At 46.2% G+C, this 66,664-nt stretch overlaps 2 protein-coding genes across 2 annotated transcripts; one reads left to right on the top strand and one right to left on the bottom strand.

The window, feature by feature from the left end:
• Positions 1 to 7,003: 7,003 nt before the first annotated feature.
• Positions 7,004 to 44,983, bottom strand: SMIM30 (small integral membrane protein 30). The gene is made up of 3 exons (XM_063927267.1): positions 44,693 to 44,983; positions 44,546 to 44,610; positions 7,004 to 8,491 (listed from the first exon to the last, which is right to left on the bottom strand). Exon 3 carries the CDS (start codon positions 8,466 to 8,468, stop codon positions 8,283 to 8,285), a length of 186 nt encoding a protein of 61 aa, XP_063783337.1. The 5' UTR covers positions 8,469 to 8,491; positions 44,546 to 44,610; positions 44,693 to 44,983; the 3' UTR covers positions 7,004 to 8,282.
• Positions 40,404 to 41,858, top strand: LOC134934602 (jerky protein homolog). Its single transcript, XM_063930001.1, has one exon. The coding sequence runs from the start codon at positions 40,404 to 40,406 to the stop codon at positions 41,856 to 41,858; it is 1,455 nt and encodes a 484-aa protein (XP_063786071.1).
• Positions 44,984 to 66,664: the final 21,681 nt, after the last annotated feature.

Here is a 66,664-nt window from a genome sequence, read left to right as displayed (position 1 = left end):
TTGACAAGGCCGAAATTTGTACTTTAATTGAGCCTAACTTTAGGCCCGCATCCACCCCTGCTTGCAGAAAATGGAGAAAACGGCCAAGCTGAAATTCTTCCGTAAGAGCCTCCTTGGATTCACACCAAGACACATTTTTCTCCAAATACGTTGATAATGTTTCGCCGTTACCTCTTTTCTAGCCTGAAGCAGTGTGGGAATGACTTCACCGGGAATACCCTTTCGGGCTAGGATTCTGTGTTCAACCTCCAAGCCGTCAAACGAAGCCGCGGTAAGTCTTGGTACACGCACGGCCCCTGCTGTAACAGATCCTCTTGTAGAGGAAGATGCCAGGGATCTTCTATGAGCAACTCCTGAAGATCTGGATACCAGGCCCTCCTTGGTCAGTCTGGAACAATGGGGATTGCATGAACCCTTGTTCTTCTTATGATCTTTAACACTTTTGGAATGAGTGGAATCGGAGGGAACACATATACCGACTGAAACACCCACGGTGTCATAAGGGCGTCCACTGCTATTGCTTGAGGGTCCCTCGACCTGGAACAATATCTCGGAAGTTTCTTGTTGAGGCGAGATGCCATCATGTCTATTTGAGGAATTCCCCAACGACTTGTCACTTCTGCAAAGACCTCTTGGTGAAGACCCAACTCTCCTGGATGGAGATCGTGTCTGCTGAGGAAGTCTGCTTCCCAGTTGTCCACACCCGGAATGAAGACTGCTGACAGAGCGCTTACATGCCTTTCCGCCCAGCTGAAAACTTTTGTGGCTTCTGCCATTGCCACTCTGCTCTTCGTTCCGCCCTGGCGGTTTACGTACGCCACTGCTGTTATGTTGTCCGACTGAATCAAGACGGGCAGATCGCGAAGAAGATGTTCCGCTTGTAGAAGGCCGTTGTAAATGGCCCTTAATCTCAGAATGTTTATATGTAGACAAGCTTCCTGGCTTGACCATTTTCCCTGGAAATTTTTCCCCTGTGTGACTGCACCCCAGCCTCAGAGACTCACATCCGTGGTCACCAGGATCCAGTCCTGGATCCCGAATCTGCGTCCCTCTAGGAGGTGAGAGCTGTGCAGCCACCACAGGAGTGAGATTCTGGTCTTGGAAGACAGGATTATCTGTTGTTGCATGTGCAGATGGGATCCGGACCGTTTGTCCAACAGGTCCCACTGAAACACTATGGCATGGAATCTGCCAAACTGAATGGCCTCGTAGGCCGCCACCATCTTCCCTAGCAACCGAGTGCATTGATGAATCGACACTCTTGCTGGCTTCAGAATCTGTTTGACCAGGTTTTGAATTTCCAGAGCCTTTTCCACTGGAAGAAAAACTCTGTAATTCTGTGTCCAGAATCATACCCAAGAACGACAGCCTTGTCGTCGGAACCAACTGTGATTTTGGCAAGTTTTAGGAGCCAACCATGTTGTTGCAGAATTGTCAGGGAGAGCGTCATGCTCTGCAGTAACTGTTCCTTGGACCTCGCTTTTATCAGGAGATCGTCCAAGTACGGGATAATTGTGACTCCTTTCTTGCGCAGGAGAACCATCATTTCCACCATAACTTTGGTGAAAACCCTCGGAGCCGTGGAAAGACCAAATGGCAACGTCTGAAATTGGTAATGACAATCCTGAATGGCAAACCTCAGGTAAGCCTTATGTGGAGGATATATGGGGACGTGTAAGTAGGCATCCTTTATGTCGACCAACACCATAAAATCCCCTTCCTCCAGACTGGAGATCACTGCATGGGAAGACTCCATCTTGAATTTGAATTTTTTTAGATAAAAACTGAGGGATTTTAAGTTCAGAATAGGTCCGACCGAGCCGTCCGGCTTCGGGACCACGAACAGGCTCAAATAAAAGCCTTCTCCCTGTTGTGACGGGGGCACCGTGACAATGACTTGATTTTGACATAGCTTTTGTATAGCACCGCATACCACCTCCCTGTCCGGAAGAGAAATTGGTAAGGCGGATTTGAAAAATCGTCGAAGGGGCACGTCTTGAAATTCCAGCTTGTACTCTTGGGACACTGTTTCTAATACCCATGGGTCTAGGGCCGAACGAACCCAGAAATTACTGAAGAGTCGGAGACGAGCCCCCACTGGTGCGGACTCCCGCAGGGGAGTCCCAGCATCATGCGGTGGATTTGGTAGAAGCCGGAGAGGACTTCTGCTCTTGGGAACCTGCCACATCCGGTGACCTTTTTCCCTTTTCTCTTCCTCTAGAAGCAAGGAAGGAAGACCCTCGTCCTCTTTTGTATTTATTGGGCCGAAAGGACTGCATCTGATAGTGGTGCGTTTTCTTTTGTTGTGCAGGAACATAAGGTAAAAAGGACGACTTACCCGCGGTAGCCGTAGATACCAGGTCAGCGAGGCAGTCACCAAACAAGACACCACCTTTATATGGCAGAGACTCCAAAGCCTTCTTAGAGTCAGCATCAGCATTCCATTGATGAATCCATGCTCTCCTAGCTGAGACTGCCATAGCATTGGCCCTTGATCCCAAAAGGCCAATGTCCCTCGCAGCTTCCTTAAGGTAGGCTGCAGCATCCCTGATATGACCCAGTGTCAAAAGAATGCTATCCCTATCCAGGGTATCTAACTCAGATGACAAGTTATCTGCCCACTTTTCAATAGCGCTACTCACCCACGCCAAAGCAATGGGCTTACGATCCGCAGGTTCCTTAGGGGTTGCCGTGTCAGGGGACGGAAGAGCCACCATTTTGGACAGCCGTGATAGAGCTTTGTCCACAGTGGGGGGTAACTACCACTTTTCCCTATCCCCAGAGGGGAACGGATATGCCACCGGAATTCTCTTGGGAATCTGAAACTTCTTGTCAGGATTTTTCCAAACATTTTCAAAAAGAGCGTTCAGTTCATGAGAGGGAGGAAACGTTACCTCAGGTTTCTTTCCTTTAAACATACAGACCCTTGTATCAGGAACAGCAGGGTCCTCCGTGATATTTAACACGTCTTTTATCGCCACAATCATGTACTGAATGCTTTTAGCCAGTTTTGGATTGAATCTGGCATTACTATAGTCGACACTGGAGTCAGAGTCCGTGTCGGTATCTGTATCTGCTGTCTGGGTAAAAGAACGCTTTTGTGAACCGAGGGGTCTGAACTTGTGACAATACATCCTCCACGGATTTCTTCCATGCCTGGGTCTGAGACTCAGACTTATCCAATCTCTTATTTAATAGAGCCACATTCGCATTCAAAGCACTCAAAACATTTACCCAATCAGGCGTCGGCGGTGCCGACAGGGTCACTCCCACAGTCGTTTCTTTCCCTAATCCAGTCTCCTCCTGGGAAGAGCACTCAGCCTCAGACATGCCGACACACATGTACCGACACCACAAACACACTGGGCATATAGGGGACAGACCCACAGTAAAGCCTGTCAGAGAAACACAGAGGGAGTGTGCCAGCTCACAACCCAACGCCTATCCCGGTTCTGAAACTTTTTATATAATGACTCAGACCTGTTAGGGCTTTTATATCATTAATCCAGCACCAAATTAACTGTGCCCCCCCCCCCCCCTGTTTTGCACCCTGTTACTTGATACAGCAGTGTTGAGGAAGGACCAGCATCTCTGCAGCTCTGTGAAGAGAAAATAGCGCTGAGTAGAGCTGTGAGGGCTAAGCCACGCCCCTATAATGGCGTGCTTCAGCCCCACTATTTTTTTAATTATTTATACTGGCGGGGGTCCGGATTTAGTGGCTAGGCACTTAAAAATCACATAGCCAGTCTCAAAAATGAGGATTTATGCTGCCCAGGGCGCCCCCCCCCACCCGCACCCTGTAGTGCCGCTGTGTGTGGGAGCATGGCGTGCAGCACGGCCGCTGTACGTTACCTCAAAGCCGTCACTGAAGTCTTCTGATCTTCTTCTACTCACCTGTCTTCTGACTTCTGGCTCTGTAAGGGGGGTGATGGCGGGCTCCGGGAACGAGCATCTAGGCATACCTAGCGTTCAGAAACTCAGGAGCTAATGGTGTCCTGTAGCCTAAGAAGCAGAGCCTTGAAACTCACAGAAGTAGGTCTGCTTCTTTCCTCTCAGTCCCACGATGCAGGGAGCCTGTTGCCAGCAGGTCTCCCTGAAAATAAGAAACCTAACAAAAGTCTTTTTTCAGAGAAACTCAGGAGAGCTCCTCAGTGTGCATCCAGTCTCACTGGGCACATATTCTAAACTGGAGTCTGGAGGAGGGGCATAGAGGGAGGAGCCAGTTCACACCCCTTTTAAAGTCTTAAAGTGCCCATGTCTCCTGCGGATCCCGTCTATACCTCATGGTTCTTGAAGTGTCCCCAGCATCCTCTAGGACGTAGGAGAAACTGTAGTGCTATCGGTATAGTTGTTATATTAAGAGTCCATTTTTGTGTGGCCTACGATTTCTACTTAGTGAGTTTTAGTTATTAAGAAATATTTGTTCCTATGCATTGCAAAGTGTGCAACCATAAGCCAGGATACGCAAGCGCATACAGCACTAGGCATGGGTGCTAATATGTTTATACAAATCCCAGTATTGCTTTGCCGACACCTGGACATCCTTTACTTTTGAGATGTATAGTCTGTCTGCTTGCCTTGACCCATGTTTTGGCCTTCCCATTTTTATTTCTCAATGTGTACTTTGCTGCTAATGTGTTGATATTTTTTAACTAACTGTAAGGGGTCAGGTTTTACTCATTTGTCTCGTTCTCTACTTTCTCTATTAGTAAATATCAGGGATTATGCCTTTAGATTCTTACATGTGCGTATTAAGAGAGGATGAAGGGGGGTCCTGTGGGCAATTTCCATCCCTCGAGGCGCAAGTGCAGAGAATCTAGGCCAGAGGTTCCCAACCTCAGTCCTCAAGTACCCCCAACAGTTCATGTTTTCCAGGTCACCTAGCAGTTGAACAGGTGTACTCATTACTCACTGACACATTTTAAAAGACCCACAGGTGGAGCTAATTAATTTCATTTGCAATCCTGTGAGGAGACCTGAAAAACATAAACTGCTGGGGGTACTTGAGGACCGCAGTTGGGAAATACTGCTCTAAGCACTAAGGTCAATAAGAGACCCTAGCGCTGTCCCACAGTCTAGTGTGCATGTGTAGGTCTCCGAGGAAATGGTGTAGATGCCATTTTTTCAGTGATTCTCCTCCTGCACATGTGCAAATTGGCGCCATTTTTCCGGTAGTTTGTGCAGTGCTGCTGTCGTTGGCGGGAGACTCCGGAGAGGTAAGTATTTAAATAATGGGTGCAGGGTGCGGGCCTCCCTGGATATAGGGGCCAGTGTGCACCTCGCATGCTGCACCCATTATAGATACACTACTAGGGGCTTAGAGCAAGAGAGTAACTGTGGTTTATGTAGAAAGGAGTTTCTCTACTATTAAGGGTGACATTGCAAGCCCAGTCCTGGTGGTATCAGTCAGATTCTACTTATCACTTATCTAGCATCTTCTACAAGATAATAGCTAGAATCTGATTGGTTGTTATGGGAAACATCTCCACTTCTAAAAACCTGCACTTTAGTAAATCTATCCACTCGAGTTTGCATGGGTTTGAGTGCTAGACATGCCAGTTTATCACTTTGGTAACTGCCAGAAAGGACTGTGTGACAGCAGGCACTGAAAAAAAGTTAACTGTAGTTCCCAGGGGATAGACCCAATTGTAGGCTCTTGAAGATGGCAACTGTGTGATGGCTTCATAAGTTTCATTATAAAAATCAAGTTGAATAGAATACTTGACTTTGTATTAGTCAGTCAACAATGTTAGCCGAAGACAGTTTGACAATGCTTCATCAGGATACGTGACATAAATTCTTCCAGTTAGAGTTATAGGGCCGAATTTACATAAGACATCCATTAGTGGTATCCATAGTACATCAGGCTTCCTTGGATAGGATAGAATGAAAGTGAAGGTCCACCTGAATGAAGGAAGGTCACTTTAATTCGTCTGCATTCCTGACCATCACATAAGCAAGCCACCATTTCTTGTAAAATTACACCACTCCCACCTCTCTAGCTTAATTTTTGGTGATTTGAAAATATGTTGGGTGTACGTTTGACAGATTTTTGAAAACTCTACATGGCAATAATTTGGAAATGGCATGATATATTTAAATACAATGTCATACTACATATATACCCTCCATATGCCAAATTTGAACAAAATCTGAGCTGGTGAGGTAAAATGTTAACAAAAAGTGTGTTGATTTGACACGGAATGACCCCAAAGGGAAATATGTTTAATAAAACAATCGCTCTCTACAGTTCTGGAAATACATATAAAACAGACATAACCTGCCGGCATTTTCTAAACTCGCTGTTTCAGACCTTTCAGTTGTCCAATTACAGTTACCATACCTTTAATAAATTGACGTTTATTTAACAAAACAAATTACTTCATCACATGTAACCAAAAGAGCAAGAATAGCAGATACCATCAATATTTCCATTTAAGAACATAATTTACATTATTGTATACCATAGTTCAGAGGTTCCCAAACGCGGTCCTCAAGGCACCCCAACAGTCCAGGTTTTAGGTATATCCATGGCCCAGCACATGTGGTTAAATCAAATTGACTAAGGTGCTAATTAAGTCTCCTGTGGACAACTATGGATACATTTAAAACCAGGACCGTTGGGGTGCCTTGAGGACCGCGTTTGGGAACCTCTGCCATAGCTCATTATGGGGGAGATGTACTAAGCCTAGAGCGATAAAGTGCCAGCCAATCAGCTCCTAACTACCATGTTACAGGCTGTGTTTGAAAAATGACAGTTAGGAACCGATTGGTTGGTAGTTTCTCTCTCTCCACTTAATCACTCTCCAAGCATAGTACATCTGCCTCGATATTTTGGTTTTTGTAAGTAGTATAAATACAAAATACAATGCTAGAATTTGCCAAGTGGTATCAGCTGAAGGAAAATCTACAACTTTACTACCACAATGGCAGCAGGTCCACAAGTATTAGCATATTACAAGTAGCAAAGGTATTCTAAAAAAAAAAATCATACACAAGGTACTATGATTATATTACAGTTTTATTGGAAGAAGTTCAAAATTATACATAAATCGCCAGTTACAAAATGCAAAGAAACAATAGCATTATAGTGAACATTAAGGATTGTATTTTGAAATTGCCCTAGTAAATGTGAGTTTATGTACCAATCTTGTATTTCAGCTTTCAAGTAGCATGTATTCTTTTGTAGGTCTCCATTTTACACAAGGGTAGGTCTACATGTTGTGTGGAAATAAAGTCAATAACATTTTTAGAAAATGAACAAAAAAATTAACAGGAAAGCATTTTTTGCACAATATGGGGGGGAATACAATTATTCACTTTGCCAGACCTATTCAATTATTGGGGGTTTACCCCCCCCCCCCCACACACACACACACGAGTCCCCAGGGTTGGACTGAACCTTGTTTTAAGAAAAAAAACAAACACAAAATCGGGTTGCGCACAGGAAACCCCCACTGATTCCGCAGTTTATGTGGAACTATTGGCTTTCCGATTGTAAATTCCAATATTTTGATGTGGGGGAAAAGGATATTTAATTGAATAGCCTTTCCCCACACCAGGGGGAATTTTTGCCTCAAATTTGTCACCGGGTAAACCCTGCAGTTAACTGAATATCAGTAGATATCTATAAGGTGAAACCAAAACAGTGTCTGAAGAATGATGCCAGAGAAACTAAAGTTAAACAGTGTGATGCAATAGAGTGTATATTATAACCTGGGTGATCCAGGGGGTGTGATGTGTGTCAGCTAGTACCTGTAAACGTCTCATGTTTTATCAATTGTAACCTTATGACCTAATATTGATACAAACCTACATAATTAATTTTCTATGTATATGTCTCCAATCATTACCTGCTATTTCCAACCAGGGCAGACTAGCAGCAATGTTTGCTATGTTTAAATGGGATACATACTATATCCCGGCAGACGGAATGCTGGCTGTCACTATACCAACAGCGGCATCATTAAAAACATCTAACAAAGTTCAAGAAAAGTTACATTTAATATTTTAGATTTGAGTTTAGGGATGTGCTCGATATGTGCAATTCATTGTAGATAATTTATGCAGTTACACCGTCTTGGTTTTGTGTTAAGTTACTCATTTTATTGGAATTTAATACTTGGTCAAAAACAAGTTGATATACTATGAAATAAGCTATTTTCCTGGCAGACAATATTCATATTCTGAACAGATAAGTCATTTAGATTGTAGTGGCTTTTCATTTAGATTATAAAATACAAAAGCATTGACTGGTATAAACACAAAATATAAGTACATTGCTAGTACTGCCCATTTCTCTTCCTGGCATAGTAACCCAAACATGCACAAAAACCAATGCCCGTAAAAACCATTCCAAACAGAATTGCTATTGCGTTTCCTTCATCCATTGCTTCCACTCCTGGAAGCAGAAACACCAGTGATATCAACACTGACAGAAGTTTGCACATTTCTCCAGAGAAAGCCATGTGTTCCGGAAAAAAAGGTATTTCTGTGTACAAAAATAATAATAAAAAAAAAAAGTTATTCTCCATAATGTATAAAAGAAAATAGAAAATATAGTATTATTAGTAAAATAGACATGGGTCACTTCAGCCCGCCCAGCACTGATCTGTCCCCACTATACTAAATCACGTTTCAAATTTCACACGTGTAGTCTGCGATTATGTGTTCTGTGGGACTTCATTTTTTGTTTAGACAGGAATCCCCGATGCTATCCCAACCACACAACAGAGCAAGATGAAATCATCATCACCATCATACCAGCTCTAAATTTTATTATTGATTATAAAAAGGATCTGTAAATTAAAAAAAAAAAAAAAAAAAGGATTTTAGTACCTACCGGTAAATCCTTTTCTCCTAGTCCGTAGAGGATGCTGGGGACTCCAAAAGGACCATGGTGTATAGACGGATCCGCAGGAGCTTGGGCACACTACAAAGACTTAAACTGGGTGTGAACTGGCTCCTCCCTCTATGCCTCTCCTCCAGACCTCAGACTTTGTGCCCAGGAGTGAATGGACACACACTAGGGGAGCTCTACTGAGTTTCTCTAAAATACTTTGTTAGGTTTTTTATTTTCAGGTAGACCTGCTGGATACAGGCTCCCTGCAGCGTGGGAGTGAGGGGAGAGAAGTAGGACCTACTTCTTCTTAGTTCAGGGGCTCTGCTTCTCGGCTACAGGACACCATTAGCTCCAGAGGGTTCGATCACTTGGTTCGCCTAGCTGCTTGTTCCCGGAGCCGCGCCGCCACCCCCCTCACAGAAGCCAGAAGAAAGAAGCCGGGTGAGTATGTGAAGAACAGAAGACTTCAGTGACGGCAGAAGACTTCAGTAACGGAGGTACAGCGCAGCGGTCGCGCTGCGCTCCATGCTCCCACACACCAACGCACTAACAGGGTGCAGGGCGCTGGGGGAGGGAGCGCCCTGGGCAGCAGTTACTGATCTTTTAAAACACGGCTGGCATTAAAAGCTTTCTCGGTGCCGCGGCACCGTGTCCCATACCCCCGCCAGTATAGCGCATCAGACGCGCCAGTGACTCCCGCGCCGACGGCTCATGAGGGCGCAGGGGGGGGGGGCGCCCTGGGCAGCATGTTATACACTGGTTCAGGGTGTAAACTCTATATATTAGGGTCCATGGTCCTTTTGGAGTCCCCAGCATCCTCTAGGACGTAAGAGAAAAACTAATAAATTATGTTGCAGCTACAATTACTGGAGTATCTACAAAGAGCTGCAAAGGAGAGAAAAAAATGCAAAAGCTTACTCTTTACAATTGGAAATTAAATTATAAATCCCACAAGCAATATGAAAACAGGGTCCTGAAAATATGTACAGACTGTTAGGGGTACATTTCAAAATCCTTTCTACTAAAACCATGTGGAATCTGCAGTCCCACGTCATTTTAGTTATCCTGACTATGTAATAATAGCCCTTTTGTAGAATATATCCGAGAAACCACCTGCAAATGGTTAACACACTTAAGCACTTCAGACTGTAGTCCCCATTATTCTCAATGGGAACTCTGCTCTGCCCCCTATGTATCAAGCACCAAAAAGCTGCAATCCTTCTCCAGATGCCTCCATTTTTTGGAAAATAACATTGCGCCAAAATGCGAAAGACTTGTGTCTGTTTGATTGGGCTATTCTATGCTGGACTGGCCTCAAAATCACAAGTGGTTACACTATTAAGTGCAAAAAATACAGGACTATGCATTTAATACAGGTTGAGTATCCCTTATCCATAATTCAACATCCCACATTGTATTAGTGTTGATTTTAATTTTTAATTTAACAGCACAGGGAAGCTTTGTGTATAATATTATAGGATTTTTTGTCAATTACCGTTGAATCCTTTTCTCCTAAGCAGGTTAGGCGACAGTGGACCATGGGATTGCAGATTGGTGCTGGAGTTCAAACACACCAGTAGGGAAAAGACAGTCAAGAATCAACATGCTTGACTGATCGTGATACAGGGAACTTAGCGTCTCCCGGCCTACTTAAGACAAAAGGATTCAATGGTAAGTGATCAAAAATTTTCTCTTGCAAGGGTGGGCAACACTGGACCATGGGACATACAACAGCCGCCCTCAGGGGATGAAATACTCAGGCTGCCTGACTGAAAAATGGTACGCCCAAAATGGGCATTGCCAGGAGGTAAAAATTAAGAAAATGTGTGGACAGAGGACCAGGTAGCTGTGCGACAGACATGATCTGCCGAAGCCCTGCGTCGTACTGCCCAGAAGGGCGCCAATGACCTAGTGGAATCCGCAGACATCTGGTGTGGTATCGGTCACCCCACACCAAAATGGCTCAAGTGATAACCGAACATATTCAATGATGCAATGGTCTGCTTAGAACCCGAACAAACACGTATGTGCATAGTAAGAACAAGCAGTATATCTGAGCGGCTGACAGAAGACATTCTGAGAAAATTTACAAAGCTCGAACGATATCTAGTAGAACCAGATTAACCTGGTCATGGGAAAGTCACGGAAGGAGTAAAAACTGGAAAGACAATGGCCCTCATTCCGAGTTGTTCGCTCGCAAGCTGCTTTTAGCAGCATTGCACACGCTAAGCCGCCGCCTACTGGGAGTGAATCTTAGCTTATCAAAATTGCGAACGAAAGATTCGCAATATTGCGAAAAGACTTCTCTGTGCAGTTTCTGAGTAGCTCGAGACTTACTCTTCCAGTGCGATCAGTTCAGTGCTTGTCGTTCCTGGTTTGACGTCACAAACACACCCAGCGTTCGCCCAGACACTCCTCCGTTTCTCCAGCCACTCCCGCGTTTTTCCCAGAAACAGTAGCGTTTTTTCACACACTCCCATAAAACGTCCAGTTTCCGCCCAGAAACACCCACTTCCTGTCAATCACATTACGATCACCAGAACGAAGAAAAAAACCTCGTAATGCCGTGAGTAAAATACCAATCTTCATAGCAAATTTACTTGGCGCAGTCGCAGTGCGAACATTGCGCATGTGCAATTAGCGGAAAATCGCTGCGATGCGAAGAAAATTACCGAGCGAACAACTCGGAATGACCACCAATGTCCTGGTTTAAGAAAAAAAAGGGAAGGACAAACAATTGTCGCTGGAACTTAGGAACAGCACTATTGTCATGGAAGATTACAAAAAAAAAAAAAAAAAAGGCACTCCCAGACAAAACCACAAACTCAGAAACACGCCTGGTTGAGGCAATAACCGTTAGGAAGCCCAGCTTGCAAGTACAAAATTGAAGAAACCACCGAAGCCAAAGGCTCAAAATGGAGCCTGTTGTATGACCATGCACTGTAAAAAGGCTTAAAACTCTGGAAAAAGTGGTCACACGTCACTGGAAATTAAAGTGACAGGGCTGAAACTTGTACTTACAAAAACTAATCCTTAACTTAGCCTTTCAAAAACTTTATAAGAAAGGCTAAAAAACAAGAGTGAAAACCTAGAAGTAAGAACCTTGTGGTGTGAAACACAAAAAGATGTAGAGTTTCTATGCTATGTGGAAACTGCATGACGAAATCGGCTTCCTGCATTTCAGTATGAACCAACGAAAAAGAAATAACCTATAGCGTTTAAAAACTTGGTTTAAAAAAAAAAAAAACAGGCTATTAAAGACAACAAAAAGGAAGGCTCTCTTGTAGAAACGGACTCAGTTGATTGGGTTCTGGGTGTCGCCTTCCACTTCACCCAAAGTAACATTGGGTGTCAGTGGAAACATATGCTAGATGAAAACCCCCCAAAACGGTCATGACCTCCACTGAGAAAATGAGCGGATCCCTAGTAGGGGTGAGCACCGGGCCATTTTTTGTGTTTTGGATCTTTATCTCCTTCGTGTTTTGGATCTGTATTGGTTTTGCCAAAAAACTCCCTTGCGGCTTTTGGATCCGGATAAAAAAATAAAAAATAAAAAATAATAATCATAAAAACAGCAACATAACATAATTTGGGGTTGTTTTTGTTCCTACAGTATTATTAACCTCAATAACATTCATTTCCAGTCTATTCTGAACACCTCATAGCTCACAATATTGTTTTTATCCAGTTTAGGCAAAAAGGTTGCACAGGTAGCTGGATGACTAAGCGACAGCAGTGGGCAGCAAACACGTTGCAGTTAACAATAGATTTTTAAATGCTGTAATCATCTGTTAAAATTATTTTAAAATTAGGATCAAGTTCCTCTGTTCTTTAAAGATATCTTTGACATGCAGAAGGTTAGTTATATTAATTTAAATTTAGTTAATTTATAATTATTATTCATTTGAATTAATCACAATGTGGTGATAAGAAGAATTATTAAAATATAGGACAATAAATTATAATATTAGAATATGAATACAGCACCCTTAAATGGACAGAGCACACCTGGCTGTATACTGGGATGACACAGCACAAATTATATACATTATTTTGCACTAATTAGTCAGAAATATATATTAATACACACTGATGTTTAGCTTCACCAACAGTGTCGCACAATACGTGTATAAGTATGAAATAATATACTGCAGCCTGACAGAACACTCCTTTTTCAGATACAGCAGACAGGGTACCCACCCCACACCAGACAACACAGTACTGAGCCGGACATGTCCATCCAGTACACTCTCTACAGCCGGAGTGAAGATGGTACTGATGCACGGGGACTTTAAACCCGTGAGAATCCGACAGCGGGAAGAGAGCGTTCGGCCTCGCTTTGGGATCAGAGTACGGGGGGAAGGGCGCTCATCTCTAGTACCTAGATCCCGCAACACATTGTGGAACTTTGAAGTTGTATTGAGAGTTCCACTTCCAAACAAATCATTAAAAACCTCTGGGAGAGATCACTTCCCCGTGAGAAGGTGATTCTGCTGAGGAAATTTGCCTTTTTAATTTTCCCAAATCCGGTGTAAACACAGATGGGTGTGCCAGAACAAAATTCTATGCTCAAGAAAGGATGCGGCCTCTGCTATCACTGCCACACTCTTTGTGCTTCCCCGGTGATGGATCTATATGCCACCGACATGGTGTAGTTCGATTTTATGCAAACAGGCCAGTCAGGCCGGACTGGGCTTCTAAGAGAGCAAGAAAGATGGTTTGACCTTGAATACAGTGATCTGCAGAATTGTCTCCAATGGTGCCCAGAAGCGCAGGAGCTGATGATGTAATGTCACGGCAGCTCATGATAGGAGAGTTGCGACTGTGATCACAATGACCCAATATGGAGCGACGAAAGATCGTTCGTGGAGATGACCAGAAAACAGCCACCAAATGAGAGATTGCTGAGCATCTCGTTTAGAGTGTGAGAATTTTTACCAAATTTCCCCTTAGTGGAACCTGTGGGTAAATTTACTAAGATGGGAGCTCTATACAGGATGGGATTTTGCCCATAGCAACCAATCAGATTCCAGATATTATCTTCTAGAAGGTGCTAAATAAATGAGAAGTAGGATTTGATTGGTTGCTATTGGCAACATCCCATCTTAAATAGAACTCCCATCTTAGTAAATTTACCCCCTGGTGTACTGCAGACCATCGTGCACAACAAGAAGGACAGACTACGCACTGACAATACCGTTGTGATTAGGTTCTGTAGAGTTTGCGCTGCAGAGATATTAGGAAAGACTTTTCGAAGGTCGGCATCCAGCCACGATCATGAAGTATTGAAACTGTGTGATCAAGGTTCTTTTGTAACCATGAAGTTGAAATCAGCCTTCACAAACAGATTGTGTAAATAAGGTATTATCATGATACTTTGTTAGCGCAGCAAGCTCAGAGATTCTATTAGAAAATGATCCACCTCAACCCCTTTAAGGGGTGTATTTAATAGATGTCGGATCTTTTCCAACGGAAAGGATCCGACATTTGAGTATTCAATGAGCGGCCAAATCCGACCGAATTTGTACGTTCACGACAATGCCAATCCTACTTTTTTTAAAGTCGGATTGACATTGTTGCAACCGGGGCCAAAACTTATCAGATTTAATCAGCCATTCGAATACCAAACAAGGAATAATTTGGTGGAAAACCCCAGCTTCAGGTCTAGCGTTTGAATTATACCAATCAAAGAAGAAAGAAGGGATGGCCTGGTCCAATGTCACCCTATCCTCCACATCCTGTGAAATGGATCCTTAGACGACTTCCACCCAATGGCCTGTGAATTGGGGCAACCATCCTCTGACTGTTGACCAGACTGAGCAAAGAGATAGCCCGGTAGACACTAGATTATTTTGAGCCATGGCCCTGGAGCACCCGTCGGCACTAGAATGAAAGAAAAAAAACCCAAACACATTTCCTGTTGAAAGTCTTGGCAAGGATAAACGTGGCTTAAGAGAATGCCCACACCAAACAGAAAAGTGTGAAAGCGCATTGTAAGTGCAGAGCTAAAGAGCCCTCCAAACAGAGACAGCCATAGGTGAAACTCTGGTAGACATCTGAGCGTAGTGAATAGCCTCAAACCCATATTTAGCTGCACCACTAAGCTGTTTTGGAAAACTAAGCAGGGCCTCCACGCTAAATTACTGTGAAGCCCTGCGGCGAGTTTGAATAGTCTAAGTTCGGCATAGTTGAAACCATGGGGAGACTAGTAAGAAGTCAGATAAGGACTGTGGAGCCTATGAAAAATAAGAATTTACTCACCGGTAATTCTATTTCTCGTAGTCCGTAGTGGATGCTGTGGACTCCGTAAGGACCATGGGGGAATAGACGGGCTCCGCAGGAGACTGGGCACTCTAAAAGAAAGATTAGGTACTATCTGGTGTGCACTGGCTCCTCCCTCTATGCCCCTCCTCCAGACCTCAGTTAGGGAAACTGTGCCCGGAAGAGCTGACACTACAAGGAAAGGATTTGGAATCCAAGGTAAGACTCATACCAGCCACACCAATCACACCGTATAACTTGTGATAACCATACCCAGTTAACAGTATGAACAACAACTGAGCCTCAATCAACGGATGGCTCATAACAATAACCCTTTAGTAAGCAATAACTATATACACGTATTGCAGAAGAAGTCCGCACTTGGGACGGGCGCCCAGCATCCACTACGGACTACGAGAAATAGAATTACCGGTGAGTAAATTCTTATTTTCTCTGACGTCCTAGTGGATGCTGGGGACTCCGTAAGGACCATGGGGATTATACCAAAGCTCCCAAACGGGCGGGAGAGTGCGGACGACTCTGCAGCACCGAATGAGCAAACTCAAGGTCCTCCTCAGCCAGGGTATCAAACTTGTAGAACTTTGCAAATGTGTTTGAGCCCGACCAAGTAAAGCCGAGACCCCTCGGGCAGCCGCCCAAGAAGAGCCCACCTTCCTTGTGGAATGGGCTTTTACTGATTTTGGATGCGGCAATCCAGCCGCAGAGTGAGCCAGCTGAATCATGCTACAGATCCAGCGAGCAATAGTCTGCTTCGAAGCAGGAGCGCCAACCTTGTTGGCTGCATACAGAATAAACAGCGAGTCAGACTTTCTGACTCCCGCCGTTCTGGAAACATAAATTTTCAAAGCCCGGACTACGTCCAGCAACTTGGAATCCTCCAAGTCCCTAGTAGCCGCAGGCACCACAATAGGTTGGTTCAAATGAAACGATGATACCACCTTAGGGAGAAATTGGGGACAAGTCCTCAATTCTGCCCTGTCCATATGGAAGATCAGATAGGGGCTTTTACATGACAAAGCCACCAATTCTGACACACGCCTAGCCGAAGCTAAGGCCAATAGCATGACCACTTTCCACGTGAGATATTTTAGCTCCACGGTCTTAAGTGGCTCAAACCAGTGGGATTTCAGGAAATCCAACACAACGTTAAGATCCCAAGGTGCCACTGGTGGCACAAAAGGAGGCTGAATATGCAGCACTCCCTTTACAAACGTCTGAACCTCAGGCAGTGAAGCCAGTTCTTTTTGAAAGAAAATGGATAGGGCCGAGATCTGAACCTTTATGGACCCTAATTTGAGGCCCATAGTCACACCTGACTGTAGGAAATGCAGAAAACGACCCAACTGGAAGTCCTCTGTAGGGGCCTTCCTGGCCTCACACCAAGCAACATATTTCCGCCATATGCGGTGATAATGCTTTGCTGTCACATCCTTCCTAGCTCTTATCAGCGTAGGAATTACTTCATCCGGTATACCCTTTTCCGCTAGGATCCGGCGTTCAACCGCCATGCCGTCAAACGCAGCCGCGGTAAGTCTTGGAACAGACAGGGCCCCTGCTGCAACAGGTCCTGTCTGAGAGGCAGAGGCCATGGGTCCTCTGTGACCATCTCTTGAAGTTCTGGGTACCAAGTCCTTCTTGGCCAATCCGGAACAATGAGTATCGTTCTCACTCCTCTTTTTCTTACTATTCTCAGTACCTTGTGTATGAGAGGAAGAGGAGGAAACACATATACCGACTGGAACACCCACGGAGTTACCAGTGCATCCACAGCTATCGCCTGAGGGTCCCTTGACCTGACGCAATATCTTTTTAACTTTTTGTTTAAGCGGGACGCCATCATGTCCACCTGTGGCCGTTCCCACCGATTTGCAATCTGCTCGAAGACTTCTTGATGAAGTTGGTAAAAAACAAAGAAGCGCTGTCATTGAAAGTATTATACAATTTATTAAAAATATATATATATATGATAATCACAAAAATAAAACCTGGTATCCTGTAATTTGATAACACAGCATATATAGTATAGCAAGCATCAATACTTATTAGTAGCAGCAAATGATGGACATATTAACAAAATCCCCTAAAACGATATAACCACCTGTGCTTCAGATGGTAATATAGCACTTGTAATTAAAAAAAGGGCTCCTTGCTGGGAGCTCCACATGTGGGTTAATTAGACGTATAGGCTCATAAGATGATTTTATGGATTTAAAAGTCCATCCGTGGTGTGAATATAAACAGTTCACCTTTGTTTTGTCCACTTTATAATATCTGCTCCCAATACTTATTCCGTATTTTAGAAAAGGCTTTTTACGGGTGATTTTAATTAGCACAATTCCGTGCACAGCACAATGACATTTAAGCATGGAACGCTATTTTGACAGTCTCGTATTGTGCTTACCCCAGCCTCTGCTGATTGCAATTATTCGGTATTTCCTTTGAAAATGTTGGGCGCCGGCTGCCCACGCCGCTTGACTGCGGCACCGAAGGGATGAAATAAAGCAGAATGTATTGGTGAACTGAACGCTCGGAACCGCTCACTTGCAGTGATATAGCGGGAGCCGTCAGAGACGTGCCTGTAGCTGGAGCCGTTCGAAGACGTGCTTGTAGTCTCTGGTGGTGGAGAGAAGCAGGATACCAGACAGGATACTGGGAGGAATGCTTGACGCGTTTCTCAGCCTCAATCCTGGGGCTGTTTCATCAGAAGTACCGCCTCCAGATCCTTGGGCATTTTTATACTCCTAGCCTCACTAATCATTGATACAGCTGTCTATAAACAATTAAGCAATTAAAAACTGATATAATGAGTGTTTGCAAGCTTCTATTCATATAGCAAGACAATCTAGGGAAATATAAATAATAAAAGGTTTTTATACCTCGCCATTTAAATCATTATACAATATTTAGAATAAATAAAACCAAACAGTGAGGCAGGAGAATTATAACAAAACAATTATTAAAATTTAAATACATAAATATACCTGTGGATGTCTCATAGCCAAATAATTACCATATATTTGTTCTATTAGAATGGTAGTGTCAATAGTCATTATAATAATAAAAAAAAAAAAATATATATATATATATATATATATATATATATATATATGTATATTCCTGATAATATAATTTCTAAAACTTAGATACGCCTTCAAGGGCCAATGGGCTCCTCTAACGATTCTTTAAGGATTTTTTATAACTTCAGGAAAAACAGCAAAGTGGAAAAACATTATTGCATTGATTTTTCAAGAACCCTTAGATATAAATATCCAATTAGATCATATCACGCCTATATGTAAACATATGTGTATAGTATCAAAAAAATTTTTTTTTTTATATATTTTTTTTTTTTTTTTGAAAAAACATAAAAACTACACCCAATTAGAACTACTGATTAAATTAATGCGGAGCTACCTAACCCAGTATAATATTGGGGGGTCTAGATGATCATTGGGGCTTCGCCAGTCCTTTTCAGAACTTCCTCAATGTTCTAAACTTACTAAACATTATAACCTGAAAATAAAGGGAGAGATAGAACCGAAACTGTGTTTGGAAGTCTGCTAAGGGGGAGAAATAAGGAATTTTTTCTGGAAATGATGGAAAAGGGTAGTGCACCTGGGATGCCTATCTATAGCCTCTATTCACACAATTAAATATTGTTGAGCTCGATAGTATCATTCAGGCCCGCAGGAACCATAGTTCCAAGTTTGTAGATCCAAAAGGCCTCCTTGCGGCACAACTTCTTATATCTATCTCCCCCTCTGGTCGATGGGGGGATCTGTTCAATAGCTTGTACTTTAATGTCCTTGAGAATCCCCTTAGGACACAATCCAAAATGACAAGGTAAACTATGTGTTCTATTATCTTTAATAAGAAGCCTCCTTGTCAATTTACATATTGGAGCAGATTGGCTGGTGCGTTACCACCTTGCACTTATCACTGCTTTATCACTTCTTTATGCCTTCTCCAGGCTTAATACCTTTGCCCCAATGAGTTCTAAATGGGAATAGCTGTGTGTCTAGCTAAACGCGCCACGGTAGCGTCAACCTTGGTAGGAAATTCCCACTTGGACACCTGATCCGCAGGAAATGGATAAAGTGAAGTGTGCTTGCGAAGAATGGAGAACTTAACCATCTCACTCCACAACAAAGCCGGAGAGAATCGAAGAAGTGACATTAACGTCTGGACAGCGTTGAAGCATAAGCAGACCCACAGCTTCTGCCAGGAATCTATATGGAAACAGTTTAGAGAATGTCTCATAGTCTTGCATAACGCAACACGAGGAAGACTGTATTCCCAAACTGCCGGAACGCTAGTATCAGCAAGTTCACTTTACTTTCAAAAGGAGAAAAACGCTTATGCGCCTTGCAGTTGAGGGTTCTAGAAAAACAGTTCCCAATAAAAGGAAACATTTTCAAAACACCCATGCCGTACACATGGTATGGAGACTAAAGCTACCCCTATGAGGGAGGGTATACCGACCCTACCTAAAGCATGAAACCCCACAGGTTCCACCATGGCTAACGCAGCACCCTCTGATGTCTGTGCATGACTGGGCATTACCTGACAGTACGTATAGAAGGCCCCCAAGCTATCCATTATTATGCTACCATAATTATGTACTTAGCTGTCAGAGGGCCAATGCAGATGCTGTAGTGGTGAGGAACTTGTCTGAAGTGCAGGAGAATCAGCAGTCCCGGCAGAGAAACCATCTGTAGCTTCTCCTGCTGTAAGCAGGACTCCCGGACTGTACTACTGCAGGAGGGGGATTGCAGCCTCTAAAGCTTTGCACCCTCCTTTCTCCACTCTCCTCTGACACTGTGTACATCCTCTGATGGGGAAAACACTGGTCTAGTTTGCAGTACACAGCAGCCTATAGCGCGCACCGCACCTCCTTGCATGGGAGTGAAGCTTCTACAAGAAAACCTAGAAAAATTACAGCCGCCATTCAGTACCACACAAACCGCCTGTCTCCTCTAAAAATTAGATAGCCCAGGCGGCCTCCACTGAGGCTAGACTGCTGCGAGGGGTGTCCATGCTGGGAGCGCCCCCCCCACCCCACTAATGCAGCTGAAATCGGTAAACTGTACATAGCTCCTGCAGCAACCTAGCTACAAACTAAAATAAACTGTGGAAAAAAAAAAATAAGAATTTACTCACCGGTAATTCTGTTTCTCGTAGTCCGTAGTGGATGCTGGGAACTCCGTAAGGACCATGGGGAATAGACAGGCTCCGCAGGAGACTGGGCACTCTAAAGAAAAGATTAGGTACTATCTGGTGTGCACTGGCTCCTCCCTCTATGCCCCTCCTCCAGACCTCAGTTAGGGAAACTGTGCCCGGAAGAGCTGACATTACAAGGAAAGGATTTTTGGAATCCAGGGTAAGACTCTTACCAGCCACACCAATCACACCGTACAACTTGTGATAACCTTACCCAGTTAACAGTATGAACAACAACTGAGCCTCACTCAACGGATGGCTCATAACAATAACCCTTATTTAAGCAATAACTATATACACGTATTGCAGAAAGTCCGCACTTGGGACGGGCGCCCAGCATCCACTACGGACTACGAGAAATAGAATTACCGGTGAGTAAATTCTTATTTTCTCTGACGTCCTAGTGGATGCTGGGAACTCCATAAGGACCATGGGGATTATACCAAAGCTCCCAAACGGGCGGGAGAGTGCGGATGACTCTTAGCACCGAATGAGCAAACACAAGGTCCTCCTCAGCCAGGGTATCAAACTTGTAGAACTTTGCAAATGTGTTTGAACCCGACCAAGTAGCCGCTCGGCAAAGCTGTAAAGCCGAGACCCCTCGGGCAGCCGCCCAAGAAGAGCCCACCTTCCTTGTGGAATGGGCTTTTACTGATTTTGGATGCGGCAATCCAGCCGCAGAATGAGCTAGCTGAATCGTGCTACAGATCCAGCGCGCAATAGTTTGCTTTGAAGCAGGAGCACCCAGCTTGTTGGGTGCATGCAGGATAAACAGCGAGTCAGTCTTCCTGACTCCAGCCGTTCTGGAAACATATATTTTCAAAGCCCTGACTACGTCCAGTAACTTGGAGTCCTCCAAGTCCCGAGTAGCCGCAGGCACCACAATAGGTTGGTTCAAATGAAACGATGATACCACCTTTGGGAAAAATTGGGGACAAGTCCTCAATTCTGCCCTGTCCATATGGAAGATCAGATATGGGCTTTTACATGACAAAGCCGCCAATTCCGACACACGCCTAGCCGAAGCTAAGGCCAACAGCATGACCCCTTTCCACGTGAGATACTTTAGTTCCACGGTCCTAAGTGGCTCAAACCAGTGGGATTTCAGGAAATCCAACACAACGTTAAAATCCCAGGGTGCCACTGGTGGCACAAAAGGGGGCTGAATATGTAGCACTCCCTTAACAAACGTCTGAACCTGAGGCAGTGAAGCCAGTTCTTTTTGAAAGAAAATGGAGAGGGCCGAAATCTGGACCTTTATGGACCCCAATTTTAGGCCCATAGTCACCCCTGACTGTAGGAAGTGCAGGAAACGACCCAGCTGGAATTCCTCTGTAGGGGCCTTCCTGGCCTCACACCAAGCAACATATTTTTGCCATATACGGTGATAATGCTTTGCTGTCACGTCTTTCCTAGCCTTTATCAGCGTAGGAATAACTTCATCCGGAATGCCTTTTTCCGCTAGGATCCGGCGTTCAACCGCCATGCCGTCAAACGCAGCCGCGGTAAGTCTTGGATCAGACAGGGCCCTTGTTGCAGCAGGTCCTGTCTGAGAGGCAGAGGCCATGGGTCCTCTGTGCGCATTTCTTGCAGTTCCAGGTACCAAGTCCTTCTTGGCCAATCCGGAACAATGAGTATTGTTCTTATTCCTCTCTTTCTTACTATTCTCAGTACCTTGGGTATGAGAGGAAGAGGAGGAAACACATATACCGACTGGTACACCCACGGTGTCACTAGGGCGTCCACAGCTATCGCCTGAGGGTCCCTTGACCTGGCGCAATATCTTTTTAGCTTTTTGTTGAGGCGGGACGCCATCATGTCCACCTGTGGCAGTTCCCATCGGTTTGCAATCAGTTGGAAGACTTCTTGATGAAGTCCCCACTCTCCCGGGTGGAGGTCGTGTCTGCTGAGGAAGTCTGCTTCACAGTTGTCCACTCCCGGAATGAACACTGCTGACAGTGCTTGCACATGATTCTCCGCCCATCGAAGAATCTTTGTGGCTTCCGCCATTGCCATCCTGCTTCTTGTGCCGCCCTGGAGGTTTACATGGGTGAACGCCGTGATGTTGTCTGACTGAATCAGCACTGTCCGGTTTCGAAGCAGGGGCTCTGCTTGACTCAGGGCGTTGTAAATGGCCCTTAATTCCAGTATATTTATGTGTAGAGAAGTCTCCAGACTTGACCACAGCCCTTAGAAGTTTCTTCCCTGAGTGACTGCCCCCCATCCTCGGAGGCTTGCATCCGTGGTCACCAGGACCCAGTCCTGTATGCCGAACCTGCGGCCCTCGAGAAGGTGAGCACTCTGCAGCCACCACAGAAGTGACACCCTGGCCCTCGGGGACAGGGTGATCAGCCGATGCATCTGAAGATGCGATCCGGACCACTTGTCCAACAGATCCCACTGAAAGATCCTCGCATGGAACCTGCCGAAGGTAATGGCTTCGTATGAAGCCACCATCTTTCCCAGGACTCGCGTGCAGTGATGCACCGATACCTGTTTTGGTTTCAGGAGGTCACTGTCACAACTGAGGGCCTGAGCTGACGGGAGGCAGCCTCAGTTGTAGGGGCTGAGATGTACCGGAACCTGGGAGGTTGTATCAGACCCCTGGACATGTAAGTAACATGAATAATAACTGCCCGAAGGCGTGACCACGACAACTTGGATAAAAGTCAATGATGTTTATTATGACAACTCCGCAACACAGCAGCAGTAAAAGAAAACGTAAAAGTCAGCAAAGAATAAATACAGTTCCTGGGTACTACAGGATGGCAGGAGCCACAGGGCACTGGTAGTGTGAGATAGTTCTTATGATCTTCTAGATGGAAAGTCCTTACCAGGCCCGACTGTAGCAATGGAGATAACCCAGGATTGTGCCAGCTGGTGTTCCAGGAAAAGCTGGGTTGCTGAAGATAACACAGCTGCTGTGGATACTGGCTGGAACCAGACTGTTGTTAGCACGGAGTGGATACTGGCTGGAACCAGTTAAATAATAAATGAACTTGGGAGCGATGAAATATGAACTGAAATGTAGAACTTGAGAGCGGAGAAATAATAATACCGGTGGAGAGTGGTAAAGTGTAGAAAGGACACCGGCCCTTTAAGGAAGCTGTACTCTGCTGGAAGCCGAGCTGGAAGCAGGTAATGTTGTAGCTGGAAACAGATGAATCCACAATGGATTGGAGAGTCAGGCTACACCGCAGGTGGAATGCTGGTGCGGGTCTCTATGGTGGAAGTCTTGAGACAGGAGCTGGAACCTGGAAGACAATCACAGGAGAGAGACAAACAGGAACTAGGTTTGACAACCAAAGCACTGACGCCTTCCTTGCTCAGGCACAGTGTATTTATACCTGCAGCAAGGAAGGGATTGGCTAGGCAATTATGCAGATTATCAATACTGAGAACAGATTGGTGGAAATGATCAGCTGACAGAATCCAAGATGGCTGCGCCCATGCAGACACTTGGAGGGAAGTTTGGTTTGTAATCCATGTGGTAATGAAAACAGTAATGGCGGCGCCGGCCACCGGAGACAGGAGGCGCCAGGCTGACAGATGCACATCCAACCACGCGGACACAGCGGAGGCCGCGGCTGACGTAATCGCCACTCAGACACTCTGCATGCAGAAGTTCAGGGACGGCGGCGGAGGCCGCGGGAGACGCCATGCCAGGTGTAATATGGCGTTTACTGTGACAGCGTCCCAGAGTGACAGGAGAGGACACAGGAATGTACACATCAGGATAACAGATGGGATCCGGTCCTGGAGCGCTGAGCCAGCCTTAGGAGGCATCTGATGGGTAAGAAATGGCGTCCAGATACCCGGATCGTGACAGCACCCCCCCCTTTAGGAGTGGCCCCAGGACACTTCTTTGGCTTTTGAGGAAACTTGGAATGGAATCTCCGGACCAAGGCAGGAGCATGGACATCAGAAGCATTGGTCCATAAACGTTCCTCAGGACCATAACCCTTCCAGTCAATAAGATATTGTAGTTGACCGTAACGGTGACGTGAGTCCAGGATCTTGGCCACTTCATACTCAACGCCTCGTTGAGTTTGGACTTTCGGAGTTGGAGGAAGTGAGGAATGAAACCGATTCAAGATCAGCGGTTTCAACAGGGAAACATGGAATGTCCTGGGTATTTTTAAGAAGGGAGGCAACTGGAGTCTGTAAGCAACAGGATTGATGACTTGTTCAATCTTGAAAGGACCGATATAGCGAGGTGCAAACTTCATACTGGGAACTCTTAACCTCAAATTCTTCGTGGATAACCATACCCGATCACCCACCTTGAGAGCAGGAACTGCTCGACGCTTCTTATCCGCAAACTTCTTGTACCTGAACGATGCCTTGAGCAGAGCTGATCGTACGCTCTTCCAGATATTGGCAAACTGATGCAAGGTGATATCCACTGCGGGAACAGAAGTTGCTGGAAGCGGTTGGAACTCAGGGACTTTAGGGTGGAATCCAAAGTTAGTGAAGAATGGTGTTGAAGCAGATGAAGAATGATACTGGTTGTTATGACAGAACTCGGCCCAGGGAAGTAATTGAACCCAGTCATCTTGAGAGGAGGACACATAGATGCGGAGGAAGGCCTCCAAGTCCTGATTCACCCTCTCGGTTTGACCATTGGTCTGAGGATGGTAAGCCATAGAAAACTTTAGCTTGACTTGGAGGACTTGACATAAACTTCGCCAGAATGTGGCTGTGAATTGAACTCCTCGATCTGAGATAATTTCTTCAGGAAGACCGTGGAGTCGGAAGATCTCTTGTATGAATACTTGAGCCAACTTGGAAGCTGACGAAAGACCGGTGAGAGGAATGAAGTGTGCCATCTTGGTGAACCGGTCAACTACCACCCAGATGGTATTGAACTTGTTGCACATGGGTAAGTCTGTAATGAAATCCATCGACAAGTGGGTCCATGGTCGACGGGGAACGGATAGTGGAACCAGTTGCCTCGCAGGCGACTGGCGGGATACTTTATGTTGGGCACACTTTGGGCAAGATGCAATAAACTCCAAGACGTCCTTTTTCAGAGTTGGCCACCAATAGGACCTAGAGATAAACTCCAGGGTTTTTTGGATACCTGTATGTCCGGCAAAACGGGAAGCATGGGCCCAATGCATGAGCTTCTTCCTTAGCATCGGCTTCACAAAACTTTTCCCTGATGGGGGCGTAGAGTCCATCCCTACCGTGGAGAATGCCAACGGATTTATAATAGGATGCTTGTCTGAAGACTCTGACTCATTTTCTTGCTCCCATGAGCGGGAAAGGGCATCGGCCTTGCGATTCTGAGAGCCCGGACAGAACTGGAGTTTAAAGTCGAACCTGGAAAAGAAAAGTGCCCATCTGGCCTGACGAGGGTTGAGACATTGTGCGCCCTTCAGGTATAAAAGGTTCTTGTGGTCTGTAAGTATGGTGATTGAATAAGAAGCTCCCTCCAACAGATACCTCCACTCTTCTAGAGCGAGCTTGATGGCTAGCAACTCCTGGTCGCCAATGGCATAGTTGCGCTCAGCTGGGGAGAACTTCCGGGAGAAGAAACTGCAAGGGTGTAAATGGCCATCTTTAGCCCTCTGAGATAACACCGCTCCTACTCCAACGGAGGAGGCATCCACCTCTAAGATGAAAGGAGAGTCGATGTCAGGCTGTTTCAGAACAGGCGCAGAGATGAACCTTTGTTTTAAAAGATGAAATGCTTGCATGGCTTCTTCAGACTACTTGGACGGGTTAGCACCCTTCTTAGTGAAAGCAGTAATAGGCGCCACAATGGTGGAAAAGTCTCGTATAAACTTTCGGTAATAGTTGGCGAACCCTAAGAACCTCTGGACCCCTTTGAGGGTTAAGGGTACCGGCCAATTTTGGATTGCTTGTAGTTTCTCAGGATCCATCTCTAGTCCGGAACCGGACACAATGTACCCTAGAAACGGAATGGACTTGACTTCAAAGACGCATTTTTCTAATTTGCAATAGAGATGATTGACACGGAGACGGGACAGAACCTCTTTAACCCAAAAACGATGTTCCTCTAAATCGTTGGCAAAAATGAGGATATCGTCTAGATAGACCACGACATGACGGTATAGAATGTCTCTGAAGATCTCATTGACAAAATGCTGGAAGACAGCTGGAGCATTGCTCAATCCGAAGGGCATGACGAGGTACTCATAATGTCCGTCACGGGTGTTAAAGGCGGTCTTCCACTCGTCACCCTCACGGATCCGGATGAGATTGTATGCACCTCGCAAGTCCAGCTTTGTAAAGATGGTAGCTCCGCTAACTCTGTCAAAGAGCTCAGTAATCAAGGGTAAAGGATAACGGTTCTTGATGGTAATGTCGTTCAAACCTCTGTAGTCGATGCACGGCCGCAGACCACCATCTTTCTTTTTTACAAAAAAGAAGCCTGCGCCGGCTGGAGAAGAAGAAGGTCGAATGAACCCCTTTGCTAGGTTCTCTTTAATATATTCCTCCATAGAATGCGTCTCAGGCAGAGACAACGGATAAGTTCGGCCTCGAGGTGGAACCTTCCCTGGAACGAGATCAATCGGACAGTCCCATTCTCTATGAGGAGGAAGGATATCAGCAGAAGCTTTACTGAACACATCCGTGAAATCTTGATATGGAGGAGGTGGAACATCAGACGACCTGGGGGAGGAAGAACAGACAGGCAATACTTTAAACAAACATGTCTCAGCACAGGAGGAACCCCATGCCAGGATTTGCGTAGTCGTCCAATCAATTGTAGGATTGTGAAGACGGAGCCATGGAAGGCCCAGGACCACAGGATGTGTGGCTCTTGGAATCACTAAAAAAGAAATAAGTTCGGAATGAAGAACACCCACTCTCAGACGAACTGGTAGAGTCCTTAAAGAAATAACTGCATCAAAAATTTTGCTGCCATCCACGGCAGTTAAAGAAATGGACGAAGGAAGTCTCTCGGTGGGTAGGGACCACCGTTTAACATAGGCTTCGGTAATAAAGTTCCCAGCTGCTCCGGAATCAAGGAGGGCAATGACGTTCCGATAATGTTGAGCAACTTGAAGCGAGACTGGGAGATAACAATCTTGAGGAGATGGAGAGGAGATCATTACTCCTAGCCGGCCCTCTCCTTGGCGAGCTAGGGTCTGGAGTCCCGGACGTTTGGGACAGGCATTAATGGTGTGAGACGGAGCTGCACAATAGAGACAGAGAGACTCGGAGAGACGTCTTCGGCGCTCAGCAGGAGTTAAACGGGAACGGCCAAGTTGCATGGGCTCATCTTTAGATGGTGACAGTTGACGAGGAGGAGGAGCAGAAGATTTTGGAGCAGATGATCTTCCACGCTCAGTTGCTCTCTCTCTGAAACGTAAATCAACTTTCGTGCAGAGTGAGATTAGCTCATCTAACTTAGAAGGTAAGTCTCTGGTAGCTAACTCATCTTTAATACGCTCAGATAAGCCATGCCAGAATGCAGCATACAGGGCCTCGTCGTTCCATGCCAGTTCGGATGCCAGGATCTGGAACTGTATCAGATATTGTCCTACAGTATGTGACCCCTGGCGTAAACGGAGAATCTCGGATGAAGCTGAGGTTACCCGGCCTGGCTCGTCGAAGATGCGCCTGAATGTTGACACGAAGGCAGTGTAGGAAGATAGCAGGGTGTCAGACCTCTCCCATAACGGTGATGCCCAATCAAGGGCTGAGCCACTGAGAAGAGAAATAATGTAGGCAATTTTTGTACGGTCACTGGGAAAATTGCCAGGTTGTAGCTCAAACTGAATCTCACACTGGTTGAGAAATCCCCTGCAGAATCTTGGAGATCCGTCAAATTTTGCTGGCGTTGGAAGATGAAGACGTGGAGCAGAAATGGGTAAGGTGGGTGGGGTTATAGCTGGAGTCACTGTGGTTGACGCACCAGACGCGCCTGATCCACGGAGAGTTGTCTGAATCCCATCCAGCCGAGTAGAGAGATCCTGGAGACAGCGGATGATGTGGCCCTGTGCAGCCTCCTGATGTTCTAGTCGGGCTGCCAGTTCTTGCATCGGCCTGGCCGCTTGATCCTGGTCTCCGGCTGGATTCATTAGGTCAGTGCTTACTGTCACAACTGAGGGCCTGAGCTGACGGGAGGCAGCCTCAGTTGTAGGGGCTGAGATGTACCGGAACCTGGGAGGTTGTATCAGACCCCTGGACATGTAAGTAACATGAATAATAACTGCCCGAAGGCGTGACCACGACAACTTGGATAAAAGTCAATGATGTTTATTATGACAACTCCGCAACACAGCAGCAGTAAAAGAAAACGTAAAAGTCAGCAAAGAATAAATACAGTTCCTGGGTACTACAGGATGGCAGGAGCCACAGGGCACTGGTAGTGTGAGATAGTTCTTATGATCTTCTAGATGGAAAGTCCTTACCAGGCCCGACTGTAGCAATGGAGATAACCCAGGATTGTGCCAGCTGGTGTTCCAGGAAAAGCTGGGTTGCTGAATATAAAACAGCTGCTGTGGATACTGGCTGGAACCAGACTGTTGTTAGCACGGAGTGGATACTGGCTGGAACCAGTTAAATAATAAATGAACTTGGGAGCGATGAAATATGAACTGAAATGTAGAACTTGAGAGCGGAGAAATAATAATACCGGTGGAGAGTGGTAAAGTGTAGAAAGGACACCGGCCCTTTAAGGAAGCTGTACTCTGCTGGAAGCTGAGCTGGAAGCAGGTAATGTTGTAGCTGGAAACAGATGAATCCACAATGGATTGGAGAGTCAGGCTACACCGCAGGTGGAATGCTGGTGCGGGTCTCTATGGTGGAAGTCTTGAGACAGGAGCTGGAACCTGGAAGACAATCACAGGAGAGAGACAAACAGGAACTAGGTTTGACAACCAAAGCACTGACGCCTTCCTTGCTCAGGCACAGTGTATTTATACCTGCAGCAAGGAAGGGATTGGCTAGGCAATTATGCAGATTATCAATACTGAGAACAGATTGGTGGAAATGATCAGCTGACAGAATCCAAGATGGCTGCGCCCATGCAGACACTTGGAGGGAAGTTTGGTTTGTAATCCATGTGGTAATGAAAACAGTAATGGCGGCGCCGGCCACCGGAGACAGGAGGCGCCAGGCTAACAGATGCACATCCAACCATGCGGACACAGCGGAGGCCGCGGCTGACGTAATCGCCACTCAGACACTCTGCATGCAGAAGTTCAGGGACGGCGGCGGAGGCCGCGGGAGACGCCATGCCAGGTGTAATATGGCGTTTACTGTGACAGCGTCCCAGAGTGACAGGAGAGGACACAGGAATGTACACATCAGGATAACAGATGGGATCCGGTCCTGGAGCGCTGAGCCAGCCTTAGGAGGCATCTGATGGGTAAGAAATGGCATCCAGATACCCGGATCGTGACAGTCCCTGACCAGAGATGCTAATTCCTGGGCCTTCTCCACCGGGAGAAACACCTTCTTCTGTTCTGTGTCCAGAATCATGCCCAGGAAAAGCAGACGCGCCGTAGGAATCAGCTGCGACTTTGGAACATTCAGAATCCAGCCGTGCCGTTGCAACACTTCCTGAGAGAGTGCTACGCTGATCAACAACTGCTCCCTGGACCTCGCCTTTATGAGGAGATCGTCCAAGTACGGGATAATTATAACTCCCTTCTACCGAAGGAGTATCATCATTTCGGCCATTACCTTGGTAATTATTCTCGGTGCCGTGGACAGGCCAAACAGCAACGTCTGGAATTGGTAATGACAGTCCTGTACCACAAATCTGAGGTACTCCTGGTGAGGTGGGTAAATGGGGACATGCAAGTAAGCATCTTTGATGTCCAGCGACACCATAAAATCCCCCTCTTCCAGGCTTGCAATAACCGCTCTGAGCGATTCCATTTTGAACGTTTAATTTCTTTATATAAGTGTTCAAGGATTTTAAATTCAGAATGGGTCTCACCGAACCGTCCGGTTTCGGTACCACAAACATTGTGGAATAGTAACCCCTTCCCTGTTGAAGGAGGGGGACCCTGACAATCACTTGCTGGAGGTACAGCTTGTGAATTGCCGCCAGCACTACCTCCCTTTCCATGGGGGAAGCTGGCAAGGCTGATTGAGGTAACGGCGGGGGGGAGTCGCTTCGAATTCCAGCTTGTATCCCTGAGATACAATTTGTATAGCCCAGAGATCCACCTGTGAGCGAACCCACTGGCTGCTGAAGTTTCGGAGACGTGCCCCCACCGCACCTAGCTCCGCCTGTGGAGCCCCAACGTCATGCGGTGTACTTAGTGGAAGCAGGGGAGGACTTTTGTTCCTGGGTACTGGCTGCATGGTGCAGCTTCTTACCTCTACCCCTGCCTCTGGCAAGTAAGGATGCGCCCCTGACTCTCTTGCCTTTCTGGGAACGAAAGGACTGCATTTGATAATACGGTGCTTTCTTAGGCTGTGAGGAAACCCGAGGCAAGAAAGTCGACTTTCCAGCTGTCGCTGTAGACACGAGGTCCGACAGACCGTCCCCAAACAATTCCTCACCCTTATAAAGGCAAAACTTCCATGTGTTTTTTTTAGAATCAGCATCTCCTGTCCATTGCAGAGTCCATAAGACCCTCCTGGCAGAAATGGACATAGCATTAATTCTAGAGCCCAGCAGGCAAATGTCCCTCTGAGCATCCCGCATATATAAGACGACGTCTTTGATATGGCCCAGGGTTAGCAAAACAGTATCTCTGTCGAGGGAATCTATGTCGTCTAACAGAGTATCTGTCCACGCTGCTACAGCACTACACATCCAGGCTGAAGCAATAGCAGGTCTCAGTAGAGTACCAGAGTGTGTATACACTGACTTCAGGATAGCTTCCTGCTTTCTATCCGCAGGTTCCTTTAGGGCGGCCGTATCCTGAGACGGCAGGGCCACCTTTTTAGATAAGCGTGTCAGCGCCTTGTCCACCCTAGGGGATGTTTCCCAACGTAACCTGTCCGTTGGCGGGAAAGGGTACGCCATTAGTAACCTCTTAGAAATCACTAATTTCTTATCAGGGGAACTCCACGCTTCTTCACACAATTCATTTAATTCATCAGATGGGGGAAAAGTCACTGGCTGCTTTTTCTCCCCAAACATATAAACCCTCTTGGTATTAACAGGGTTAATCTCAGAAATGTGTAATACATCTTTCATTGCAACAATCATGTATCGGATGGCCTTGGTCATTTTAGACTGTAAATGTGCCTCATCATCGTCGACACTGGAGTCGGACTCCGTGTCGACATCAGTGTCAACCATCTGAGATAGAGGGCGTTTATGAGCCCCTGACGGTTTCTGAGTCGCCTGGGCAGGCGCGGGCTGAGACCCCGGCTGTCCCAAGGCTGCAGCGTCATCAAACCTTTTATGTAAGGAGTTTACATTGTCATTTAAGACCTTCCACATATCCATCCAATCAGGTGTCGGCCCCCCGACGGGGGCGACACCACACTTATCTGCCCTTGCCCCACCTCCACGTAACCTTCCTCATCAAACATGTCGACACAGCCGTACCGACACACCGCACACACACAGGGAATGCTCAGACTAAGGACAGGACCCCACAAAGTCCTTTGGGGAGACAGAGAGAGAGTATGCCAGCACACACCACAGCGCTATATAACACAGGGATTTTCACTGACAATAAGTTATTTACCCAATAGCTGCTTTATAAGTCTTATTTGCGCCTAAATTAATGTGCCCCCCCCCCCCCTCTCTTTTTAACCCGTCTTGTACCTGGATACTGCAGGGGAGAGCCTGGGGAGCTGCTTCCAGCGGAGCTGTGAAGAAAAAATGGCGCTGGTGTGCTGAGGAAGAAGGCCCCGCCCCCTAAGTGGCGGGCTTCTGTCCCGCTTTCGGTGTAAAAAAATGGCAGGGGTTTTTACATATATACAGTGCCAGACTGTATATATGTATTTTTATTCCAAAAGGTACCACAATTGCAGATCCAGGGCGCCCCCCCCCCCCCCCCCAGCGCCCAGCACCCTACAGTGACCGGAGTGTGTAAGTGTGCTGGGAGCAATGGCGCACAGCTGCGGTGCTGTGCGCTACCTTAATGTAGACAGGAGTCTTCAGCCGCCGATTTCGTCGTGTTCAAGCTTCTGTTCTTCTGGCTCTGCGAGGGGGACGGCGGCGCGGCTCCGGGAACGGACGATCGAGGACAGGTGCCTGTGTTCGAACCCTCTGGAGCTAATGGTGTCCAGTAGCCTAAGAAGCACAAGCTAGCTGCAAGCAGGTAGGTTTGCTTCTCTCCCCTTAGTCCCACGTAGCAGTGAGTCTGTTGCCAGCAGAAGCTCACTGAAAATAAAAAAACCTAACAAATACTTTCTTTACTAGCAAGCTCAGGAGAGCCCACTAGGAGCACCCAGCTCTGGCCGGGCACAGATTCTAACTGAGTTCTGGAGGAGGGGCATAGAGGGAGGAGCCAGTGCACACCAGATTAGTACCTAATCTTTTCTTTAGAGTGCCCAGTCTCCTGCGGAGCCCGTCTATTCCCCATGGTCCTTACGGAGTTCCCAGCATCCACTAGGACGTCAGAGAAATAAATAAATATTATATATATATATATATATATATATATATATATATATATATATATATATATAGATAGATAGATAGATAGATAGATAGATAGAGACACAGCATAAATGGGCACTCACCAGATTTTTGCACGTAAAAAGCATTGAATATTTTATTTATACTTATCAAGGTGATTTCACAAGGAGAGTTCTTTCAACGTTTCGATCCATCAGGATCATCGTCAGGAAAATACAGCATAAGCAGCATGTACAAAAAATTGCATCCGTTCATGTACACCAGTATCTATACTTGATAAGTATAAATAAAATATTCAATGCTTTTTACGTGCAAAAATCTGGTGAGTGCCCCTTTATGCTGTCTCTCTATACGTTGACGTCTGGACTAACACTCTGGACCTCTTCGGTAACGGCAATCCTGCTGTAGAATGCGCCTGCTGAATCGTGTTACAGATCCAGCGAGCAATAGTCTGCTTTGAAGCAGGGCCGCCAACCTCGTTGGCTGCATACAGGACAAACAGTGCTTCTGTTTTTCTGATCCTAGCCGTTCTGGCCACGGAAATTTTCAAAGCCCTGACCATATCAAGGGACTCGGAATCCTCCAAGTCACGTGTCGCCACAGGCACGACAATAGGTTGGTTCATATGAAAGGATGAGACCACCTTAGGTAGGAATTGAGGACGGGTCCGCAACTCCGCTCTATCCATATGGAAAACCAGATAGGGGCTTTTATGTGATAAAGCCGCCAATTCCGAAACTCGCCTAGCCAAAGCCAAGGCTAACAACATGACCACCTTCCAAGTGAGATATTTCAACTCCACTGTTTTAAAGTGGTTCAAACCAATGTGACTTAAGGAAACTTAACACCACGTTAAGGTCCCAAGGTGCCACCGGAGGTACAAAAGGAGGCTGAATATGCAGTACTCCCTTCACAAAAGTCTGTACTTTAGGTAAAGAGGCCAATTCCTTTTGAAAGAAAATGGATAAGGCCGAAATCTGAACCTTAATGGAGCCTAATTTTAGGCCCAAATTCACTCCAGTTTGTAGGAAGTGAAGAAAAAGGCCTAGATGGAATTCTTCCGTAGGAGCATTCCTGGCCTCACACCAAGAAACATATTTTCGCCATATTCGGTGATAATGTTTAGACGTTACATCCTTCCTAGCCTTTATTAGCGTAGGAATGACCTCATCCGGAATACCTTTTTCCGCTAGGATCCGGCGTTCAACTGCCATGCCGTCAAACGCAGCCACGGTAAGTCTTGGAACAGACAGGGACCTTGTTGTAACAGGTCCTGCCTTAGAGGAAGAGGCCACGGATCTTCTGTGAGCATTTCTTGCAGATCCGGATACCAGGTCCTTCGTGGCCAATCTGGAATAATGAGAATTGTTCTCACTCCTCTTTTTCTTATTATCCTCAACACCTTGGGTATGAGAGGAAGAGGAGGAAACACATATACCGACTGGAACACCCACGGTGTCACTAGGGCGTCCACAGCTACCGCCTGAGGGTCTCTTGACATGGCGCAATACCTTTGTAGCTTTTTGTTGAGACGGGATGCCATCATGTCTATTTGGGGTAGTCCCCACCGACTTGCAATCTGCGCGAAGACTTCCTGATGAAGTCCCCACTCTCCCGGATGTAGATCGTGTCTGCTGAGGAAGTCTGCTTCCCAGTTGTCCACTCCCGGAATGAACACTGCTGACAGAGCGCTTACATGATTCTCCGCCCAGCAAAGAATTCTTGTGGCTTCCGCCATTGCCACTCTGCTCCTTGTGCCGCCTCGGCGGTTTACATGAGCTACTGCGGTGATGTTGTCTGACTGGATCAGAACTGGTCGATTTTGAAGTAAGATCTCTGCTTGACGTAGGGCGTTGTATATGGCCCTTAGTTCCAGGATGTTGATGTGAAGACAAGTCTCTTGACTTGACCAAAGTCCTTGGAAATTTCTTCCCTGTGTGACTGCTCCCCAACCTCGGAGGCTCGCGTCCGTGGTCACCAGGATCCAGTCCTGAATGCCGAACCTGCGGCCCTATAGAAGGTGAGCACTGTTTAGCCACCACAGGAGAGATACTCTGCCCTGGGGGACAGGGTGATCCGCTGATGCAATTGCAGATGCGACCCGGACCATTTGTCCAATAGGTCCCATTGGAAGGTCCTTACATGGAATCTGCCGTATGGAATGGCTTCGTATGTTGCCACCATCTTTCCCAGAACTTGAGTGCAATGATGTACTGACACTTGTTTTGGTTTCAACAGGTTCATGACTAGAGTCATGAGTTCCTGCGCTTTTTCCGTCGGAAGAAAAACCCTTTTCTGGTCTGTGTCCAGAATCATGCCCAAAAAGGGCAGACGAGTTGTAGGATTCAGCTGCGACTTTGGAATATTGAGAATCCAGCCGTGTCGATGTAACACATACAGTGAAAGTAATACGCTGTTCAGCAACTTCTCCCGTGATCTCGCTTTTATGAGGAGATCGTCCAAGTACGGGATAATCGTGACACCCTGCTTGCGCAGGAGCACCATCATTTCCGCCATTACCTTGGTGAAAATTCTCGGGGCCGTGGAAAACACAAACGGCAACGTCTGAAATTGGTAATGACAATCCTGTACCGCAAATCTCAGGTACGCCTGATGAGGAGGATATATGGGGACATGCAGGTATGCATCCTTTATGTCCAGAGATACCAAAAAATCTCCCCCTTCTAGGCTGGCGATGACCGCCCTGAGCGATTCCATCTTGAACTTGAACCGTTTTAAGTAAAGGTTCAGGGATTTTAAATTTAAAATGGGTCTGACCGAACCGTCCGGTTTCGGAACCACAAACAGAGTTGAGTAGTACCCCTGCCCTCTTTGAAGCAGGGGAACCTCTACCACCACTTGTTGTAGACACAATTTGTGAATCGCATGTAACACTATCTCCCTTTCCAGGAATTGTTTCGGTAGGGCCAATTTGAAAAACCGGAGAGGAGGCACTTCTTCGAATTCCAGCTTGTAAACCTGGGAAACTATTTCTATTGCCCATGGATCCACCTGTGAGTGGACCCAGACGTGGCTGAACAGTCGAAGACGTGCCCCCACAGGAGCTGACTCCCTCAGGGGAGCCCCAGCGTCATGCGGTGGATTTTGCAGAGGCCGGGGAGGACTTCTGTTCCTGGAAACTAGCTGTGTTATGCAGCTTTTTTCTTCTGCCCTTACCTCTGGCAAGAAAGGACGATCCACGTGCTCTCTTGCTTTTATTGGAACGAAAGGACTGCATTTGATAATGAGGCGCTTTCTTAGATTGTGAGGGAATATATGGCAAAAAAATTTGATTTACCTGCCGTAGCCGTGGAGACGAGGTCAGAGAGTCCCTCTCCAAACAATTTCTCACCCTTGTAAGGCAACAACTCCATATGTCTCTTGGAGTCGGCATCACCAATCCACTGACGGGTCCATAAGACACGCCTAGCAGAAATAGACATAGCATTTATCCTGGAACCCAGTAAACTAATGTCTCTTTGAGCATCCCTCATATACAAGACCGCATCTTTTATATGCCCTAGGGTCAATAAAATGGTATCCTTATCAAGAGTCTCAATATCCGTTGATAAGGAATCTGTCCATGCTGCTACAGCACTACAAACCCAGGACGACGCAATAGCCGGTCTGAGTAACGTACCAGAATGTGTGTAAATGGACTTCAGGGTAACCTCCTGCCTGCGGTCAGCAGGATCCTTGAGGGTAGCCGTACCTTGGGATGGAAGCTCTATCTTTTTTGATAAGCGCGTCAAGGCCTTGTCCACCCTAGGGGAGGATTCCCACCGTATCCTGTCCTGCGACGGGAAAGGATACGCTGTTAAGATCCTTTTGGGAATCTGCAGTTTTTTGTCTGGAGTTTCCCACGCTTTTTCACATACTTCGTTCAGCTCATGTGAGGAGGGAAAGGAGACCTCAGGTTTCTTTCCTTTATACATGTGTAGCCTCGTGTCAGGGACAGGGGGTTCCTCAGTGATATGCAACACATCTTTTATTGCGATAATCATATATTGAATACCTTTAGCCACCTTTGGCTGTAATTTTGTATCATCGTAATCGACACTGGAGTCTGAATCCGTGTCGGTATCTGTGTCAACTATTTGGGATAGTGGGCGCTTCTGAGACCCCGAAGGTCCCGGCGACATAGGGACAGGCATGGGTTGACTCCCTGACTGTGCTTCAGCTTCGTCTAGCCTTTTGTGCAATAAATTAACATTTGCACTTAAAACATTCCACATATCCATCCAGTCCGGCGTCGGCACCGCCGACGGAGACCTAACATTCATAAACTCCCCCTCCTCCTCCTCAGGTGAGCCCGACACACACGTACCGACACACCACACATACACAGGGAAGCTCTTTTCTGAAGACAGGTTCCCCACCAGGCCATTTGGAGAGACAGAGAGAGAGAGAGAGTATGCCAGCACATACCCCAGCGCTATATGACCCAGGAAAAACACAGTAAATTAATGTTTACCCAGCAGCGCTGTTTTATGTATCTGCGCCAATTATCTACTTTAAAACCCTCTGTCACCGTGTGTCAAGCAGGGGAGAGTCCGGGGAGCTTCCTCTCAGCGGTGCTGTGGAGAAAAATGGCGCTGGTGAGTGCTGAGGGAGAAGCCCCGCCCCCTCGGCGGCAGGCTTCTGTCCCACTCAATTTTTTCAATACGTGGCGAGGGGCTCTTTTTATCCATGTACAGTGCCCAGCTGTACATGTATATATACATCTGTGCCATAAGAGGTTTATATTGCTGCCCAGGGCGCCCCCCTCCCCCCCCCCTGCGCCCTGCACCCTTACAGTGACCGGAGTGTGTGAAGTGAAGGGGAGCAATGGCGCACAGCTGCAGTGCTGTGCGTTACCTCAGTGAAGATTCAAGTGTCTTCTGCCGCCTCAGATGGGTCTTTTCCTCACATACTCACCCGGCTTCTTTCTTCCGGCTCTGCGAGGAGGACGGCGGCGCGGCTCTGGTACGGACGGCAAGGGTGAGACCTGCGTACCGATCCCTCTGGAGCTAATGGTGTCCAGTAGCCTAAGAAACAGAGCCCTGAACTCAGAGAAGTGGGTCTGTTTCTCTCTCCTCAGTCCCTCGATGCAGGGAGTCTGTTGCCAGCAGGCTCCCTGAAAATAAAAAACCTAACAAAAATGCTTTCTTACAGGAAACTCAGGAGAGCTCCAGAAATGCACCCAGTCTCCACTGGGCACAGTATCAAACTGAGGTCTGGAGGAGGGGCATAGAGGGAGGAGCCAGTGCACACCCAGAGTCAAAGTCTTTCTTAAAGTGTCCATGTCTCCTGCGGAGCCCGTCTATCCCCATGGTCCTTACGGAGTCCCCAGCATCCTCTAGGACGTTAGAGAAAAGAAAACTAATCTAACACAAGTGCAGCCCTCCAAAAAGCCCTACTCCACAGGCACCTAAAGAAGACTGGACTCAAGCAGATGAGTAGGGAGGTTACATATACATTATATATATATATATATATATATATATATATATATATATATATATATATACACACATACATACATACATACATACATACATACATACATATATATACACACACACAAATATAAAAACCACAGCACTCGCCACCTCAGTAGCGGGGCACACAAGTGCACTCACCACTCATAGGGTGGGATGCACATAACCTCGGCACTCGCCACCCCAGAAGCGGGGTACACAAATGCACTTACCACTCATAGGGTGGGGTGCATGTAGCCCATAATCACATCACTCTAATACATACAAAACAGAAAACCTAGCACTCACCATAGCAAGCTCACGTATCCTCAACACATCAATAAATAAATGATGGGGATTTAGTTAGTGAATTGGCCAATGCACAGAAGCCTGCAAACCAATCGCCAAGGTACCCCACCTTCATGCAAGTCCTACACTATCACAGAGTCTTAAAACCTGGCAACTGTCTCACACATAATATGCCTGGTAGGTTTAATGTGCACCTGCCACACACCTTATGGCTTTTAAAGGCACACTAGTCACCTGACACTGGCTAATAGATTACTATTACTATTAGTGCTGTGGTTTTATATTTGTGAGTGTATATTGCGTGGTTAATCTATGGTTAACTCTTATTAACTGTGACCACTAGCTTTCTCATGCACCCCTATGTAGACTCAATTATCTTGAACCTGTCGCAGTCGTTCCTTAGTAATCTATTAGCCAGTGTCAGGTGACTAGTGTACCTTTAAAAGCCATAAGGTGTGTGGCAGGTGCACATTAAACCTTGCCAGGTTTTAAGACTCTGTAATAGTGTAGGACCTGCATGAAGGTGGGGTACCTTGGTGATAAGTTTGCAGGCTCCTATGCATTGGCCAATTCACTAACTAAACTCCCATCATTTATTTATTGATGTGTTGAGGATAAGTGATCTTGCTAGTGTGTGTGTGTGTGTGTGTGTGTGTGTGTGTGTACACACACACACCATGTGTCCATGTTTTCTATGCTGAGTGCCGCACCTTTGGAAGATGTGTATTATTGCTCTGTGAGGGCACCTGATAAAAGGTACTGTTTGTTATCATGAGTGCCGGACCTGCTGTTTTATTCTATATTTCTAACAGTTACTGGTAGAATAATTTCAGAAAGTCTGTCCAGTCTCCTCCATGCGTGCGCCATAACAGCTCCCACTTTAAGGGCGATGGCACAAACATAGGAGAAGTTTAGCAATACTTGAGCAAAGGTGAGTTAATTACAGGTACACCACCAATTTTCCGGCAACCGATGATCCGGAACCTCTTTTAATCCGGACAATTTTGATTTGTCCGGATTAAAGGGGGTTAGAGACATCCTTTAATCCGGAACATTTTCTGCGCATGGGCGTAACACGCAATACGCGCAAGTGTCAGTGGGTACAGCTTCCACGGACACTGCAGGTGACACAGCAAGCATCAGTGGGGCTGTTATGGCGTCCAAGGTCACAGCAAGTACCGCACATGGGCGGAAGACACAGCGCACACAAGTGTCAGTGAGTACAGCTTCTGAGGACACTGCAGGTGACACAGCAAGCATCAGTGGGGCTGTTATGGCGTCCAAGGTCACAGCAAGTACCGCACATGGGCGGAAGACACAGCGCACACAAGTGTCAGTGAGTACAGCTTCTGAGGACACTGCAGGTGACACAGCAAGCAACAGTGGGGCTATTATGGCGTCCAATGTCACAGCAAGTACCGCACATGGGCGGAAGACACAGCGCACACAAGTGTCAGTGAGTACAGCTTCTGAGGACACTGCAGGTGACACAGCAAGCAACAGTGGGGCTATTATGGCGTCCAATGTCACAGCAAGTACCGCACATGGGCGGAAGACACAGCGCACACAAGTGTCAGTGAGTACAGCATCTGAGGGCACTGCAGGTGACACAGCAAGCAACAGTGGGGCTGTTATGGCGTCCAAGGTCACAGCAAGTACCGCACATGGGCGGAAGACACAGCGCACACAAGTGTCAGTGAGCACAGCTTCTGAGGGCACTGCAGGTGACACAGCAAGCATCGGTGGGGCTGTTATGGCGTCCGCAGACAGTTCAAGTGACAGTAGTGCTGCTATGCCTTCCAAGAACAGTGATGGTACAGGTATAAAGCGTAAACACAAGTCTATATCGGTGCAGGCAAAAGTTGAGATATTACGAAAACTGGACCGCGGTGTTTCAGTGAAGAAGCTGTGTGATACATACGGTCTTGGTTCCTCAACAGTGTATGACATAAAAAAACACAGGGAGAAAATATTACAGTTCTTTGCAGAAAGTCAATCTAAGAAGCAAATGAGCATTAGGAAAACTATGAAATCTGGTAAAAGCACTGAGCTTGATCGAGTGTTGTTGGAATGGTTTCGACAACGTCGGAGTGATGGTGTAGACTTGTCAGGCATCATGGTACAGGAACAAGCTAAGTTGTATCATAAAGCACTAAAACTTGACTATGAGTGTGATTACAGTGAAGGATGGCTGCATAGGTTTAAGTCACGTCATGGAATTTCGATGCGCAAAGTGTGTGGTGAAAAACGGTCTGCAAACCATGAAGCAGCTGATGACTATGTGGATGAGTTTGCAAAGCTTGTGGCTGATGAAAACCTCTCCCCCCAGCAAGTTTATAATGCCGATGAAACTGCACTGTATTGGCGATGTACCCCTAGGAAAACTTTATCAATGGAGGATGAAGAAGCCCCCACAGGGTTTAAACAATCTAAGGACAGAGTTACTGTCCTAGGTTGCTCCAATGCTGCCGGAACTCACCGATGCAAGCCACTAGTGATCGGAAAAAGTAAATGCCCTAGGGCTTTAAAAGGTGTTAAAGTGTATCCTGTAATTTATCGTGCAAATAAAAATGGATGGATTACCACCGAGTTAATGCTAGAGTGGTTTGAAAAGTATTTTGTGGCAGAAGCCAGAGCACACTGCACATCTGTAGGCCTATCAGAGGACTGCAAAATCCTTCTTATTCTGGACAACTGTTCAGCTCACCCTAGAGCTGAACTGCTGCGCAAGAATAACGTGTTTACAGCATACTTACCACCAAACTGTACATCTCTTATCCAACCACAAGATCAAGGAATATTGCGCTCTATGAAGGCCAAGTATCGTACACTTTTCATGAAACGCATGCTAGATGTGGTGAATTCAGGCAAGCCTATTGAGTCGTTTATCAAAGACTTTAACATGAAAGATGTACTTTGGTTTGTTGCTAGTGCCTGGGAGAATGTAAATTCGTTAACACTAAAGAATGGTTGGCATAAGTTGTGGCCTGCCATGGTGTTTGAAAATGCACCTGATGAAGATCCCAGTATTGCCTTCACAGGATTTCGTGTAGCAAATGATGATGAATGTGTTCTTGAGTTACTTGAATATGCAAAAACTTGTACTGCAACTGCTGCCAACAACCTATCAAGTAGGCTGAACGAAGAAAATCTGGCAGAGTGGATGGAGGTTGACGTTGAAACACCTGTTTGTGCGTCACTGTACTGACTCTGAAATTATAGATATGGTTTTGAATCCTGCAAAAATCACTGAAAGTGACGATGGTGACAGTGAAGACGAAAATGTTATTGAAATCCCCACTGGTATTGACAAGCTGATTGAGATGATAAGTGAGCTAATCAAAGGACTAGAACAACGTAACTTTGTGACAGAACAAGAGCTAATGCATTTTCACTTGATGAAAGAAAAACTGTACAGGGAAAAGTCAAAACTTATGAAACAACCTCGCCTTGATGTCATGTTTAAGAAGCTATGCAAGAATGTGCCTAAGAGCAGTACCTGTTCTCTAGCATCTCCAATTCCTCCAAGTTCTAGATCAGGTCCCTGTTCCCCAGACATCCCATATGCAACTGTCCCACCTGAAATACTTCTTCAAGACCACGCTGATGATTAGGTTGTAGTGGGAGTTGGGCTGTGGAAGGTTTAGATTTGGGCTGTGGAAGGTATAGGGTAGGTTGTTGGGCTGTGGAAGTTATAGGGTAGGTTGTAATAGGAGTTGGGCTGTGGAAGGTTTAGAGTTGGGCTGTGGAAGGTTTAGAGTTGGGCTGTGGAAGGTATAGGGTAGGTTGTTGGGCTGTGGAAGGTTTAGAGTTGGGCTGTGGAAGGTATAGGGTAGGTTGTTGGGCTGTGGAAGGTTTAGAGTTGGGCTGTGGAAGGTATAGGGTAGGTTGTTGGGCTGTGGAAGTTATAGGGTAGGTTGTAATAGGAGTTGGGCTGTGGAAGATTTAGAGTTGGGCTGTGGAAGGTTTAGAGTTGGGCTGTGGAAGGTTTAGAGTTGGGCTGTGGAAGGTATAGGGTAGGTTGTTGGGCTGTGGAAGTTATAGGGTAGGTTGTAATAGGAGTTGGGCTGTGGAAGGTTTAGAGTTGGGCTGTGGAAGGTATAGGGTAGGTTGTTGGGCTGTGGAAGTTATAGGGTAGGTTGTAATAGGAGTTGGGCTGTGGAAGGTTTAGAGTTGGGCTGTGGAAGGTATAGGGTAGGTTGTTGGGCTGTGGAAGTTATAGGGTAGGTTGTAATAGGAGTTGGGCTGTGGAAGATTTAGAGTTGGGCTGTGGAAGGTTTAGAGTTGGGCTGTGGAAGGTTTAGAGTTGGGCTGTGGAAGGTATAGGGTAGGTTGTTGGGCTGTGGAAGTTATAGGGTAGGTTGTAATAGGAGTTGGGCTGTGGAAGGTTTAGAGTTGGGCTGTGGAAGGTATAGGGTAGGTTGTTGGGCTGTGGAAGGTTTAGAGTTGGGCTGTGGAAGGTATAGGGTAGGTTGTAGTGGGAGTTGGGCTGTGGGAGGGTAAGAGTTAGTGTTATTTTGCATGAGGTTTAGTACTTTCCTTGTAGTTACTGTTTCACTTACTGTTAATGGTTGTTCAAAACGAACCTGATACCTGTTTTGCTTATAAACAGTTTTGCATACACTACTGTGTTTATTCATTCATTAATATTATACTGTAGCATATATTTGACTATTTATTGCTTTAGAAATGTTCTGAAGGTGCAAAATTAGTTTCCACCGTTAATCCGGCAAAATCGATAATCCGGCACGGCACTGGAACCGAGGATGCCGGAAAATCGGTGGTGTACCTGTAGTACCTTATTTTTATTTCACCAACTGTGCTAAAGCATGGATATCACTGAAATCGGGACTGTTAGCATACCTCCCAACTGTCCCGATTTTTGCGGATCAGTCCCGTTTTTTTTTGGTCTGTCCGACCCACGCGCCGCAGTGTCCCGCAGTGGGGGGGTGGGGAAGGGCAGTTGGAAGGCTCCTGCACTCGCTACTCTGCTTAGCAGAGCAGCGGTGAATAGAAGACAGAGGGACTGGGGGTATGCCAGCAGATCACAGAGCGCTGGTCATGCCCCCTTTAGTGACAGTAAAAGGGGGCATAGCTTGTGACCGCGGCACTGCCGCAAGGCCACGGCCCTTTAATTTAGAACACGCCCCCTTTTCGGTCACGGGCGCTTCGCGCGCGCAGGAGTCTCACTTGCCAGTGCTGAAGTGTTGGGAGGTATGTGTTAGTGCTGCTTTAGGATTGAGGCTGGGAAACACTGTTTACATAATTAAACATTATAGAATTCTGCACTTGGGATTTCCAGCATCATATCCTTCCATCCTCCCCCACCCCCCAAACAATTTCCTTCTTAAGTAAGGTGGGTACACACTAGGAAATGTGCTCTATGAGCGACAACGCCTAGTGTGTTCCCTTCCCTGCCGGGCGGTTTGTGGCAGTGCATACACACTGTGTGATATGACGACCATATCGCTCAGTGATGCCACACCACGGCCGGGCACGCAGTTTTTGGACGACTGTCCAAATTGAGCTGTATGTATGACTGACAGCGAGGGCCGTTATCGACCCGCGGGGCCGCACATCTCTCGTCCATGGCAGCACACACACTGGCCAATATAGTAGACAACGTCACTCAGGAAGGGCAAAATGAGCAACGATGTTTACTATTATCGCGTAGTGTGTATGCACCTTTAGGTTGGTGTACCCCATGTTCTGAATATTTACCCAATTTAAATCTAATAATGTTTTATACAACCTTTTAAAAGTTTGCCAAATAAGAAACCAGAACATTTTAAAGGATTTTACTAGCACCTGAATTCTGAGAGCTAAACAAACACAATCTGAGGTCTCAATAGTGCAATGCCTCTACAATAACAAAACACCACTCGGAGAACTTACCTGTCTTTCGTGAAGTTTATCAACTCAGCAGGGGCACACTTCCATATGCTGACCAGCTGTAAGAACTGAGAAAAGCAGCTTTGTTAAAATAAACAAAGCTCGTTTTGTTTTACAGAGATATGTACACATGTAGCAGCCGAGACCTACCTCAGCAGTGGCACGCTGCGGCTGCAGATACTGCCAGGACTTGCCCTGACCCTTGTCAAATCTGCTCCAATCTGCCGACTGAAACTTCTTTAGCAAGGTAAGTGCAGTGCAATACTCCCTAGGCAGACACACATCAGGAAGAGAGGAAGGAAGTGCTCTAGTCTGTACTACAAATCCCATGATGCTTTATGTGTGTACAGCACAGAAGTTATTCCTACGTTATAACCTCGCATAGACAGAGAGAAGGTCATGTGCGAGACAGCAGCAATTGTTCTGTGCTGTGTGTAATGACTGAGTCATTGTGCTGTGGTCTAAAGCTACCACCTGTTACTTATTATTTTTTTTTTCTTTAAACTAATGAAAGACATGAGGCTGATTTATTGGCATGGTGCTTTTGTAACCTAACTAAATGCCCTTTCAGTGTCCGGATATTCTGGCAATGCAGTGAACAATTAGCAGGAGGTTATGCTATTAGACATGGTGTGCTTATAGAGTCGTGATTACAGGAGGACTGAATTATACACAATCTGCTCCTGCATTCATTCTTGTGAAGCTCTGTGATAGTCTCCTTTGTTTTGGACATAATACAAATTAATGTGTTTGTGTTCAGAGCAGAGACTGCTCTGCCCAGACACAGAAGTTGGATGTCAGTCAAGTTCAGCTATCTGATGATCTGTGAAGTACATTGTTTCATATAACCCAAGACTAAATAAGCTCTGAATTTATTTGTAAATCTATCTTCATAAATACAAATATATATGTATATGTGTGTATGTATATATATATATATATATATATATTTCTCTAACGTCCTAGTGGATGCTGGGGACTCCGTCAGGACCATGGGGAATAGCGGGCTCCGCAGGAGACAGGGCACATCTAAAAAGCTTTTTAGGTCACATGGTGTGTACTGGCTCCTCCCCCTATGACCCTCCTCCAAGCCTCAGTTAGGTTTTTGTGCCCGTCCGAGAAGGGTGCAATCTGGATGGCTCTCTTAAAGAGCTGTTTGGAAAAGTTTTTTTTTTTAGGTTTTCACTCAGTGATTCCTGCTGGCAACAGGATCACTGCAACGAGGGACTTAGGGGAGAGATCTCCAACTCACCTGCGTGCAGGATGGATTGGGATCTTAGGCTACTGGACACTGAGCTCCAGAGGGAGTCGGAACACAGGTCAGCCTGGGGTTCGTCCCGGAGCCGCGCCGCCGATCCCCCTTACAGACGCTGAAGACGGCAGAGACGGAGGTCCGGAAACAGGCGGCAGAAGACTTCACAGTCTTCAGAGAGGTAGCGCACAGCACTGCAGCTGTGCGCCATTGTTGTCACACGGCTCACTGACATGGTCACGGAGGGTGCAGGGCGCTGCTGGGGGCGCCCTGGGCAGCAATATAAATACCTATTTGGCAAAATAAATACATCACATATAGCCATTAAGGCTATATGTATGTATTTTAACCCAGGCCAGTTCTTAAAAAACCGGGAGGAAAAGCCCGCCGATAAAGGGGCGGAGCTTATTCTCCTCAGCACACAGCGCCATTTTCCCTCACAGAAAGGCTGAGGGGAAGGCTCCCATGCTCTCCCCTGCACTGCACTGCAGAAACAGGGTTAAAACAGAGAGGGGGGGCACTGATTTGGCGATATAAATATATATTAAATGCTATAAGGGAGGAACACTTATATAAAGGTTGTCCCTGTATAATTATAGCATTTTGGTGTGTGCTGGCAAACTCTCCCTCTGTCTCCCCAAAGGGCTAGTGGGTCCTGTCCTCTATCAGAGCATTCCCTGTGTGTGTGCTGTAAGTCGGTACGTGTGTGTCGACATGTATGAGGAAAATGTTGGTGAGGAGGCGGAGCAAATTGCCTGTAATGGTGATGTCACTCTCTAGGGAGTCGACACCAGAATGGATGGCTTACTTGTGGAAGTACGTGATCATGTCAACACGCTGCAAGCCGGTTGACGACATGAGACGACCGGCAAACAAATTAGTACCTGTCCAGGCGTCTCAGACACCGTCAGGGGCTTGTAAAAACGCCCATTTACCTCACGGACACTGACTCCAGTGTCGACGGTGAAGAAACAAACGTATTTTCCTTTAGGGCCACACGTTACATGTTAAGGGCATGAAGGAGGTGTTACATATTTCTGATACTACAAGTACCACAAATAAGGGTATTTTGTAGGGTGTGAATAAACTACTTGTAGTTTTGCCTGAATCAGATAAATTAAATGAAGTGTGTGGTGATACGTGGGGTTCCTCCGATAGAAAGTTATGGGCGGTATACCCTTTCCCGCCAGAAGTAAGGGCGAGTTGGGAAACACACCTTAGGGTGGATAAGGCGCTCACACGCTTATAAAAACAAGTGGCGTTACCGTCTCCAGATACGGCCGCCCTCAAGGAGCCAGCTGATAAGAAGCTGAAAAATAGCCTAAGAAGTATATACACACATACTGGTGTTATACTACGACCAGCAATCGCCTCAGACTGGATGTGCAGCGCTGAGGGGGCTTGGTCGGATTTCCTGACTGAAAATTTTGATACCCTTGACAGGGACAAGATTTTATTGTCTATAGAGCATTTTAAGGATGCATTTCTATATATGCGTGATGCGCAGAGGGATATTTGCATTCTGGCATCAAGAGTAAATGTGATGTCCATATCTGCCAGACGAAGACACGACAGTGGTCAGGTGAGGCAGATTCCAGACGGCACATGGAAGTATTGCCGTATAAAGGGGCGGTCCATCGGACCTGGTGGCCATGGCAACAGCTGAAAAATCCACCTTTTGTTACCCCGAGTCACATCTCAACAGAAAAGGACACAGTCTTTTCAGTCTCAGTCCTTTCGTCTGCATACGGGCAGGCGGGCAAAGGCCAGTCATATCTGCTCAGGGGTAGAGGAAAGGGAAGAAGACTGCAGCAAGCAGCCCATTCCCAGGAACAGAAGCCCTTCACAGCTTCTGCCAAGTCCGCAGCATGACGCTGGGGCAGTACAAGCGGACTCAGGTGCGGTAGGGGGTCATCTCAAGAGTTTCAGCACGCAGTGGGCTCACTTGCAAGGGGACTCCTGGATCCTACATGTAGTATCCCAGGTGTACATTGGAAATTCGAGATGTCTCCTCCTCACAAGTTCCGGAAGTCTGTTTTACCAACGTCTACCTCCGACAGGGAGGTAGTATTGGAAACAATTCACAGGCTGTATTCCCAGCAGGGGATAATCAAAGTACCCCTCCTACAACAAGGGAGGGGGTATTATTCCACACTATATTGTGGTACTGAAGCCAAACGGCTCGGTGAGATCTGAAATATTTGAACACTTACATACAAGCGTTCAAATCAAGATGGAGTCACTCAGAGCAGTGATAGCGAACCAGGAAGGGGACGATATGGTGTCACTGGATATCAGGGACACTTACCTACATGTCCAAAATTGCCCTTCTCACCAAGGGTACCTCAGGTTCGTGGTACAGAACTGTCACTATCAGTTCAGACGCTGCCGTTTGGATTGTCCACGGCGCCACGGGTCTTTACCAAGGTATTGGCCGAAATGATGATTCTTCTTAAAAGAAACTGGTACGCTTCCCTGATAAGGGCAAGGTCCAGAGAACAGTTGGAGGTCGGAGTAGCACTATCTTTAATAGTTCTACGACAGCACGAGTGGATTCTAAATATTCCAAAATCGCAGCTTTTCCGAGGACACGTCTACTGTTCCTAGGGATGATTCTGGACACAGTCCAGAAAAAGGTGTTTCTCCCAGAGGAGAAAGCCAGGGAGTTATCCGAGCTAATCGGGATCCTCCTAAAACCAGGAAAAGTGTCAGTGCATCAGTGCACAAGAGTCCTGGTAAAAATGGTGGCTTATTACGAAGCAATTCCATTCGGCAGATTTCACGCAAGAACTCTTCAGTGGGATCTGCTGGACAAATGGTCCGGATCGCATCTTCAGATGCATCAGCGGATAACCCTATATCTAAGGACAAGGGTGTCTCTCCTGTGGTGATTACAGAGTGCTCATCTTCTAGAGGGCCACAGATTCAGCATTCAGGATTGGATGCTGGTGACCACGGAGGCCAGCCTGAGAGGCTGGGGAGCAGTCACACAGGGAAAAAATTTCCAGGAAAGTGTGATCAAGTCTGGAGAATTCTCTCCACATAGATGGAGTTAAGAGCAAAATTATAATGCTCTAAACTTAGCAAGACCTCTGCTTCAAGGTCAGCCGGTATTGATCCAGTGGGATAACATCACGGCAGTCGCCCACGTAAACAGAAAGGGCGGCACAAGAAGCTGGAGGGCAGTGAAAAAACTGCAAGGATTTTTCGCTAGGCGGAAAATCATGTGATAGCACTGTCAGCAGTGTTCTCTCCGGGAGTGGACGACTGGGAAGCAGACTTCCTCAGCAGGCATGACCTCCACCCGGGAGAGTGGGAACTTCATAGGGAAGTTTTTCCGCATGATTGTGAACCATTGGCAAAGACCAAAGGTGGAAATGATGGCGTCCCGCCCGAACAATAAACGGGACAGGTATTGCGCCAGGTCATGAGACCTTCAGGCGATAGCTGTGGATGTCCTGGTAACACCGTGGGTGTAACAGTCGGTGTATGTGTTCCCTCCTCTGCTTCTCATAACCAAGGTATTGAGAATTATAAGACATAGAGGAGTATGAACTATACTCGTGACTCCGGATTGGCCGAGAGGGACTTGGTACCCGGAACTTCAAGAGATGCTCACAGAGGACTAAGGGCCTGGGGAGCTAAGAAGGGACTTGCTTCAGCAGGTACCATGTCTATTCCAAGACTTACCGCGGCTGCGTTTGACGGCATGGCGGTTGAATGCCGGATCCTGAAGGAAAAAGGCATTCCATAAGAGGTCATACCTACCCTGGTCAAAGCCAGGAAGGAGGTGACCGCACAACGTCATCACCACATGTGGTGAAAATATGTTGCGTGGGTGAGGCCAGGAAGGCCCCACGAAGAAAATTCAACTAGGTCGATTTCTACACTTCCTGAAAACAGGAGTGTTTTGAGCCTAAAATTGGGGTTCTTTAAGGTTTTAAGTTTCGGCCCTGTAGAATTTCTTCCGGAAAGAATTGACTTCAGTTCCTGAAGTCCAGATTGTCAAGGGAGTATTGCATATACACCCCTTTTTTTTTGTGCCTTTAGTGGCACCGTGTGATCTCAACATAGTGTTGGGATTCCTTAAAATCATATTGGTTTGAACCGCTCAAATCTGTGGATTTGAAATATCTCACATGGAAAGTGAACATGCTGTTGACCAATATCTCACATGGACAGTGACCATGCTGTTGGTCCTTGCCTCGGCCAGGCGATTGTCAGAATGGGCGGCTTTGTCTTATAAAAGCCATATTTAATTTTCCATTCGGACAGGGCAGAACTGGGACTCGTCTCCAGTTTTCTTCCTAAGGGGGTGTCAGGTTTTCACCTGAAACAACCTATTATGGTGCCTGCGGCTACTAGGGACTTGGAGGACTCCAAGTTACTAGACGTTGTCAGGACCCTAAAAATATATTTATATATATATATAGTTTAGGACGGCTGGAGTCAGAAAGTCTGACTTGCTGTTTATATTGTATGCATCCAACAAGATGGGTGCTCCTGCGTCTAAACAGACGATTGCACGTTGGATCTGTAGCACAATCCAACTTGCACATTCTGTGGCAGGCCTGCCACAGCCTAAATCTGTAAAGGCCCACTCCACTAGGAAAGTGGGCGCATCTTGGGCGGCTGCCCGAGGGGTCTCGGCATTACAACTTTGCCGAGCAACTACGTGGTCAGGGGAGAACACGTTTGTAAAAGTTTACAAATTTGATACTCTGGCTAAGGAGGACCTGGAGTTCTCTCATTCGGTGCTGCAGAGTCATCCGCACTCTCCCGCCCGTTTGGGAGCTTTGGTATAATCCCCATGGTCCTGACGGAGTCCCCAGCATCCACTAGGACGTTAGAGAAAATAAGAATTTACTTACCGATAATTCTATTTCTCGTAGTCCGTAGTGGATGCTGGGCGCCCATCCCAAGTGCGGATTGTCTGCAATGCTTGTACATAGTTATTGTTACAAAAATCGGGTTATTACTATTGTTGTGAGCCATCTTTCAGAGGCTACTTCGTTTTGTTATCATACTGTTAACTGGGTTCAGATCACAAGTTGTACGGTGTGATTGGTGTGGCTGGTATGAGTCTTACCCGGGATTCAAGATCCTTCCTTATTGTGTACGCTCGTCCGGGCACAGTACCTAACTGAGGCTTGGAGGAGGGTCATAGGGGGAGGAGCCAGTACACACCATGTGACCTAAAAAGCTTTTTAGATGTGCCCTGTCTCCTGCGGAGCCCGCTATTCCCCATGGTCCTGACGGAGTCCCCAGCATCCACTACGGACTACGAGAAATAGAATTATCGGTAAGTAAATTCTTATTATATATATATATATAATTATTATGATGTCACATTTACACATAAAAAATGTTCTGGATACTTACTATGAGTGGGCAGTTCCCTGTCTGATTAAACAACTGATGATTTGCAGTGATCTCCCTGTTTGAACCCAATGTAATATACACTGGGGACTAGTTACAAAGCGCAGCTGATGTGCACTGATGTGCAAAACGCATTGGTTTTGCTTCAGTAGATCTGAATCCCTCAGGTACCCACTGCTCTACAATCTAGAAGTGTGCCTAGGTATTCGAAGAGGCGGAAAATCAGAGGAGGTGCACTGCATAAAAGTATAAGGGAGCTATTTATGACAGTGCGATCAGCCAGAAACCAGGAGCAAACAGCTGTTTTCAGCAGAGAATGGTCATTGCATCGGCTTGCACAATATATAATTTTGTTACCACAGGGGAAATTTAGAGATTTGCCTTAACTTATGTGGCAGTGGATAAAGCAGTCTCTATAGAACTATGGGGGTAATTCTGAGTTGATCGCAGCAGGATTTTTGTTAGCAGTTTGGCAAAACCATGGGGGTCATTCCGAGTTCTTCGCTCGCAAGCTGCTTTTAGCAGCTTTGCACACGCTAAGCCGCCGCCTACTGGGAGTGAATCTTAGCTTATCAAAATTGCGAACGAAAGATTAGCAGAATTGCGAATAGACACTTCTTAGCAGTTTCTGAGTAGCTCCAGACTTACTCGGCATCTGCGATCAGTTCAGTGCTTGTCGTTCCTGGTTTGACGTCACAAACACACCCAGCGTTCGCCCAGACACTCCTCCGTTTCTCCAGCCACTCCCGCGTTTTTCCCAGAAACGGTAGCGTTTTTTCACACACACCCATAAAACGGCCAGTTTCCGCCCAGAAACACCCACTTCCTGTCAATCACATTCCGATCACCAGAACGAAGAAAAAACCTCGTAATGCCGTGAGTAAAAAACCTAACTGCATAGCAAATTTACTTGGCGCAGTCGCACTGCGGACATTGCGCATTAGCGACTAATCGCTCCGTTGCGAGAAAAAAATAACGAGCGAACAACTCGGAATGACCCCCCATGTGCACTGCAGGGGAGCCAGATATAACATGTGCAGAGAGAGTTAAGGCCCGTACACACTGGTCGATATATCGGCCGTTCTCTTGAACGGCCGATATATCGCGGGTACGTCGGCCAGTGTGTACGGCCGATACGTCTGTGAACTCCGTCGTTCACAGACGTATCGCGTCGGCCGCGCAGCACAGCCGACGGCCAATATATCTACCGATATATTGGCGGTCGTTGTGTGTGTACGGGGCGGTCGGCCGACCGCCCGTACACATGCTGCGGCGGCCGGCGGTGATTGACAGCTGAACTGGGCGGGCGTGTGTACACGCCCGCCCAGTTCATGACGTCAGTCCCCGACGGATCGGGCAGTGTGTATGTACAGCACACTGCCCGATCCGTCCATAGATATATCTGCAGATTAATTGATCCGCAGATATATCTATTAGTGTGTACCCACCTTTAGATTTGGGTGGGTTATTTTGTTTCTGTGGCAGGGTAAATACTGGCTGCTTTATTTTACACTGCAATTTAGATTTCTCTGACGTCCTAGTGGATGCTGGGGACTCCGTAAGGACCATGGGGATAGCGGCTCCGCAGGAGACTGGGCACAGCTAAGAAAGATTTAGGACTACCTGGTGTGCACTGGCTCCTCCCACTATGACCCTCCTCCAGACTTCAGTTAGAATCCTGTGCCCGGCTGAGCTGGATGCACACTAGGGGCTCTCCTGAGCTCCTAGAGAAAAAGTATATTTTAGGTTTTTTATTTTACAGTGAGATCTGCTGGCAACAGACTCGCTGCAGCGAGGGACTAAGGGGAGAAGAAGCGAACCTACCTAACTGGTGGTAGCTTGTGCTTCTTAGGCTACTGGACACCATTAGCTCCAGAGGGATCGACCGCATGGAACCGGCCATTGGTGTTCGGTCCCGGAGCCGCGCCGCCGGCCCCCTTACAGAGCCAGAAGCAAGAAGAATCCGGAAAATCGGCGGCAGAAGACATCAGTCTTCACCAAGGTAGCGCACAGCACTGCAGCTGTGCCCCATTGCTCCTCATACACACTTCATACTCCGGTCACTGAGGGTGCAGGGCGCTGGAGGGGGGGGGGGGGGGCGCCCTGAGAAGCAATAAATACACCTTGGCTGGCAAATATATCACAATATATAGCCCCAGAGGCTATATATGTGATAAATACCCCTGCCAGAATCCATAAAAAAGCGGGAGAAAAGTCAGCCGAAAAAGGGGCGGAGCTATCTCCCTCAGCACACTGGCGCCATTTCTCCCTCACAGCTCCGCTGGAAGGAAGCTCCCTGGCTCTCCCCTGCAGTCTACACTACAGAAAAGGGTAAAAAAGAGAGGGGGGGCACTAAATTTAGGCGCAATATACATATAGCAGCTATAAGGGGATATAATTTAGTTAATCTCTGATTTATATAGCGCTCTGGTGTGTGCTGGCATACTCTCTCTCTGTCTCCCCAAAGGGCTTTGTGGGGTCCTGTCTTCTGTCAGAGCATTCCCTGTGTGTGTGCGGTGTGTCGGTATGGCTGTGTCGACATGTTTGATGAGGAGACTTATGTGGAGGAGGAGCAGGTGCCTATAAATGTGTTGTCACCCCCTGCGGGGCAGACACCGGAGTGGATGGACTTGTGGAAGGAATTACGCGAAAGTGTCGACTCCTTACATAAAAAATTTGACGACATGCCAAATGCGGGGCAGCCGGCTTCTCAGCCTGTGCCTGCCCAGACGTCTCAAAAGTCATCAGGGGCTCTAAAACGCCCACTACCTCAGATGGCAGACACAGATGTCGACACGGATACTGATACCAGTGTCGACGACGAAGAGACTAATGTAATGTCCAATAGGGCCACTCGTTATATGACTGAGGCAATGAAAAATGTTTTACACATTTCTGAGGTGACCCCAGGTACCACAAAAAAGGGTATTATGTTTGGGGAGAAAAAACTACCAGTAGTTTTTCCCCCTTCTGAAGAATTGAATGAAGTGTGTGAACTAGCGTGGGCTTCCCCCGATAAAAAATTGGTAATTTCAAAAAAATTACTAATGGCGTACCCTTTCCCGCCAGAGGATAGGTCACGTTGGGAAACACCCCCTAGGGTGGATAAAGCACTTACGCGCTTATCAAAAAAGGTGGCACTGCCGTCCCAGGATACGGCCGCCCTAAAGGAACCTGCTGACAGAAAGCAGGAGGCTCTCCAGAAAGCTATATATACACACACTGGTATTATACTGAGACCAGCTATTGCCTCAGCATGGATGTGCAGTGCTGCAGCTGCATGGTCAGACTCCCTGTCAGAAAACATTGACACCCTAGACAGTGACACTATATTGCTAAACGTAGAGCATATTAAAGACGCTGTCTTTTACATAAGAGATGCACAGAGGGATATTTGCCGGCTGGCATCAAAAATAAGTGCACTGTCCATTTGTGCCAGGAGAGGGTTATGGACCCGGCAGTGGACAGATGATGCAGATTCTAAAAGGCACATGGAAGTTTTGCCTTATAAGGGTGAGGAGTTGTTCGGGGATGGTCTTTCAGACTTAGTGTCCACAGCAACAGCTGGGAAGTCAGCATTTTTGCCACATGTCCCCTCACAACCAAAGAGAGCACCGTATTATCAGGTGCAGTCCTTTCGCCCCCAAAAGAGCAGACGGGGTAGAGGCGCGTCCTTTCTGCCCAGAGGCAGAGGTAGGGGAAAAAAGCTGCAGCATACAGCCACTTCCCAGGAACAAAAGTCCTCCCCCGCTTCTTCTGCTAAGTCCGCCGCATGACGCTGGGGCTCAGCAGGCGGAGCCAGGTACGGTGGGGGGCCGTCTCAAAAGCTTCAGCAATCAGTGGGCTCGCTCACAGGTAGATCCCTGGATCCTTCAAGTGGTATCTCAGGGGTACAGGCTGGAATTCGAGACATCCCCCCCCCCCCCCGCCATTTCCTCAAATCTGCCTTACCAACGACTCCTTCAGAAAGGGAGGCTGTGTTAGAGGCAATTCACAAGCTGTATTCCCAGCAGGTGATAGTCAAGGTGCCCCTACTTCAACAAGGACGGGGTTACTATTCCACAATGTTTGTGGTACCGAAACCGGACGGTTCGGTGAGACCCATTTTAAATTTGAAATCCTTGAACACATATTTAAGAAAATTCAAGTTCAAGATGGAATCGCTCAGGGCGGTTATTGCAAGCCTGGAAGAGGGAGATTACATGGTATCTCTGGACATCAAGGATGCTTACCTGCATATCCCCATTTACCATCCTCACCAGGAGTACCTCAGATTTGTGGTACAGGATTGTCATTACCAATTCCAGACGTTGCCGTTCGGCCTGTCCACGGCACCGAGGGTATTTACCAAGGTAATGGCCGAAATGATGATACTCTTTCGGAAAAAGGGAGTTTTAATTATCCCATACTTGGACGATCTCCTGATAAGGGCGAGGTCCAGAGAGCAGTTGTTGGTCGGCGTAGCATTATCTCAGGAGGTGCTACACCAGCACGGTTGGATTCTGAATATTCCAAAGTCTCAGCTGGTTCCGGCGACACGTCTACTGTTCCTGTGGATGATTCTGGACACAGTCCAGAAAAAACTGTTTCTCCCAGAGGAGAAAGCCAAGGAGCTGTCATCTCTAGTGAGAGGCCTCCTGAAACCAAAACAGGTGTCGGTGCATCATTGCACGCGAGTCCTGGGAAAGATGGTAGCTTCCTACGAAGCGATTCCATTCGGCAGGTTCCATGCCAGAACTTCCAAGGACTTTGGTCAAGTCAGGAGACTTCCCTACACATAAATGTTCTGGAACTGAGGGCCATTTACAATGCCCTAAGTCAAGCAAAGCCCCTGCTTCAAAACCAGCCGGTTCTGATCCAGTCAGACAACATCACGGCAGTCGCCCATGTAAATCGACAGGGCGGCACAAGAAGCAGGACGGCGATGGCAGAAGCCACAAGGATTCTCCGATGGGCGGAAAATCACGTGTTAGCACTGTCAGCAGTGTTCATTCCGGGAGTGGACAACTGGGAAGCAGACTTCCTCAGCAGGCACGACCTCCACCCGGGAGAGTGGGGACTTCATCCAGAAGTCTTCCAACTGATTGTAAACCGTTGGGAAAAGCCACAGGTGGACATGAAGGCGTCCCGCTTAAACAAAAAGCTAGAAAAATATTGCGCCAGGTCAAGAGACCCTCAGGCGATAGCTGTGGACGCTCTAGTGACACCGTGGGTGTACCAGTCTGTTTATGTGTTTCCTCCTCTTCCTCTCATACCCAAGGTACTGAGGATAATAAAGAAAAGAGGAGTAGGAACTATTCTCATTGTTCCAGATTGGCCAAGAAGGTCTTGGTACCCGGAACTTCAAGAATTAATCTCAGAGGACCCATGGCCTCTGCCGCTCAGACAGGACCTGCTGCTGCAGGGGCCCTGTCTGTTCCAAGACTTACCGCGGCTGCGTTTAACGGCATGGCGGTTGAACACCGGATCCTAAAAGAAAAGGGTATTCCGGAGGAAGTCATTCCTACGCTTATTAAAGCTAGAAAAGATGTAACCGTACAACATTATCACCGCATATGGCGAAAATATGTTGCGTGGTGTGAGGCCAGGAAGGCCCCAACGGAGGAATTCCAGCTAGGTCGATTTCTGCACTTCCTACAGTCAGGGGTGACTATGGGCCTAAAACTGGGTTCCATTAAGGTCCAGATTTCGGCTCTGTCGATTTTCTTCCAAAAAGAACTGGCTTCACTGCCTGAAGTTCAGACATTTGTCAAGGGAGTGCTGCATATTCAGCCTCCTTTTGTGCCTCCAGTGGCACCGTGGGACCTGGTGTTGGGTTTCCTAAAGTCACATTGGTTTGAGCCACTCAAAACCGTGGATTTAAAATATCTCACGTGGAAAGTGGTCATGCTTTTGGCCTTGGCTTCGGCAAGGCGTGTGTCAGAATTGGTGGCTTTGTCATGTAAAAGCCCCTATTTGATTTTCCATACGGATAGGGCAGAATTGAGGACTCGTCCCCAGTTTCTTCCTAAGGTGGTATCAGCTTTTCACTTGAACCAACCTATTGTGGTGCCTGCGGCTACTAGGGACTTGGAGGACTCCAAGTTACTGGACGTAGTCAGGGCCTTGAAAATTTATGTTTCCAGGACGGCTGGAGTCAGGAAGACTGACTCGCTATTTATCCTGTATGCACCAAACAAGATGGGTGCTTCTGCTTCAAAGCAGACTATTGCTCGCTGGATTTGTAGCACAATTCAGCTTGCGCATTCGGTGGCTGGCCTGCCACAGCATAAATCTGTAAAAGCCCATTCCACGAGGAAAGTGGGCTCTTCTTGGGCGGCTGCCCGAGGGGTCTCGGCTTTACAACTTTGCCGAGCTGCTACTTGGTCAGGGGCAAACACGTTTGCAAAATTCTACAAATTTGATACCCTGGCTGAGGAGGACCTTGAGTTCTCTCATTCGGTGCTGCAGAGTCATCCGCACTCTCCCGCCCATTTGGGAGCTTTGGTATAATCCCCATGGTCCTTACGGAGTCCCCAGCATCCACTAGGACGTCAGAGAAAATAAGATTTTACTCACCGGTAAATCTATTTCTCGTAGTCCGTAGTGGATGCTGGGCGCCCGTCCCAAGTGCGGACTGTCTGCAATACTTGTATATAGTTATTGTTAACTACAAGGGTTATTGTTGAGCCATCCTTTGAGAGGCTCTGTTGTGTTCATACTGTTAACTGGGTATATTATCACGAGTTATACGGTGTGATTGGTGTGGCTGGTATGAGTCTTACCCGGGATTCAAAATCCTTCCTTATTGTGTCAGCTCTTCCGGGCACAGTATCCTTACTGAATTCTGGAGGAGGGTCATAGTGGGAGGAGCCAGTGCACACCAGGTAGTCCTAAATCTTTCTTAGCTGTGCCCAGTCTCCTGCGGAGCCACTATCCCCATGGTCCTTACGGAGTCCCCAGCATCCACTACGGACTACGAGAAATAGATTTACCGGTGAGTAAAATCTTATTTGCAGATTGAACACACCACACCCAAATCTAACTCTCTCTGCACATGTTATATCTGCCTCCCCTGCAGTGCACGTGGTTTTGCCCAACTGCTAACAAAGATCCTGCTGCGATCAACTCAGAATTACCCCCTATATGGGGACTATGAACTGAATCAAATTATCAAGTGGTGGTAAGCAACTGATTTTGATGCAAAGTTATGTCATCTCAGTATGCGATTAATGCTGGTCATAGATTGCGAGGCAGAAAGACTTAAATGGGGGAGATGTATTAAACCTTGGAGAGAGATAAAGTACCAAACAATCATCCGCTAGCTATCACTTTATGGCCTGTACTTGAAAAATCACAGATACTGACTGGTTGGTACTTTATCTCTCTCCAAGCTTTGATACATCTCCCCCTATGACTTTATTGTATACTATCAGATAATTGGTCTCTTATTGTGAGTATATCTGAGCCCCGGTTATCGCATTTGGGCATGCTGAAAAATTTCTCATGACTGACTGAGGGATAATTGCTGTCATACACCAAGGACGTGTAATGAGGTAAATAGCTGAGGAGGCACTGGCTAGTACCAGAGCCAGATTTACACACAATATATGAGCCAAATGGTTCATGTGGGCATCACATACAGGTACAGCAGTATATACTTCAGGTCATTTTGTGAGTTTTGATCAGAGATGTGCAGAAAAGTTAGGCAGGGGAGGCACTGCATCACCTGTCACAGAATTTTTACTCCAGAGTTTTGACTATAAAAATGATTAGAGTAATACAAAGAAGATATTTCTAATATATTCTTTATATTTTTCATATAACTTATACAGGTATAGTCAAAACTCTGGCATATACTTAAGTATGACAGGAAAGGCTCTGCCTCACCCCACCATACGTCACTGCCATACACTGTGTGCAATTATAAGGCCGATTAGCTGATTATCGGCTGACTGGACCGATAATTGTGCAGTGTGTGGCTGCCTTTTTTCAAAGAATGCAGCAACTTTGGAATGAAGCCTGTAAGAGGTATGCAAGTGCATTGCACTTTTGCTGACACCCCTACAAAATGGGGACAACGTGTTTTGTAGGACAGTCCCCATCTCAGCCCCCATAATGGAGAACTGCGAGCAATCGCGTAGGACTTGTTTTGTACATGAGCAGACTCACAAACATCAAAGATGTAAGTAAACCATCAGGTTTCCATACATATCTGAATAAGGCCCCATAGTCCCATGAACATTCCCATGCCACATTCATAAATGTTCACTACTTTTTATTTACACTAAACATAAAGTACAAATAAAAAATATGACAACAAAACAATTGACCAAGTGTTATATTAATTTCTAGTGATCTTCTAATTTAACTTGTTTTAAAAATAATGTACATATATTTTGTATGTCTTTACTTTCTCTAGAAGGGGCATAGTTACTAAAGCGTCTAAGGAAAGAAAAGTGGAGGTGTTGCACATACATGTAACAAGCAATCAGATTCTACAGTAGCTATCTTTTATCTACAGTACATTCTCAAAAATGATAGCTAGAACCTGCTTGGTTGTTATGGGGAACACCTCCACTTTTCCTCTTTACAAGCTTTAGTACAGTAAATGTACCACAAAGTGATGTAACTTGCTAATTCATCTTTCACTTTTAGGAACCTCTTAACTGGCTTATATTTTTTCCAAAAACTGCTCAGAAATTGCCATTTTTAATGATTGAATTACAGATGCAGCCATGCTCATCGTTGCTACGATGCAAACGCATCACTGTAGCAATGGCGCGGCAAGTGTGCCTGCAACTGTGTGCATGCACACAACATTAAAGTCTATGGAATGAACACCCGCGTCTACCAGACGCATCCCGATGCGTTTGCACCATGCCGTGATGCAAATGCCCGAGCGTACGCATCGCGGAATAGATGAGCATGGCTACATCTGTAAATCAAGAACTTACACTTAAAACTTATCCAATACAATTTATGTTTTCTTTTTTCTTTTTATAGAAGCACAGTATACTATAAAAATAGCAATTTTTATGGCATACTGTAGTGATGGCCATTGATGTCTGTACCATGAATGACTGATGGTTTTAAACTATTTTGAGAAAACCATCTCATGGCTAGCCTTCTAGACACCTGAACCTGTTCTTAGGTGCTTTCTATCATGTTCTGGGTGGCTATGCAGAGCTATGTGGGCACAACCGATGTGTTATCAGGATGTCATGCGATTGGTGCCCCGATATTTACCTAAACTCTGCCTCACCTGGCTTCTGAGGTTCTCCGGTCTCTGCTGCTTCATGCTGCATGCCTTGCCAACTCTCTCCTTCACTGAATTCATGGTCAATAGGCACTGTTATTTTGTATTTAGTAAGCTAACCACATCTTCTCCATCAGAAATGCTCCCTTGCCTCAGTTGACTCTGGGAGCCAATTGGAGCAAGCTAAACCCTATTTAAATCCTTCCTGGAGTGCTGGTTAGTTGCCCGTACAATAGGGGGTAATTCAGACCTGATCGCTGCTGTGTGTTTTCGCTCAGCGGGCGATCAGGTCCAAACTGCGCATGCGTATGTCGCACGGGCGATCACAAGGAGATTGACAGGAAGAAGGCGTTTGTGGGTGTCTACTGACCGTTTTCAAGGAGTGTCTGGAAAAACGCAGGCAAGTCCATGCGTTTGCAGGGAGGGTTCCTGACGTCAGTTCCGGTCCCGGACAGGCTGATGTGATCGCAGCGGCTGAGTAAGTCCTGGGCTGCGCAGAGACTGCACAAAATCTGTTTGTGCAGCTCTGCTACACATGCGTTCACACTTGCACAGCTAAAATTCACTCCCCCTAGGCGGTGACTATCTGATCGTAGCAGAGCAAAATCGCTTGCTAGTTATCAGGTCTGAATTAGGCCCAATGTTGTTCTATTAGATACATTCTTGGTCCAGCAGTTAACTGTTATTTCTGGATTCAGTGTTACTACATATCACCCATTACTGGTTCCAGTCTGCTACCAGACACATTAGCGTGTTAGACATATTGGTTTGTAAAAAGTACAGGTTGCTAATTATAGGACTCTATATATATATATATATATATATATATATATATAGGTGCAGGTTGGCGGCACTCAAAGACTGTAGTTGATGCTTCAAAAAGTGCTTTATTCAACGTTTCGGGTATCAACCCGTCGTCAGGAAATAGCAAACAGAGTGTGTAACAGACTACAGATATTTATACAAACACATACAGACACTAAATGACCTGATCCGGTGCAGGTGAGTGTGCGCTCCGGGCGCCGGCCTCCACGAGTCTCGCTGCATCTGTGCTGACGCGTCCCCCTGGTGCCGTCATCCAGGAGCGTCCACTCCCCGCAGCCAATCAGGGTGCATACCGTCCCGTTGCCACAGCAACCGGGCAACAATACAAGTGCACTAAACTGTAGATAAAAACAAAATAAAAACAGGAGCCTTAGTGACAATGTAGGCAAAAGGCAGCTAGTTAACAGATATAATATATCAATTAGTCAGCTAATACTAACAAATTATGTTAGAGCTATATTGTTTAAATAGACTATTATCATGGACTATAGAAAACATTGCAATCCCAGGGAGTCGTTCAAGCCTCTTGGGGACACAGTTCCCAAAGTGTGGATCCATTTACTTTTTAATTGTAATAATTGCTTCTTTCTATTGCCTCCTCTGATGTTAGCCGGGACATGATCTATTAGCTTAGTCCTAATACTAGCTATGCTGTGTTTCGCGGCTGCACAGTGTCGGGCCACTGGCTGCTCGCTGGTACCTGATTCCAGCGCTGCTCTAATGGCCGACCTGTGTCCAGCCATCCTGTCTCTGAATTGTCGTTCCGTCTTAAGCCACATGGGCAAGACAGGACGTACACGACAAACCTGGTGGTACAGGTGAGGGCATGCCTAATCTTATATTTTTTCCCTGAATATGGGTGTGCAATGGTGTCACCAGGTATTAGGGACCTGCAAGTGGTGCAGCCCAGACACCTATGACACCCTGCCCTCTGACTGAGAAAGTGCGTGGCTGCTGCCTGCTTTTTAAGTTTCATGATGTCCCTTTTTACAAGGAGGTCTCCAAGGTTGCGTCCACGGGTATAACATGGAAGCAACCTTGTACCTGTCAGTGCTGGTAAATTTTTGTCAGTGTTGATGATGGGCCAAAACTTTTTGGCTACCTGCTTGGTCATTTTACTTTTGGTATTAAATCTGTTAACCCAAGGTAACACTTGAGTATTACTGGTCAATGCCCTATTGTGATACAGGGTATCCTCTCTAGAAATATTGGAGACTTTCTGTCTAATTTTCTCCAATAATCTGCGAGGATATCCTCTTTCTTGAAACCGCTGGACCATGTCATCCATGGCCAACTCAGCTTCCCTGGGGTCACTAGTAATTCTACGAACTCTCAGTAACTGCGAATAGGGCAGACCCTCCCGTAGAGATTGTGGATGAAAGCTATCATGCATGAGGATAGTATTTCTGTCGGTTTCTTTTATGTAGATGGTAGTATTTACACCCGTGGGCGTGATGGTGATATTAACATCCAAAAAATGTATGGATGTTGGAGTGATTTTGTACGTGAATTGTACCTCATGACCTGTAGCATTGTGTTGTTCTAGTAGATTAATCAAGGCCCTCTCACTGCCTGTCCAAAAGATTAATAGATCATCTATGTATCTCAGATATAATCTGAGATACCCTTGTTGGCGAAACAGCTGTTTTTCTATCATAATCATATAGGCATTGGCGTATGATGGGGCCACATTGGACCCCATCGCACAGCCTGCCACCTGAAGGTAAAATTTAGAATCATAAATAAAATAATTCTTGGTTAACACCAACCGTAATAATTGCATAAAAATTCTATGGGAGGGCCTGTGTACAGTGTATTACCCGTTAACAACTTTTCAACAGCCTGCAACCCCTTGTTGTGAGGAATACAAGTGTACAGGCTGCTGACATCAGCACTGCATAATAAAGTGCCTGCAGGTAAAGATCCCAACTTTTCCAACTTTATCAACAACTCAGTGGTGTCCTTGAGATATGAATCAGCTTGTTGTACACAAGGATTGAGTAAGCTATCCAAGTAAACTGCTATAGGTTGAAAAAGAGAACCCCTGGCAGAAATGATAGGTCTGCCAGGGGGTTTCTCTAACCTTTTGTGTATCTTAGGGACCGTGTAAAAGGCTGGCGTTAGTGGATACTGAACTGTCAGTGCCTGCCTTAATTCAGTGGTGATATGTCCCTTACAAACCGCTGTATTCAATATATCGTCCAGTTCTGATTTATACTCTGCTGTAGGGTCACTGGAAAGGAGAACATATGTACTACTGTCAGACAGCTGACGGAGACATTTATAGTCATAGTCTTCAAGTGACTGTACTACCACGGCCCCTCCCTTGTCGGCCGAACTGATGATAATGTCCGTATGTGCGCTGAGTGCTTTGATGGTATCACGTTCTGTCTCTGTAAGATTATTCCGATATGGGGTGCCACTAGGTGGCTGTGTTTCTAATTGATCCATCAGCCTAGTAAATGTCTTAATGGAAGGACTGTTGCTAATCGGATCAAACAATGATCTAGGTTGTAGTTTCCTTAATTTGATTGGTATGGTAGACTTCTGCTCATGATCTATGGCTGCTTGAGAATCCTTGAAGTACTCTTTCAGTCGAAGTGAACAATTTAATTTGTATGTATCTATTTTCCACTGGAATTTATCAAACTTGGTAGTTGGAACAAAGGATAGGCCTTTGGCCAATATGGCTGTTTCTTGGGGCGCTAGGGGGGCTGTTGAAAGGTTAAATACCTTATTTACTTTTTCTTGGGAGGCTTGCTTTTTGAATTGCCTCTCGTTTTGGCGCCCCCTCCGCGTCCTTTTGTGACTGGATCTTTGAAAGCTGCCCGTGTTGTTACCCCTAAAGGGTGCTCCTGGGTAGATGACGTCTGGGATTGCGTCTCAGATTCACTTGCTGAGGTGCTTGTATCGTTACGCATGTGTCTGTCCCTGTAATGACGTCTGTAACGAGCTGGCGGATTGTTGCGTGTCGTATTGTTGGTGGAATTTAACCAATAATATACTTGATGTTTTTGATAGTCTTGCTGGACTTTTTTATACTTTTCTTTTTTTAACTTAATTAGATCTCGTTTGTATTGATCCACCTGAGCCGTTAATTTAGTGGTCCAATTATCCTCTGTGTCACCATTCATTTGCTCTTTGTGTTGTGATTCAAAGGCCAATATTTTGTCTTTGGTGTTATTCAATTCTCGAGTGGATTCTTCAATAACTGCTAACATCAAATCCATCGAGCATTTGTTCAAGATGGAAATCCACTTGCGACAAAAGGGTACTGAGTATCTGCCGATATATATATATCAACCAAGGGAAATGACCGGCACTCCAACTAAATATTTCAACCGCTGTGGTGCTCACTCGGTGCAGTTCACATATACCAGAAGAATGAGCCGCACTCACAGACTTAGCAAAGCATTAATCACCGGCGAAGACAAACAGTCAAATAGCCAGGATAAATATCCAATGTTTCATGTCTATTTACGACATTTTGTCAAGGATCAAGCAGAACAGTTCACAAGTACATACTTTTATAGTAACTCACCCAAGTGTGTGTGATCGTTGCCATACCGCTCTGTGCTGTGGCGCGATGACGTAATTCACATGCGCATAGCGCTGACGTACCGGCTCCTAGCAACGGGGGTGTGCGGCTGCCGTACTCCCGTCACCATAGTAACATACACAAACAACAGACGTGTCCAGCGGCTGCAGAAAATAATACAATACATGAATAGATCTCAGCTAATTACAATGCATAAAGAGAAAACTATGCTAATTCAGATAAATGCAAGCATATATACAATGACACTAATGTTTATAAAAAACAATTTAAAGAACATTGGTAATTTAAGCCAAGCGGATGTAATGTCTGCAATTTATGAATCCACATGGCCTCTTTTTGGAGAAGAAGACATCCTCTATTGCTAAGGGGCACATGGTCTATCATCTTATATCTTAGACTGGCCAAATTATGTCTAAGATTCTTAAAATGTCTGGCAACAAGTTGTTCTTGATCAGTTCCTTCCAGAGCATGGCGAATTGAAGTTCTATGCATAGCCATGCGCTCCTTGAATTGACGGATAGTTTTTCCGATATATAATAGGCTGCAGGGGCATTTGATGTAATATATAACATATTTTGATGAACATGTCAAAGGATATCTGATCTGAAATTTTCTGCCTGACCTAGGATGAGAGAACGTATCCCCTATGTCTAAATAGCTGCAGGTTGTGCATCTGAGGCAGCAGTAGTTGCCAGGTTTCCTAGATAGAAAATGTCCCGCAGGTTCCGGTTTCAATTTGGAAACATCATTGTGTACCACGTAGTTTTTGATGTTTTTTCCCTTACGCTGACCAATCATGAGGCGCTTATTGTAAAGTGCTGGTAACTCTTGCTCGGTATTTACCAATGGCCAAAGCCTTTTGCAGCTGAGTTGATGTCTCTGCTGGCAGTAGAGAAGTCAGTCACCCAGATGATAGAATCTTGAAGATTTGAGGATTCTTTAACTTCCAAAGATTGAGCTCTTGAAATAGAGAGTACCCTCAGCATGGTTTTCTTTAGGGATCTAGGGTTGTATCCTCTAGAGATAAATTTGTTCATCATCAGGTTGAATTGTACCTTTAGATCTTGTGTATCGCTGCAGATTCTCAGGGCTCTCATAAATTGTGAAAATGGAAGTCCTTGTTTTAATGACCTGGGGTGATGACTTTCAGCTCTTAGTAAGGTGTTTTGGTCAGTCTGTTTATGAAAAACAGTTGTATGAAACTGGCCATTGTGGATAGCGATAGAGACATCCAAAAATATTAATTTTGCAGTTACTGATGGCATTTGTAAACTTAATGCAATCGTCAAGCAGATTGTTGGACTCCATCATGGAGATAAAGTGCTCTTTGCTTCCAGTCCAGAGGACAAATATATCGTCTATATAATGGTAATAACTGTGGATGCATTTGTGAAAAAATGGGATTTGAAAAGAATAAATCTTGCTCTAGAGAGAACATAAAAGCATTTGCGTAGCTAGGTGACATACATGATCCCATCGCACAGCCGAGTCTTTGAATAAAGAATTTTCCGTCATACTGAAAATAGTTTCTTGTCAACGTCAATTCAAGTAAATTCATGAAAAAATTGTTAGGCATCTTGGTATCTCTCAAAAAAAATTCTTTAAGTCTGAGTTGTCTGTTAAGACACTGTAAGTCCACTTTGTTTTTAAATTCGTTTGGTCTATTGGTGGGCACAAAGGACAGTCCTTTATTAAGGACAGATAATTCATCCGGAGTAAGATGTTTTGATGATAAATTGAAAACTACGTTTCCTTTTTGTATTTGCGCTTTCCTTTGTCTTGCCCACTCGCCTCCGCGTCTTGTGCGAGATCTTCTACCGAGCCCGCTTTGGCTCGGGTGGTAACCCCTAAAGGGGGTCTTTTCGCCTG

The sequence above is a fragment of the Pseudophryne corroboree genome, chromosome 6, assembly GCF_028390025.1.
Source record: "Pseudophryne corroboree isolate aPseCor3 chromosome 6, aPseCor3.hap2, whole genome shotgun sequence".
Lineage (NCBI taxonomy): Eukaryota > Metazoa > Chordata > Amphibia > Anura > Myobatrachidae > Pseudophryne > Pseudophryne corroboree.
The sequence above is the reverse complement of the archived record's forward strand: the minus strand, read 5'-3'. Positions and strand labels throughout refer to the sequence as shown.

Bases quoted from the DNA above. Each gene is read 5' to 3' on its own strand.
- SMIM30 (XM_063927267.1), bottom strand. From the start codon at position 8,468: ATGGCTTTCTCTGGAGAAATGTGCAAACTTCTGTCAGTGTTGATATCA.
- LOC134934602 (XM_063930001.1), top strand. From the start codon at position 40,404: ATGGCGTCCGCAGACAGTTCAAGTGACAGTAGTGCTGCTATGCCTTCC.